Source organism: Perca flavescens, chromosome 4 (assembly GCF_004354835.1).
Source record: "Perca flavescens isolate YP-PL-M2 chromosome 4, PFLA_1.0, whole genome shotgun sequence".
NCBI lineage: Eukaryota > Metazoa > Chordata > Actinopteri > Perciformes > Percidae > Perca > Perca flavescens.
Window position 1 is genome coordinate 11,570,829 of NC_041334.1, and position 72,089 is coordinate 11,642,917.

The window sequence follows — 72,089 nt, forward strand, 5'->3', positions numbered from 1 at the left end:
ATGTCGATAAAAGTGATAAAACAGTTATAATATAGTCTGTCGAAAACAGTCATATTATAGCATGTCGAAAAACTTGATAAAACAATCATAGTATAGCATGTCGAAAAAAATGATAAAAAGTCATAGTATAGTATGTCGAAAACAGTCATAGTATAGCATGTCGAAAAAAGTGATAAAACAGTCATAGTATAGTATGTCGAAAACAGTCATAGTATAGCATGTCGAAAAAAGTGATAAAACAGTCATAGTATAGTATGTCGAAAACAGTCATAGTATAGTATGTCAAAAACAGTCATAATATAGTATGTCAAAAAAATTGATAAAAAGTCATAGTATAGTATGTCGAAAAAAGTCATATTATAGTATGTCATACAGTCATAGAATAGTATGTCGATAAAAGTGATAAAACAGTTATAATATAGTCTGTCGAAAACAGTCATATTATAGCATGTCGAAAAAGTTGATAAAACAATCATAGTATAGCATGTCGAAAAAAATGATAAAAAGTCATAGTATAGTATGTTGAAAACAGTCAAATTATAGTATGGCGATAAAAGTGATAAAACAGTCATAGTATAGTATGTCGAAAACAGTCATAGTATAGTATGTCGAAAACAGTCATAATATAGTATGTCGAAAAAATTGATAAAAAGTCATAGTATAGTATGTCGAAAAAAGTCATATTATATTATGTCATACAGTCATAGAATAGTATGGCGATAAAAGTGATAAAACAGTTATAATATAGTCTGTCGAAAACAGTCATATTATAGCATGTCAAAAAAGGTGATAAAACAATCATAGTATAGTATGTCGAAAAAAATGATAAAAAGTCATAGTATAGTATGTTGAAAACAGTCAAATTATAGTATGGCGATAAAAGTGATAAAACAGTCATAGTATAGTATGTCGATAAAATTGAAAACAGTCATAGTATAGTATGTCGAAAACAGTCATAATATAGTATGTCGAAAAAATTGATAAAAAAGTCATAGTATAGTATGTCAAAAAAAGTCATATTATATTATGTCAAACAGTCATAGAATAGTATGGCGATAAAAGTGATAAAACAGTTATAATATAGTCTGTCGAAAACAGTTATATTATAGCATCGAAAAAAAAAAAGGTGATAAAACAATCATAGTATAGTATGTCGTAAAAAAATGATAAAAAGTCATAGTATAGTATGTCGAAAACAGTCAAATTATAGTATGTATGATAAAAGTGATAAAACAGTCATAGTATAGTATGTCGAAAACAGTCATAGTATAGTATGTCGAAAACAGTCATAGTATAGTATGTCAAACAGTCATAGTATATCATGTCGAAACAAGTGATAAAAAGTCATAGTGTAGTATGTTGAAAACAGTCATAGTATAGTAGGCTATGATGTAAAAAAAGTCATAGTACAATGTCAAACAGTCATAGTATATCATGTCGAAAAAAGTCATGGTGTAGTATGTCAAACAATCATAGCATAGTATGTCAAACAGTCATAGTATATCATGTCGAAAAAATTCATGAAAAGTCATAGTATAGTATGTCGAAAACAGTCATAGTATAGTATGTCAAACAGTCATAGTATTGTATGTCAAAAACAGTCATAGTATAGAATGTCGAAAAAACAGTCATCAATATAGTATGTCAAAAAAAAATTGATAAAAAGTCATAGTATAGTATGTCGAAAAAAGTCATATTATAGTATGTCATACAGTCATAGAATAGTATGTCGATAAAAGTGATAAAACAGTTATAATATAGTCTGTCGAAAACAGTCATATTATAGCATGTCGAAAAACTTGATAAAACAATCATAGTATAGCATGTCGAAAAAAATGATAAAAAGTCATAGTATAGTATGTCGAAAACAGTCATAGTATAGCATGTCAAAAAAAAGTGATAAAACAGTCATAGTATAGTATGTCGAAAACAGTCATAGTATAGCATGTCGAAAAAAGTGATAAAACAGTCATAGTATAGTATGTCGAAAACAGTCATAGTATAGTATGTCGAAAACAGTCATAATATAGTATGTCGAAAAAATTGATAAAAAGTCATAGTATAGTATGTCGAAAAAAGTCATATTATAGTATGTCATACAGTCATAGAATAGTATGTCGATAAAAGTGATAAAACAGTTATAATATAGTCTGTCGAAAACAGTCATATTATAGCATGTCGAAAAAGTTGATAAAACAATCATAGTATAGCATGTCGAAAAAAATGATAAAAAGTCATAGTATAGTATGTTGAAAACAGTCAAATTATAGTATGGCGATAAAAGTGATAAAACAGTCATAGTATAGTATAGTATGTCGAAAACAGTCATAGTATAGTATGTCGAAAAAAAAACAGTCATAATATAGTATGTCAAAAGTCATAAAAAAATTGATAAAAAGTCATAGTATAGTATGTCGAAAAAGTCATATTATATTATGTCATACAGTCATAGAATAGTATGGCGATAAAAGTGATAAAACAGTTATAATATAGTCTGTCGAAAACAGTCATATTATAGCATGTCAAAAAAGGTGATAAAACAATCATAGTATAGTATGTCGAAAAAAATGATAAAAAGTCATAGTATAGTATGTCGAAAACAGTCAAATTATAGTATGGCGATAAAAGTGATAAAACAGTCATAGTATAGTATGTCGAAAACAGTCATAGTATAGTATGTCGAAAACAGTCATAGTATAGTATGTCAAACAGTCATAGTATATCATGTCGAAACAAGTGATAAAAAGTCATAGTGTAGTATGTTGACAACAGTCATAGTATAGTAGGCTATGACATAAAAAGTCATAGTACAATGTCAAACAGTCATAGTATATCATGTCGAAAAAAGTCATGGTGTAGTATGTCAAACAATCATAGCATAGTATGTCAAACAGTCATAGTATATCATGTCGAAAAAATTCATGAAAAGTCATAGTATAGTATGTCGAAAACAGTCATAGTATAGTATGTCAAACAGTCATAGTATTGTATGTCAAAAACAGTCATAGTATAGTATGTCGAAAACAGTCATAGTATAGTATGTCGAAAACAGTCATAATATAGTATGTCGAAAAAATTGATAAAAAGTCATAGTATAGTATGTCGAAAAAAGTCATATTATAGTATTTCATACAGTCATAGAATAGTATGTCAATAAAAGTGATAAAACAGTTATAATATAGTCTGTCGAAAACAGTCATATTATAGCATGTCGAAAAAGTTGATAAAACAATCATAGTATAGCATGTCGAAAAAAATGATAAAAAGTCATAGTATAGTATGTTGAAAACAGTCAAATTATAGTATGGCGATAAAAGTGATAAAACAGTCATAGTATAGTATGTCGAAAACAGTCATAGTATAGTATGTCGAAAACAGTCATAATATAGTATGTCGAAAAAATTGATAAAAAGTCATAGTATAGTATGTCGAAAAAAGTCATATTATATTATGTCATACAGTCATAGAATAGTATGTCGATAAAAGTGATAAAACAGTTATAATATAGTCTGTCGAAAACAGTCATATCATAGCATGTCGAAAAAGTTGATAAAACAATCATAGTATAGCATGTCGAAAAAATTGATAAAAAGTCATAGTATAGTATGTTGAAAACAGTCAAATTATAGTATGGCGATAAAAGTGATAAAACAGTGATAGTATAGTATGTCGAAAACAGTCATAGTATAGTATGTCGAAAACAGTCATAATATAGTATGTCGAAAAAATTGATAAAAAGTCATAGTATAGTATGTCGAAAAAAGTCATATTATATTATGTCATACAGTCATAGAATAGTATGGCGATAAAAGTGATAAAACAGTTATAATATAGTCTGTCGAAAACAGTCATATTATAGCATGTCAAAAAAGGTGATAAAACAATCATAGTATAGTATGTCGAAAAAAATGATAAAAAGTCATAGTATAGTATGTCGAAAACAGTCAAATTATAGTATGGCGATAAAAGTGATAAAACAGTCATAGTATAGTATGTCGAAAACAGTCATAGTATAGTATGTCGAAAACAGTCATAGTATAGTATGTCAAACAGTCATAGTATATCATGTCGAAAAAAGTGATAAAAAGTCATAGTGTAGTATGTTGACAACAGTCATAGTATAGTAGGCTATGACATAAAAAGTCATAGTACAATGTCAAACAGTCATAGTATATCATGTCGAAAAAATTCATGAAAAGTCATAGTATAGTATGTCGAAAACAGTCATAGTATAGTATGTCAAACAGTCATAGTATTGTATGTCAAAAACAGTCATAGTATAGCATGTCGAAAACAGTCTTAGTATAGTATGTCAAACAGTCATAGTATAGCATGTCAAAAAAAGTGATTAAGAAGTCATAGAATAGTATATCGAAAACAGTCATAGTATAGTATGTCGAAAAAAGTGATAAACAGTCATAGTATATTATATCAAACAGTCATAGTATAGTATGTTGAAAAAGTGAGAAAACAGTCATAGTATAGTATGTCGAAAAAGTGAGAAAATAGTCATAGTATAGTATGTCGAAAACAGTCTTAGTATAGTATGTCAAACAGTCATAGTATAGCATGTCAAAAAAGGTGATTAAAAAGTCATAGTATAGTATATCGAAAACAGTCATAGTATAGTATGTCAAACAGTCATAGTATAGCATGTCGAAAGAATTGATGAAACGTCATAGTATAGTATGTCGAAAAAAGTCATATTATAGTATGTCAAAAACAGTCATATTATAGCATGTCAAAAAAGTGATTAAAAAGTCATAGTATAGTATGTCGAAAACAGTCATAGTATAGCATGTCGAAAAAAGTGATAAAACAGTCATAGTATAGTATGTCGAAAACAGTCATAGTATAGTATGTCGAAAACAGTCATAATATAGTATGTCAAAAAAATTGATAAAAAGTCATAGTATAGTATGTCGAAAAAAGTCATGTTATAGTATGTCATACAGTCATAGAATAGTATGTCGATAAAAGTGATAAAACAGTTATAATATAGTCTGTCGAAAACAGTCATATTATAGCATGTCGAAAAAAATGATAAAAAGTCATAGTATAGTATGTTGAAAACAGTCAAATTATAGTATGGCGATAAAAGTGATAAAACAGTCATAGTATAGTATGTCGAAAACAGTCATAGTATAGTATGTCAAACAGTCATAGTATATCATGTCGAAAAAAGTGATAAAAAGTCATAGTGTAGTATGTTGACAACAGTCATAGTATAGTAGGCTATGACATAAAAAGTCATAGTACAATGTCAAACAGTCATAGTATATCATGTCGAAAAAAGTCATGGTGTAGTATGTCAAACAATCATAGCAATAGTATGTCAAACAGTCATAGTATATCATCTCGAAAAAATTCATGAAAAGTCATAGTATAGTATGTCGAAAACAGTCATAGTATAGTATGTCAAACAGTCATAGTATTGTATGTCAAAAACAGTCATAGTATAGCATGTCGAAAACAGTCATAATATAGTATGTCGAAAAAATTGATAAAAAGTCATAGTATAGTATGTTGAAAACAGTCAAATTATAGTATGGCGATAAAAGTGATAAAACAGTCATAGTATAGTATGTCGAAAACAGTCATAGTATAGTATGTCGAAAACAGTCATAATATAGTATGTCGAAAAAATTGATAAAAAGTCATAGTGTAGTATGTTGACAACAGTCATAGTATAGTAGGCTATGACATAAAAAGTCATAGTACAATGTCAAACAGTCATAGTATATCATGTTGAAAAAAGTCATGGTGTAGTATGTCAAACAATCATAGCATAGTATGTCAAACAGTCATAGTATATCATGTCAAAATTATTCATGAAAAGTCATAGTATAGTATGTCGAAAACAGTCATTGTATAGTATGTCAAACAGTCATAGTATTGTATGTCGAAAACAGTCATAGTATAGTATGTCGAAAACAGTCTTAGTATAGTATGTCAAACAGTCATAGTATAGCATGTCAAAAAAGGTGATTAAAAAGTCATAGTATAGTATATCAAAAACATTCATAGTATAGTATGTCGAAAAAAGTGATAAACAGTCATCTTATATTATATCAAACAGTCATAGTATAGTATGTTGAAAAAGTGAGAAAACAGTCATAGTATAGTATGTCGAAAAAGTGAGAAAATAGTCATAGTATAGTATGTCGAAAACAGTCATAGTATAGTATGTCAAACAGTCATAGTATAGCATGTCGAAAAAAGTGATAAAAAGTCATAGTATAGTATGTCGAAAACAGTCATAGTATAATAGGCTATGACATAAAAAGTCATAGTATAATGTCAAACAATCATAGTATACTATGTCAAACAGTCATAGTGTAGTAGGCTATGACATACAAAGTCATAGTATAATGTCAAACAATCATAGTATACTATGTCAAACAGTCATAGTGTAGCATATCGAAAAAATGGACAAAAAGTCATAGTATAGTATGTCGAAAAAATGGATAAAATGTCATAGTATAGTATGTCTAACAGTCAGAGTATAGCATGTCGAATATGTTCGATATACTATGCTGTGACTTTGTTTTATGATATACTATACTATGACTTTTTTTTATGACTTTCATGACATACCTTTCTATGATTTTTTGTTCTTTCACCACTGGACTGGAAGTTTTTCTAACTAAGAAAAAAGATTGTTTTTTGGTCCATACTAGATAAAGAGCTGTTTGTAGGTGGTAGTTACAAACACTGTCCCCCAGAAAATGGGCATTACACCCAGGTGAATCTTACTTGTGGTAGGTTAAAGAAAAAGGCAAAGTCTTGTGTAAAAAAGGTAGCACATGTCCGTAGGCAGCCTTTCACAGGAAAACAGTAGTTACCATTAACTGGGATACAGTGTGGATGGAACTTGACATGCCAAATGCGAGTTAACACGGGAAAATCTGCAAAAGTGCATGGAAAAAAGTGCACACACGGTGTCCCTGTGGCCTGTACCAAGGCACCACAACATCCTGGGATCAAAACTGGCCACATTTGATTTTTCACATCATCCCTCACGTGCTTTGCCCTGCCATTTCCTGTTCTATTTTTGACTGTAGAACAAAATGCGAAAGTACCATGAAACACTAATCTTAAAAAACACACACATTTGCAATGCTTGTTTCTGTGTGAAAGCCAAAAAACTGTCACAAAGATGAAATGGAAAAAGAAATTCTCAGCAGGAAAGTCTATTCTTGGAACTGGCAGGCAGAGAATGGAAATGTCAGCGTCTTGCTTCTTTCTCTGGAGTGCAAGTTATTTAAAGCTCAGACCGCAACAACCCAACTGCAAAATTAACATTATTCAACAGCAGGTTCAAGCCACCAACATCTTTGGCGGTCCTGCTGAACAAATGGGGCTTTTGTTGGTTCACATGGGAGCAATAATCATAAATAACGTGGTGGTATTTGTGTGCCACATTTCCGGGTAAAATTATAAATCAAGACAAAATAAAGAATAAAGACTCGTGACTGGATTTGTACTGTACCTGAAAGAGCCTTCTGTCTTTATTGACTACTCGCTGTGAGGCATAAATAGGACATTTTAAATTTGTATTTTATGTAGCACTCATATAAATACTTAAATGGAAGTCAGTTGTTTTGATTTGAAGAGAGAGAAAAAAAGTAACCGCATGTAATCGCAGCCGCATTGAGGGAAAATTACAGTCTGGGAAAATTAGCTGTGTTCAGTACCCAGCTTCTATTAATCACCAGCATGTCTTGATTTGAGCCTTGATTTCCCTGTTGTGAAACGGATGTTTGGGTCAAAATATTCCATAAACTGAAGCTGTTTCCAGCAGCTTCACAGAGCTGCTTACTGCCATTATTTCAGAACATGCAGCTTAATTTGGGAGGGGTTGGAGGTTGTTTGTACTGTTTTTCTCCTGTTTTTGCTTTGGGAAATGATGTCTGTTTTGGTGTATTATTGTTTGGTTAGGGAAGCACAGGTTTTATTGATTTAGGTTGTAGTGCCACCATGAAGCCAACACACACCCTTAACTTTGGGAATAAAAAGTGACTCACCCCAACAGTTCCCACAGCTGCAAAGTTTTTTTTTTTGCATCAGATGATTAACTCCAAGACACAACACAAACATCAAAAAAAGAGGATTTATAGTTATCTTTTAAAAGATTAATTTGTGGGCTTTTCCACCTTTTTTAAGTGGTAGGACAGCTAGCTGAGAAAGGGGAGAGAGATGGGGAAGACATGCAGGAAATCATCACAGGTCGGACCCGAACCCTGGACCTCTGCGTCGAGGCATAAACCTCTCAGTATATGTGCGTCTGCTCTACCCACTGAGGCAACCCAGCTACACGATTTATAGTTGTTGACTTTTTTGAAAAAAGGAGAACCTGGGGGCAGCTGGTCTTATGTCCTTAATGGCTGCCATGGAGGAACCAATCACCAACCAAAGAACCATTTAGAGCACTTGCGCAGACAACGGGGAGTTCAACGCACCAAACATTCCAGTTAAAAAAACCTGTGTTGCTACGTTTTTTCAGGACTGAACATGGCCCTGGACTCTGACTCGAGTCCGATTCAAGTCGCTATTCTCTGGACTTGTGACTCAAATTGGACTCACACACTGATGACTCGAGCATTGACAAAATGGAGACACGGAAGTTTGATGACGTTTCTGACGTTTCCAGTCCTGGACTCAGACTCTGGTCGCTATTCTCTGGACTCATGTCTCGACTCGGGCTCAAACTCAGGTAATGGTGACTCGACTCAGACTCTTCTTTGGTGACTCGGACTTGAACACCAGAGGCTCGAGACATGACTTGGACTCGACTGTTGGTGACTCGACTACAACACTGCATCACACACACAGCAGGTCCACGGAAAGACAGAGAGAGAGAGAGCCACAACACATGTCACGGAATACACCAGTCTGTTAAAGTGTTTGGTTGTAATAATACTAATAATAATAAGCCCAAACTCACATCCAGCCATCATGTCTGTCTGAAAGTCAGCATAAGCTTATAGCTGTGTAGACCTGTTTGTAGCATTGTATAGTGGTGTTGTTGTATTGCAATTAAATATATTGTAAAGTGTTTCCACTATCTATTATTGGGAATTTAGCTTATTCACCGTAACCCCCAGAGTTAGACTAGTTGATACATACCCTTCTCATCTCCGTGTGTGCTGTAATGCTGTCTGACGGCTCCAGCGGCATCAGGCCAGCACAGAACAAGCAGGTAATGGTTCCAGTAATCCTACTGCTCCGAATAAGTGACAAAATAACGCCAACATGTTCCTATTTACATGTTGTGATTTATAGAGTCACAGCGTGTACAAAAAACAACGTAACATGAGACACAGCCGTCTTCTAACTGTAAACAAACCGGGAACTATATTCTCAGGCGGAAGAATGTAGTACTTGGGCGGAGTGATATGCTCGCAGCAAGCCTGTCTGAGAATATAGTTCCCGGTTTGTTTACTGTTAGAAGATGGCTGTGTCTCATGTTACGTTGTTTTTTGTACACGCTGTGACTCTACAAATCACAACATGTAAATAGGAACATGTTGGCGTTATTTTGTCACTTTTGTCACAATTCAGAGCAGTAGGCTAGTTGGAACCAGTTACCTGCAGGATCTGTGCTGGGGGCTGTTAATGCTGGAACCGCCAGGCAGCGCTACAGCACGCACGGAGATGAGAAGGGTATGTATCGACTTGTCTAACTCTGGGGGTTACGGTGAATAAGCTAAATTCCCAATAAGTTGGCGTGTTACTTTAAGGAAAACAGGCAGCAGCGACTGTGCTGGAATGCAGCTTCCTGTGTTGGCTTGAATACGTTAAATCTTGTATTACAGGCTTTGTAGGATTAGAGTTTATTATGCTGTTGAGGGGATTAAGGTACATAAGTCCCACGAGTTGGGGAAATTAAACTTGAAGGGAATGATCTGTGTGTGTGTGTGTGTGTGTGTGTGTGTGTGTGTGTGTGTGTGTGTGTGTGTGTGTGTGTGTGTGTGTGTGTCTGTGTCTTTCTGAGCTGTGAGTGTCTATGCACCTTTACCCCACCTGAAAATGTTGAACAATCAGACGGACACATAAAATCCAGAGTTCATTTTCTGAAGACACATTTTTTATTAAGAAATAAAAAAAATGTTTTACACGTTTGTAAAACCTGTTCAAACACATATTTTTTTGAAATTTTTTTTTTCTACCTAGCTTACAGGTTGGCCATGGAAATAAAAATAAAACCTTTCAAATTCTTTAAAAAATGTTTTTTTCTTCATCAAGAATTAAAAACATTTTCTCATGTACATTCTCAAAAAGGAAGGGCTGGCATACTGTATAATGCAGGGAAGCCTGTCAGAATGAGTCTGGCGACGGAGAGGATGGGAAGGATGAGTGAGACTCCATTTCCCAGAGGACTTAGCGCTGAGATCCCCATTGTTTCAGTTAAAAAGGAGGAAAGCTGATTTTACAGCCTTGTGTTTCATTCTCTCATCCGCAAAAGTCAAATCTTTAATCAGAGCTATGAATGCCAAAAACTGTAAATTGGGTTACATCATAGATATGGTTCTCTGAGTGAGACATCTTTTTCAAACTTTCAACCAAAGGACCGAGACGATCCTTGCATTAAGGAAATGGAGCCCTATTTATCTTCCTTCGCAGCCACGCAGTCGCAGTTTTGGGTCACCTCTATAGACCGAAGATCACATTTGTATTGTCCAATGTTGCAAGAGTATCGCAGAAACAGAAAATCAGATCCTGATTCCTGAATCCTGCAGATATGGTGGTGTTTACATACCAGGAATACACACCCACATACAAACACGATGTAGGCAACATAGGATTTCCAATCGGGTTATCTATTCCTGTGTAGATGTAGTTTGGTTCTTCCGTTTCTTTGATAAAGCACTAAAGGTTGCAGGGTTTGGCGAAGTGGAGTTGGATTTAAATAGAAATGTCTGAAGAAGCAGAATGTAGAAATTGCATACAAGGTTTTGAAAGAAAAGCCCACATTTGATATGGTGTAATCAGGTTTTTATATGCACCGCTTTTGCTGCTGCGGGGCAGGCTTCCAAAAAGCAGCCGAGATGACTCCAAAAAGGTATTTGCTCCTTCGCGAGCACATAAGATTCCAAGCCTTATAGGGGACTGGTTAGATTTAGCAAATATCGCTGATTAGAAATGGTGAACTTTGGTGGCGGCGTGCTTTTGGAAAGCTGCCCTGATTTTTTTTTTTTTTGCAACATGGCAGTACTGCGATAAACATAGGCAGGTAAGAGAAAGGTGGGCTTAGTGGCAGTGTTACTGTGTTTCATACCCCTCAAAAATGCACAACTTAGCAGTGTGTCACAACAAAATAAAAAATATAGCATTTCGCTTCAGTTTGATGTGACAACGGATTAGTATCATTCTCAGTGCATTTCAAACCACAAGATCTTTGTTGGAGTAGAAGTTTAGTTTGCTTTTTAGTTCCACACTGCATAACATTTTGTGGTGGGGTTTTAAATTTAAATGGACCCTTAAAGATTAAAATGTTCTTTATCAAGAATTCACAGGCTATCGTCTTGGAAGTGTTACAAAAGGTCAGTACCACCTCTTGGAAAAACAGCAAGAAAAATAAAAAGTATTCTACAAAGTATTGCACGTAACAAATCGTAGCTTTTTTTGTTTTTTTGCTAGTTTTTTTTTCTTTTTGATTGATAGTTGTGCATGTCACTCCAACGACAGAGGTTCACAATACACTATATTTGGAATACAAAAAGGCAAACGTGACAGACACACAATCAAAAATAAACTCAAACGAGAAACTGCTGAAGTCAATGAAAACACAATCAATAACTAAAAGAAATACAAGAAAGCTAATATTTCCTCACCCTAAAAAATAAATCTTCAGAAACGTTTACATTCACCCGCAGGTGACTTTCACATTTTTAACATTCGGCGGTAAAAACTTGTGCATCGCTAATGCTTCGATTCTCTTGCAAATTCATTTTTATCTGAGAAAAAAAAAAAAAAAATAATAGGTTAGCTTAGATCAAAGGAAGGTTTACGTAGGCTAACAGAAGGGGAGTGTAAGAAGGCAGAGGGACTGGTACATACTGTAAATATACACAAAAAAGGCAGAATAAACCAATAAATAACTGTATTAGTTATTATTTGTGGTCCATGTTTCCCCCACCAAAAAAAAAAAAAAAAAAAAAAAAAAAAAAGGATCTCAGCACTCAGGAAAGATTTTATTCAGTTGTGAGAGTATCAAACAAGATCAGCCGTATTTTATTTAACTATCGATAGGTGCTCTGTGCAATTCCGGTTTTCAAAATGCCAGTAATCTTTTTTTTTTTGTATGTTATTTAATGCTTCTAATGCGGTTGTTCTTACTGGATAGTGCTGACAGATCAGTCCTTTCAGCATTATTTCCTTTTTCTTTTTTACAGAAGTGCAAAGATCCTTAAGGGGAATCGAGAACCAGATCTGTACAAAAGTTTAAGATTAAAATGAAGCTTTGTGTATTAAAACGGGACGTCTGCAATGGGAGCTTAGCTGTACAAAGACGACTCATATAGGAAAAGTTTGCCACTGTATGAAAAATAGATGTCTGCTGTGGATTTGGTTTCACAAATCCCCCTTTAATGATATGAACTATTGTATTCCATTTGAAGAAATCAAATAAACTGACAAAAGAAATAATCTTAATCTTAGAGGATGCAAAATGAGGCCCTGTTGGTCAAATTCCTGCAATGCATGTGTAAGTGTATAGAGTACTTGACATGAATGAATAGTTTATGAACATTTTGATCTATTTTAATTGGTCTGCTTTTGGGGGTGAACAGAAGCACTTAAAGCTAAAAGCTTAAGGGTTTTGAACATATTCAGATTTGTTTAGAGGCCAATGAGGACCCTGAATTAAAAGATGGCAGTGTTTTCTTTTCTTTTTGGCCTCAGTTTGATATAAAGTTATATTATTATACAAATAAGGTGCAATTAAAAACTGACTGACTCACCCTTTCTGTACGTTTGCCTTCGATTGTGGTAGGCAGTTAAGTTGTGATTTTCCATTGTGTGTGGCAAAGAACTGATCTAATGGCCTTTCAAGCTGGACAAAAACATCAATTTTGTTTTCTACCACAGTTAAAAGTCTAAATTTCCCCGACACTGGGTTAATGCAGCTATAGGAAACAGGACACTGATGACACATATACACGTTACACAGACATATTAAAGTGAATGCAACAGTTGTAATGTCATACTTCTTAGATAGTCTGCTTTCAGTTGTTAAAGGCTCACATCGACAACATTATGGCCGTCTAAAGACATTTTAAAATGAGCTCTAAATGCATCGACATATGCTGTATGCAAGTACAGGTTTTAGAGGTGTCAGACATAACTTCCCAGTGTCATTTTCACATACATCTTATATTATATAGTGCCCAATTTCACAGCTTATATTCGATCCAAAGTTTAGTTTACTACTCTCTTCATTGTGGTTTGGTTTTTTTTGGTTTGAATTCCAGGCAGCATTTTAAGGTCTTACAAAGCCTGAGTCTGACTTTACACAAAATTTCAAGTTTTGGTGGTAAAAATGTATTTACTTATAGTTGCTATGCCAAAAAACTCATTCTAATTATCTCAAATGATGATAGACACCCAGTTCCCAGTGCAGGGAATTTAAGGTGCAGTGGGTTCAAATTCTAAAACTTGCATCTGCATGTCTTTTAATAGATTTTTAGAGCCGTTGGGGTTCCTTTTTTTGAAATGAAGCTTTCAGCCCTCATTTTGAGTGCGGGGGAAACAACGTGGTGGTGACCAAAAATGACGGATTTGTGGGGAATTTCACAACGTGACGAAAAAGTTTGACACTCAGACCTTCGACGGTCTGGCTGATTTGTCGGGAGTGTGACCCAACCAATAGTTGTTTTTTTACCATCGGTCTGGCTGAATGTATCCAAATTAAATACTGTCCCCTGGTATTTACAGGAAAAGCTATAAACCCCCAACACCTACGAACTTACAGATAGAGCCATTGTAGAATTCCCTTCTATTTTTTTACTGTACATTGAACTACACAAGAGAAAATATTTGGGAAAAAAAAAAAAAAATCAGTCGCATTGTTGTTTGTTTGATGCCAAAGACGGAACGGTTGGCCGCATCACCACTGGAGAAATGAATGATGTAGGATTATTACTACAATGGCTGCCACTGTAAATGCATGATTTGTATAATAGCTTAGTATTTTCACCCAATGAAAGAAGTGTTCCTTCTTCTATGTAAAACTACAGCACTTATCGTCAATAGTGAATACCAACAACATTATAGTCTTAATAATACAAATAAAAATAAAAAAATCCAAACATTTACAGAGGAAGAAAAAAAAACAACTAATAATGTGACTTCCTCTGTGGAAAATGAAACAAATCCAATCCAAAATTGTAAGCCAAGAGTGCCTATAGCAGTCACTAATGTACTGTAAACTGGTCTAGGACAGAGAAAGATAGATAAAGAGATAGATACAGACTGTTTAGCTACTACTGTACAGTACGCCACAGACAACACACTCAAGGGTTCAACCTCCACACTTCAAATCCTTTCAGATACCTCTCTCTCTGTGCAGGAGCGGGTTTCAGTGCAAGTTCTCTCTTTGTCCCATAGCTTATGGCTATGGAAGATGGGAATATTTGTGCTAAGGTGCATTTAAAAAAAACAACCAGGATACCCTGGTTTGATAAGAGTCATCGGCTATCACGGCTGTGTCAATTATACATTTGTTTAATCTTTCTTTTTAGCTGCACCAGGCAATTTTGTGTATTAATAGCTCCAAGTGAGAACACCGAAAGAAAAAAAACACAATCAATATACAGGTTGTAACATTCGTAGGATTGGGAAACTTCCCCTGCGACAGCCACATTTTGAAATTTAGGATGGTAAAGTTTGGTCACATTTCTCATTAAAACATCTTGCCTTGTGCAGCTGGAATATCACAATCAGAAGGTCTGATTACTGAAGGGGGACTTTATACCCGTCTATGTCTAATTGTGACATGGGTAGAAAACACGCTTCTTAATTAATAACGCTGTTCCTGCAGTGCAACTGGGCCTCTGCTGAACGCAGCGGAACAGAAAAAGCCAAAGTTGAACCCTACGGCGCACGCGCTCGGATAAGTGCGTGTTCACTGAAACACAGACAAAGAGCTGTTGTCCAAGAACAGTGCCAAAAACTGGTGATCTGTGATCAATGTCAGAAACCTCTCTTTTTTTTACCCCATTTTGTGGCTACAAAAGGCTGTTTGATTCCAAGACTCAATAACCACTTCTTCCTTCATTTTTTTTTTTTTTTTTTTTTAGAACAATGGCTGGTTTTCTGCAAAAGTAGCTGGCGTAACAAAACATAGATATGTACCAGCGGATGACCAGAGGCTGGTGCGCATTTGCCACTCTGCCTTTAAACAAGAAAATAGTGGGACATGGATGTTACAAATAGGAGGGGAAAAAAAGGACCAGCACCAGTCATTCAGAAAAAGATTTGAAATGTGATTGCCACCCTCTTAAGAAAACCCACCGAGAGCAAACTACTTCCAAAGTATTCCTACAACATTTGAAACGGGAACCTTTTTTTTTTTTTCTTCTTTAAAACCCTTATCAGTCCACCAGACAGACAGACAGATAGACAGAGAACTAGCTAGCTTTAGAAGCGTTTGAGAGGACAGGACAGGACAGGAGAGGAGAGCGATCTCATGGAGAGCCTCCGCCTCATTCCTTTACATCATGGTTTCTACAATGGTGTGGGTGGGGGCCTTCATCAGCAGGCCCTTGTTCCCGTTGGGGTCCAGCGGGTAGGAGAGCTCCTTGAGGCCACGGTGGTCTGCAGGACGAGAGCTGGCCCCGCCGCGAACCGGGGCGGCAACTGCCTTGATCCTCTGCAGGAAGGAAGGAAGGAAGGAAGGAAGGAAGCGAGGATGGACAGAAGAATGAAAGAAATGAAGGAAGGAAGGAAAGGATGAAAGGAAGGAAGGAAGGATGGATTGGAGAAGTGTGAGAGAAGGACAAGTTAAAGGGGAGAGAACAGAGAGGAGGGAGGAGAGACAGAAGGGGAGAAGGAAAGTCCACAGAAGGAATGATAAAAAGGTAGGTGAAAGAGAGGAATGGAGTGAGCGGTAACGGAGAGGGGAGTGAGCAAAAGAGAGGGGAGATGGGATAGAAAAAATGCAACAAAAAAAAGAGATATGGGTGTAAGTTTATTTTTGTTGTTGATAAAAACTAATTGAATATAACCAACCCACAAAATAGCCATTTGAGGGGATTGATTTTTTTTTTTTTGCTCTTCAGTGGAACGAGCATCTCTGATCTGTACTAGAGCCGACAGGGGGAATCGATTAGTTGTCAACTATTAAATTAAACGGCAACTATTTTGATAATCGACTAACCGGTTTCTGTCATTTCTGTCAAACATTCTCTGATCCCAGCTTTATAAATGTGAATATTTTCTAGTTTCTTCTCTCCTCTGTGACAGTAAACTAAAATATCTGTGAGTTGTGGACATAACAAGAGTGATAGGTTTGGTATGTGTGCATGCAGACGTTTGAATGTATCTTATCTATTCTAAGGACTTTCTAGAGACCAGACAGTTTAAGATGATATGGTCTCACAGTAAAACCTAGCTTAGAATGGGCACAACTTTCACATAGAGGAATTGGAGCCAGGAATGTGAGAATCTATTAGGAGCACGTGCCATAAAAGGTGTAGTTTAAGAAGTAAACTGTTCCAACTGAAATAGATGTCTCATGCTGTGTAAGCACAAAAAGTGTTTAAAAGGTATTCATTCTGATGTACATGTGGTTCATCCTTGGGCAGACGTGTCTGTATGCTCATGGTTGTTCCAGTGTCATGAAAGTTTGTTCACTGTTTGAATAAAGCTGCACTTGATTTGTAATCATCGAACTGGTCGTCATCTTTGAGGTCTCCCAACATCATTTCTGAGTCATCACCCGATATCAAAGAGATTTCAGGACGTCGTCTTGGGCTTTGGGAAACTCTGATCCACATTTTTTTTTTTACCATTTTCTAACATTTTTACAGGCCAAACAACAAATCCATTAATCGAGAAAATAATTGACAGATTAAATCGACAATGAAAACAATGGTTAGTTGCAGCCCTAAACTGAACCAGCCTTAAAAACTAACTGTTTGAAGCTGCATAGCTACCAGACGGCTCCTCCACCCACCTCAATGAGTGGCCCATCAGATCGGATGATCTTGATGACAACCACCATGGGGATGCAGATCATGGAGGTCAGGGCCAGAGTCCAACCTATTCCGATGGCCCAGTCCGGATACTCGTAGACCTTGTTGTATGTCAGCGGCTTGTATTTGACCAAGGAGAAGATAAAGCAACCCTGGAGAGGAAGAGGAACACATGTTTCAACACAAATGTCAGCCTTTCAAAAAGGGATAGTTTCACATTTTGAAAGTAAGTACACAATATAACATGGTGGTAATGGCCCAAGGGTACCAATGTAGTATATCATTTATTCAAGTATGTTTCGAAGATATTCGGTTACACTTTACTTGAAGGTATCTACATAACAGTGACATGACACTGGCATGAACGTGTCATAAACATTATAAACAAGTCATTAACGTTTATGACGTAACGCGGTGTCATTCGCTTTTTGTCATGACAAGTTAGGGTTCATGTGTCATGACAGTGTCATGTGTTCATGTAGATACCTTCAAGTAAAGTGTTACAGGATATTCTTGTGTTTACATGCTGTGGAGACATTTTGGTAAAGCATTTATGCAAGGTTCAAGGCAAACTCTGTATATTGAATTTTAAGTTAATTTACTCAATTCAATTCAGTTTATGAAAGAAGGGGATAGTGCAATTTAACAAAAAAAAATTTATGTTTTCACATGGGTTAAAAATGACAGAATTAGCCAAAAAGGCTATTTATTTTTCTTTTATTGTAGTCCCCTGGCCTCGATATTAAAAAGTCTTTTTAACATACATATAAACCAGAAAGAAAGACACAAAAGCAGAGCACAACTTAAATACACAAAACGCAGCACCGAACCAAAAAGATTTATAAAAAAAAAAAGAAGCACAAAGCAAGGTGAAAACGACAGAGCACAGAGTACAAAGATTAGAAAAGACACAGCTGTTGAGAGCAATAAAAAGCAGTAGTGAATATATGAGGACAAAATAAAAAAGTATATATATGTTAAGATTGCAAACTAACAGAATTTATACATAATAAATAGTACAGTATATGCAATGACCATCCATATGTTTTAGCTGCTCAGTAAAAGACGTATTAGGGCTGCTCGATTATGGAAAATAATATAATCACTATTATTTGGGTCAATATTGAAATCACGATAATTTAACACAATGACTCGTTGACTTTTGGAAAGATGTTGCAATTATTGAACTTAAAAAACAGTGGAAAACGTTAAATAAATCAACAGTAAAACAAAAACAAAAAAAACTGAAATTTGCCTTTTCCCTTTTTTTTTTTTTTTTACTTTATTTTTTCATTCAGAACACAAGAGAAAAATAAAAAAACTTGCAAAACGTAATGAGCTAAAATAATTGTTTTTCTCGAATATTCTGTTTTTGTGATCATTGGGAGCCAAAATCATAATCACGATTCAATTTTGATTAATTGCACAGCCCTAAGACGTACGCGTGTTCAATTAGGGTCTGGGATTGAATTCCACTCTCGATTTAAAATGGCGACATGTCTCTTTAAGAAACATGTGACCATCGTGATGACACTTGTACAAGTTTCAGGAAGCAGAAGAATTGTATAAATAAAAAGAGGAAGAAGTCAAACCCTTGGTTACGGATTACTGTTTATTGCAATAAGAGCAGGCTCTTACCATGCACAGTAAAGGAGTGATGAAACTCCAGCTCCATTTCATCCAACGATTTGGTCTGTAGCCAAGCATGTCCTCAAGTGCATCATAGAAATTATCAACGCCTGGGAAGACAGTGAAATAATGATAATTATAAATACAGATTATTTTCTGCAAGTAAACACAATGCACCAGGACTGATCTTTTTTTTTTATTTAAACAAACAATAGGCAAGGCAAGATTATTGTTTTCATAAAAACACAGATGCAATACAAAGTGCTTTACACAGGGAATAAAAAAATGACATAATGAAGAGGGAAATAAAATAAAGAACTTAGAAAATAAGTTTGCAATGCAGAAAATGAATCAACCAAAAATCACAGAGAGTAACAATTAATTTAGGTGTCCAATCTTGGATGGCTTGTGCATGGATGATTTTCAGCTACAATGTTTTAATACTTAGATGTACTCTTGGTTCAGCAGATTTAGTGTATACTTCATAAAGTTCCAACAATGGACTTAGCCTGTTTTTACCTCGACACAATTCAGAAAAAGGTTGTCCTAAAAGTTCCTGTCTTTTGCAAGTCCACAGTAAGCTGTATCCCATGTTCCATGAAAACTACGGTGTTGGAAAAAGGTATACAAAACCTTCTAGTTAGGGACGTAATACACTCAAGTCACGAATCGATTCAATTCACGATTTTAAGTTCGCGATACAAATTTCTCACGATTTCTTTAACAGAATGACCTGAACCTGACAAATGACTGAAAATATTCCTTCATTTATTTAAACTGTGCAAGGCAACAGATGTGTCCGCTTATCAAAAGTGCAACTGAAAAATTAATTATATAAAACAAATCCCACATCCAGGTAACTAAATAAATAGAAAAATAATATCTTAAAATGAATAAACTAAGAAGATACACTGAGGTCTGAAGTTAGACAAATGAAAAAGTAGATCACGCCCTAGGCCGTTTAAAAATTGCATCGCGATTCATTTTTCATAAAAAAATATTGTCTGTGTGTTGTAATCTTTACACATTTATATCGATTTTGTTGTCCAGATTTTTTTGGATGGGCTTTTTACTTTTTTAGAGGAAAAGGGGATGACAGCAGCATGCAGCAAAGGGCCGCAGGTCGGACTCAAACCCGGGCTGCTGCATTCATTGGGGCGCACACTCTACTGGGTAAGCTAGAGTTCGCCCATAGACTGTATAATATTAATGGACAAAGCATCCAGTTCAGTGGAGTGCTGCAAATGCGGAAGTGCCTTAAACCTGCATTCCATCTGAATCCCAGCAGGGGGCGACACGTGCGGTTGCAAAAGGTGGTCGGTTTCTGTATAAGTCTATGAGTAAGTGACCCACTTCTCACTTGATTTATTACCTCATAAAACATGTTCATAATTAGTTTATGGTCTCAATCGCAAGTTATAAGTCTTCTGCAATACAGAATGAGGTTCATTCTTTTAATTATGGGCTCGTTAAAATCAGTGATAAAGCAGGGGGTGTTTTAGGGTGTGGCTATGATGCGATTGCCAGTGAAAGCGTGTAACGTAACGTGGCTCCTCCCTCACTCCTCCCTCTCGTCTTAAATCGTCACATCCGCAACCAGGATGGCTGCGCCCGTAGCGGCAAACTCGACGACTCATAGCAGAGCTCCACAAACCAACGGGTGACGTCACACATGCTCTGTCCACTAATGTTAACAGTCTATGAGTTCGTTCCATTTGCATCGATTTTTAACCGATTCATGGTGCATCGTTACATCCCTACTTCTTTTATTTGCAGTTGCACTACCAGCAATTGGTCTGATAAGGCAGCTTTGCTGTCTCTAAATGGACGGTGCTGTGATACAGCCATCTAGGGATCTATGCAGGCTCTTTGAGAGTGCAAAAAGGCAGCCGGACATCAACGTCAGTGTATGGAGACATTACAAGGCAATACATTAGAAGCATTCACTTCCTGTGCACTAGTAAGTTATTAAGTATACATCCTACAGGCTCACAATATTTAGTTATATTTGGAAGCATGGTACTCACCATAAACCCAGGCAACAGCTATACATTCAAAGAATGCCACCCACAGAAGGCACACACCGCTAGCTGCATAGTAATCAAACAGCTGGAAAACATACATGCCACCCTGCAGACAGACACACAGACAAACAGGCTTTAAAATCAGGTTTTTTCCTTAAGTACATATATCAGGCAATGTTTTCATGTCACGTTAAATATTAAAAACCTGTGCAGGGTCTATATTCTTGTGCCTTTCAGTGCATACAATTTCAGTTTAGCCTTCCTCAATACACTGAGCTTCAGGAACACTCACTAAAGTGCAAGGGCTTGTAAATAAAACATGGGATTCTTGAAAGATCATATAATGATCATTGAAATATGTAAAACGGGGACATTTTCAAGACTTTAACATGACCAAATGTGAGCAGCCGACGTGTGTGTGCGTGTGTGTGTGTGTGTGTGTGTGTGTGTGTGTGTGTGTCTGTCTGTGTCTGTCCAGTGTGAAAACTGTTTTAACAATCATGGGAATCCTATACTTGAACCAGGCCACCGCAGCCATAAAACGACGTTGTCATGGGAACGACAGAAGGAGACACAGAGAGAGAGAGAGAGAGAGAGAGAGAGAGAGAGAGAGAGAGAGAGAGAGAGAGAGAGAGAGAGAGAGCCGCGGGCAGAATATAGAATGACTGAATGAGTGAGAAGGTTGAATGTTGTGTGAGACCAGGTTTGCATAGGGATGGGAGGATGAGTTATGGATGAAGAAAGGAGTGATGAAAGAAGGAGAGCGGAGAGTGTGAGATTAAGTCCGGGAATTGGAGACATTGGATGGACAGAAACACGTTTCACCATAAACAAACAACAAAAATGTCTAATTTGCTCTTTTGTACCATAACTGATTCAACCTACAGAGATTTCATCTAAGCGTTTCAGGTTTTAAAGTATGTTTTTCACTGGGGAAAAAGCCTGTAGCCCTCAGGGGAAATTGGTTTTATTTTTTTTTCACAGAGGGATTTATGCTAACTACATTGTGTAACCCAGCAGTTCCAGTCAAGATAGTTATCTGGTCTTACTCATTTTATAATCTCATAGTTTTGGCACATAGACAGCCTCTATATGACATGCTGGTTTGTTTGACGTAATGGAGTTTGGCTGTCATTCAAGGGAACATGTCTACACGTTTCTTTCCAAAGTGCCCAATCACAGAAGCAACAGTGTGACAAATTGTCTCGGTCTTGGAGAGGTCTCTTACAGAAGATGGACGGGCAAAATCAAATATGTAATGCCAATGGTCCAAATTTTGACAAAGGAAATTGGGGTTTCAACCATTTTGGCACTGGATTCTAGGGTGTCAAAACACTCAATATGTTGAATTTCAGTTTGGCACATTGGTAGCCATGTTGTAATTCTGATTGAATATTAGGCTCTAATTACATTCAATCTCCTTTTAAACTGCTGTGTGGACACACAACCAAGTCTGTCAAGTATGTCCAACTTTGAGTAGCCTCAATTAATAGACCTTTTTCACAGCAGACTGTGCTATGCTAGGACTTAACACGAATAGCGCAGGTAAAACAAATTACTTGGGATTTGGTGTCATTTTGTGTCCTGCTGAGCCACACTGAGCCAGCATCAAAATACACATAAATATTTGTACAATACAAAGACATAAAACGTTTGTTTAAAGAAGCCCAGGGTTTGGATTCAATGTAAGGGATTCCCTCTGCCATTTTCAATTCACCTTCAACATTCACAATTCATGTAAAAGACATTAGTGCACTTTTCCCCTCAATGTAAACATCACTACACAGTTAATTAAGTAGGAACAGGTCTTGTAGGCATACCAGCGAACTTATGACAGTAACACTTGTATGCGACAAGTCAACATGTCCACAGTGAGAAGGGTCTATTGGTACAGGGCAACTGTTGGGAGGATGATACATCACAACGATGGGTCTGTATGAATCAACGTGGAGGAAATGTTGATTTTATTCTCCAGAGAATTATGGGTGGGAATCACCAGAGGCCTTACGATACGATATCATCACAATACTTATGTCACGATAAGATATTATTGCGATTTTAAAACATATTGCAATATTCTGAGATATATTGTAAATCATTAACTTTTTTCCAACTTCAAATTGTTCCCAATTTCAAATTATGTCCCCAAAATGGGCTTTTGTCAAACTTTGTCAACATCTGTTTTATCTAAAATGATAAATTTCTCGGTTTGTTCATCTCACTTGCAAAATCAGATTGTCAAGCAGACAAACCAAACAAACCAAAACATATATGATAAAAGATACTTGGCGTCTGTGTATCGATACAGTATTGCCACAGAAAATATTGAGATACTATGCTGCATCGATTTTTTCCCCCACCCCTACAGAGAATGAACATGGGGGACGCAAACAGGAAGAAGGTTTGAGAAACAAAAAGAGTTTGACAGAGGAGAGAACAAGGCAGAAGAATTCTAGAGAAGGAGGAGAGAAGCGAAGAGAGAGGAGATGAAGGACAGGAATAAGACATGATGAGAAACAGGGGAAAACAGACAAGAGATAGAAATAGGACTGAAGGAGTAATAAGAGGAAGATTTGGAAAAAGCTAAGTCAGGTCTACAGTATCTATTAATACCAGAGGTTTGATGGGAAGTTCTCATGACTTGACAGTATAAATAGCCCCCTGTCATCTCCCCAGGGACCGACTTTAATAGCTGCATGAACACTGTTGTCCCTGGAGTATTGAGCTGTTGGATGGAGCCTGAAATGAGGCCAGCAGCCATAGTTACAATATCAACATGTGCTGTGTGCATGATAATACTTTATAAATGATGTATATGTGATAGACAAGTATATCCACAATGCTGCCCTCTCCTTAATAGAGACAGAGCACATTTAGGTCCCGCCCACACCGGATGGGGAAAACAACTCCTCGTTCTCCATTGACTTGTACTGCGTAAAGTTAAGGTGCCTCTCCGTCAGTTCTGTCTGCAAACAACAGAAAAATGCCTAAAAGCTGCTGTGTGGTAAGATGCATTACCAACATGGTAAAGAACCCATACGTTTAGTTTTTATAAGCGGTCGAATCGAAAAACTGAGCTTTTAGGAAGACAAAAGTGGATACAGGCGTGAGGAAAGGGGAGACCCCTAACCTAACGACATGCCCAATGTTAGTTTGCAAGCAAGCATTTTGTTATCAAGTTAAATATCCAAATGTCAGTGTTAGACTAACTATAATTCTGTAAGTCAAGCTTACTATTATGTCTGTAAGTGCCTTAGCTTGCTAATCATTAGCTTACTAACAGCTAACTTGTCCTCTCGGTTAGACAAGGGGTGCTAAAATAATCCGTTGACATTTGTAAATCGGATGCCTTTAGTTAGCTACAGGCACTTGGTTGCATATGGTGGCGCCGATTGTTTTCCCCTCCGGTGGGCATGGCTTTCAGAGTATGACAATATGCGCTCGGTCTCTGTGGCTTGGTGTTGTTACCTTGGTAACCATGGTAAGTCCAAGCAGGTAGCTGATGCAGCAGATGATAGCGATGAAGATCTCTCTGCGGTAACCCTTCCTTAGGAAGGACGGATACAGATCCACCAGTGATGTGATCTGCCCTTCCACCTCCACAAACTGCAGGGGGACACAGAGACAGTGGTGTTACCAAAAATATAAAATAAGATGGATAAAGATCCACTAACAACATTATCTTTATTTATTTATTTTATCAGAACAATGCACATTAACATTTCTGGAAATGTGCCAGTGTTAGCGATATGGATAATGTTGTTCGGAGCCACTGCATTTGGTTAAAGCAGCTTTTAATGTATTTATTGTGGGAAAGTTGAGTAATTAACACCACCCACTCACACAAAGAATGTGGATTATGTGGAGGGGAGGTGACCCTGACTATTTTTGTCAATGTAATGCAAGATACAATGTCAGAAATTCTTTTTTCTTGCATCTGTAAATCCGCCAGTATGTTGGTATGATGCATGTTGGTTTCTTCATGTAGGTTAATCCGACTTTGGTTTATCAGAAAAAAAAAAGAAAAATCTGTGCGTTTACTTCAAAATGCACAGAAACACACATTTTCAGAAAATAAAATACGCTGCAGGAGGCTTGTTTAAACACCCTTTAAGTTTGTGCACAGGCTTCTACCGTTGTGTGTTGCTCATGTGAACCTCAATAACAGCCATGAGTGTTATCACCACATCCCTTAGCGCCCAGGCTCCTGCAGCTCCAACAGCTGTAAATGTGTGAAAGTTGTTTCATGTTTCTGCTCACCTGACTGTCGAGGCCCAGCAGCAGCAGCATAATGAAGAAGAGAATTGCCCAGACTGTAGGAAAAGGCATCATGGAAACAGCTTTAGGGTAGGCAATGAACGCCAGGCCTGGGCCTAAAGAGGAGAAGGGGTTGGGGGGGGGGGGGTTGGGGGTGAGAGCAGACAGAGGGGGATGGGGGAGGCAACATTAGTATCACGGTAAGCTCATCTGATCTGCCTCCCTGTGGGAAGAGAAAAAACCCAAACATTGGAGATGCAAAACCGGCTATGAATGCACGATTAAAACTGGGCTACAACATGGAATATAGAGGTTTATGTACTATGTATTTGTATGCAGCTAGGTGTTGTCAATAAATAGGGATTAAGTATGTCTAACACACATCTTTACTTACCCGTGACTTCCTTTGGAAACATTACTTACGCAGTTAACAAATGACACCATATCAAAACATTGAAAATGACATATTACAAGGAAAACTTAGAATATTATAATAATGGAAAACAGAACAATAACAAAGAACATGTAGCGTATAACATGTGATGTAAATTATGAGTATCGTGTAACTGCATCTCTGTGGAAGTAAGTCATAAGAGAAGTTGAGAAGCATGTCCAGCATGTACTAGTTTTATATGTTGTGTGGAGTTAACAAAAAGACTGTAGATCGCAGTAAACATTGCAGAAATGTAATGATATAATTAACCTACTTTTGCTTGATTCACCTTTCCAGGCAGCTGAAAGACAATCAACTGCTAGAAAAAGGTAAATCAAGTGCATCTTGGTTTCTCAAAATATTTTTATTTTTAAGTATATCAACACCTACAGTACGTCACTCTAGCCATTTTGCATCCCTGACTGAATTAAGCATGGTCCTCTCTATGAGGAAGCAAAATGGCCATAGCAAAATAGCAGCAGATGGCAGAGGCTTTTTTTTCTGCAGTCTAATTTGACATTGATGCTAAATTGGGAACTGTAAAACAGAAGTTAAGAAACAAGGAAACAGCCATGACAGCAATACAGTATTGCAGCTGATAGCAAGGTACTAAAGTATGTTCAGGTTTTTATTTTTGCAAATTATGACAAGGCATCCAACCAAACACCGTGTTGACTCGAAAAATAGTACCAACATCCATTTCCTGAGATGGGAAATTCTAGCAGGTTATTAAATATATAAAAAAAAAAAAAAAGGTAATTTTGTTCTTTTTTGTAACCTCTATTTTCTCATGCATTGGTGTCCAAGTGACTAATGTGAACAAAAATCTTTGAAATTGGTCCAGTATCGAAGGAGAACGCTGAAACCGGCAGACAGCGAACTGGGCTGCACTGTAATTACATAGGGGTTGTGTATCGTCAAATTTGTTTACTAAAAGTGTTGTTTTTGCCAAGACAGGCTCAGATTATTATTCTAAGTGAAAGGTTCCCTGCAGATATACACCCTTTTATTAAAAAGAGTACGTAAGAGTATCCTTAGAAACCTCCCTGAAATCGCTATCACCAAAGTCACCAGACTCCATTTAAATAAACAATACTTTTACTGGTATAGAGCCAGCATTTTTTTCACATGTAAATGGGTGCGTTAAGGGTTTATTTCAACCAAACCAGAGTGCTGATTGTTCGGACAGTGGAAAGACGAACCGAGACGGCTTTTGACAGTTAGCGATTTTGGGGATTTCTTGTTAAACAAAAAGGATCTTACTCTTTAACAGAAAGGTCCATCTCTGTAGGGAACCTTCCCATAATGTTGTCAGACACTTAGAATAATAATCTGAATCTGTCAGTCGCAAAACAAGTGATTTCATGGACGTAAATTGAAGGTACGCAATTGCCCAATAACTTACATTGTAGCTAGTTTCGCCGCTGCTGACTGCAGCGGTCTTGTTTAATAGTGAACCAATTTCAGAGATTGTCCAAGGATACCAAGAATCCAGGTTGAAAAAAAGAACAAGTTACCCTTTATCTCATGAGATCCACATCCAACAGTGTGATAAATCATAACTTGACTGTCAAAACATAAAATACTACTTACTAAAACCTACGTTTTTATATATTTCTTTTTTAGTATAGTCCTGGGTCTACAGAAGCCGTTGCATGTGTGCTTATATTGCACTCTCATGCTGATAACTTTCATTCCTCTGTCAGGTAAATCAGAAACAAGCAGTCGCAGTTAAGGCAGGCTTACTTGTGATGTTCCCAAATGTTCGGTAAATCTATTCACAGCACATGGACACTCTTTTTCAAGCTGGAAAATTACCTCTTAATTAGCAACTGCACAACGGTGCAATTGGCTCTAAATATTGAGTTTTTCTTTGGGCCCTCTGCAGTGTAAAGATGTTTGAACTGGGATTTGTCCGTCCATAGTATATTCCAATAGTGCTAACCCCAGACTAACCTTGTATTTCTATTGCTCTGTCTAGTTCCTCTGATATACTCTTCTAATCTTTGGTCACCTGAGAAACACCAACCCACTCGCCAAACACAACGTTGATACTGGATAATTCTGCTAGAAATTTATTTGGCACTGGACTCAAATTGGAGACTAAAGAATTGTCCAATATTCGTATCGACTGGGCTGGCAGCATGGACAATGTTTAAAGTCTAATCAAAATTTTATTTTGTTAAACTGGATAATCTCGGGGCAATAGATGAAGCCTAAATTTCACAAAAGAATTTGACGCTAACAACATCATTGTTCTGTAATCAGCAAAAATTAAAAGTTTTAAGTTTGTGTCTCATTTGACGTCAAACAAGATGTCTTATGTCTTAAGGGTGTAACGGAAGCATGTAAAATCCAGAAAAGAGGAGATTTCCAAACAAGGCCCAATTGTGGTTCTAGAAAAAAACTGTTCATCAGTCAATCACTGAGTGTATTTTTTAAAGAACAAACCAACATCAATTTTTGTCTTCTCTGCGACATGAAAAACAAGCTTAAATGAAAAAAAGTGTGACGTCCAGCTTAAACTGGGCTATGTATGTAATAGTTCAAATCAATGGAAATTATGTTGGGACTTAGGGTTACATGAAACCTTTACAAAAACACCTCAGGCTCATGTGATCATGAACACTCATGTTATTTAACTTCTTCCTTTGCTGAAATGTTAAGTAGTTCATGTTTACCATGGAGTTTTGTGATTTGGTTAGTTATTTAATGGGTGTGGGCCCTAACAAATTACAAAAAGATGAAGTTGCCAGTTATATTAAAAAAAAAAAAACTTTTGTAGAAACAATAACCCCATATGCCAATTTGGCACTCAAATAGATAGGAGCCACAGCAATGGTGACGTCAGTTTGTCACATGTAGGAACCTTTCGGGACCAGAATTGGGATAGCACGTTAAAGCTTCTGGCACAAGATGCACACAGCTAGTTCTAAGGGTAAATTCTAGCTTATTTTTTAATGTCGCTCTCTTCAAAAACCAAAATCATTTTTGCAACATCTCTATCTTAGCCCTAATCCATCCAACTTGCTTTACTTGAATGATGCGCTAACAAACCGATCAAATAGGTTAATATTTTCTCACATTCTGCTTTTGTCAAGTAGTGTTTGATTGCGGAAACTTCCATATTCCGACTGCCGTCATTTGAAATCCATTTAAATCTATTTAATACCAAGTTACCATTCAAGTCTAAAAACAAACATATTGGCTAATTCTCTTTAGGGATTCGTTGCGGTTTTTCTTTGCATTTACTGTTGTTCAATTTGTTATCCAGGAAGCAGCGCCCACCATCACTGCCACCTTTACAGAACCCTCGTACCTGACTCTGCCACATCAGCAATGTCCACCCCTTGCTCTTGTGCCATGAAGCCCAGGACGGAAAATATTGCGAAGCCAGACACAAAACTGGTACCACTGTTGAGGGCTCCCAGCAGCAAACAGTCCCTATGTCACACATATGTCATGAGGAGGATTTGTTAATGAACACACAAGGATCCCTTCACTTCCCGCTCTCCACTACCGCTAACCCCCTCACTGAAAACTGATTCCTCACCTGTAGCAATTGTATTTGTACTTGTTGTAGCTCCCCAAGGATGTCATGGCGCCCAAACAGATGGCATAGGAGAAGAAGATCTGGGTGCCGGCATCAATCCACACCTGTCAAGTAGGGGGGCAAGAGTGGGGACAGAAAGGCTGAGGCCTGCTGATGACGGGAAGCACAGGGCATGCATAGAGAAGCTAGAAGCTAGAGGGGCGGGTTAGGGTTAGGGTTTGGAAACCTGCCTCATTTAGTACGGTTGAAGCACACTAGAGTTTTCCCCCTTGGTGCGGTTCATTTGGTCAGGTTAGAAGGCAGCAATCGCACTCGAATACGAACCAAAAGCAGACTAAACAAGCGTACCAAGACCACCTTGATGAGGTGGTCTCAATAAGCTTTCAAACAAACTCTGGAGCGGGTTGTTTGCGGTGATGATGATCCGACCTCGAACCGCACCGACTATGTGTACTCCGCAAGTCTGAGCTAAATATCTCCTGTAGTCAGGTGTGCTTTACAATCTGTGATACAGCAGAGCAGCAAATGCAATGTTTCTCTCACAGAAATACAGTAGATTGCGGTCACTAGTATTTCCCTGGTCAAATTAGCCGCCACTAAAGTTGGAGACAGAGCAACGTGTCGTTGAGTAGTCATAGTAGTGTAGCTCGCGAAACAATGTCTGAAAAATTATTTAAATAAAATTAGCTGGTTTGACTATGGAGATGGAAGAAATACACACTAGTCCAGAACACAGGACCTTCTTCCTGTATTTACTTTCTTGCTCCCGCCCGAGACACATCTGACTGAAAAGCGTAGTGAACGTTCGTGATTTGTAATGACGCATTTTGGTACGCTTGGCTTTTTCTCCGTGGCTAACGAAACCAAAACAATGGGAACACGTTCCAAGACTCATTAACTGATTTGGACCAGAGCATACAAACTATAGGTGTGAAAATGCCCTAAGTTGTGGGTAACACTAATATGGACTAGGGAAGTCGGGTAGAAAATCTAGCGCAGTAATTCTGTTGTGACTAAACTATACCTGAAGGTTATAAGGGGTTAAGGGTTTTCTCACTCAGACAGCACAGGGGCACCTACCTCTGGGTCCTTCAGACGAGCGAGGTCAGGGTACAGGTAGAACTTGATGCCCGCAGCAGCACCGGGCAGTGTTACGCCACGAATCAACAGCACGATGAGCATGACAAATGGGAACGTGGCTGTGATGTAGACCACCTTAGGGAGATCACAATGCAGAAAAGCAAAGTCACCCATCATGGAAACACTCCTCCAGTTTGTATTATTCTACAGAGGAAGGCTATTAGTTGCAACTTGAGTTTCAAATATGTTTTGCTTTGGTCATGACATAAATGTCATGTTTGTTATTTGGTCTACTAGCTATCTTTAATGTCATTACAGGGAATTTTGTTTGATAAATGTGTGAACTCCTCTTGGATTAGGACCAAGACCACAGGCTGTCCCTTAGATCAATAGCAGTGTATCAGTATCTGTTATTTGGAAAGCAGTGACCACATTTGGCCTTGCCAGAGTGACTTTATTACAAGAGTTACAACTTGGAGCAACCAGAGAGCATACGTCAGGCTAGACCAATCAATAAATAGTGTTGAGGTTATATAAAGAGCAGTCTAGGATTGATGGAGCTGCCTCTGGTCTCGGGTGAGTTGTTGATGTTGTTGTAGAAGCAATTGAACAAGGTCTGAAATGTTCCCTTTATGCATTTATCCAAGCGTACATCCATCTGTACATCTTCTGTGAGAAAATACAACAGCAGAGTGTAGCCAAATGTTGCCCTGACAGTATTCTATTCTTCCTCCTAGAAGAAAAGGAACTCCTTTTTGTACAACCTTGTCTAATTAATGATCTCAGAACCCTTTAAAAACACATCAGCTATGACTATTTGCTTTGCTATTGTTGTCGCTCTTTAAATTATTTTGATGTAAGGGCTAAAACAAGATTATTCCATTTATTAAACAGCCCACCCAGGCCTTCAGAAAATCTTTAATTTCTCTGCACTAAGTTTGAACATAGCCCCTATTGTTCTCTTGGTAAGACCTAAAAAAAAAGTGTGAAAGAGTCATATGAGAATCACCTTGTCATGGTTTATGGCATGTCATTGTGATTCAGCAATGATGCAAGTAGACAAGTCAGTTCTTGCATTTATTTTAAGTTCAGCGAGCCAAAAAGGAACTTTATCTTGTTCCTCTAAATTAACAGTGCAAAACACAATCAGTAATAAACTAGAACTACCGCCTTGAGGTTGTTTGCCTCCACCAACCAGTCAAGTTGCAGTTTACATTGATGTCTGTCCAGACTCATATACTATATTTAGTGAAGACTTTAAAGCAATTTAATAAAAGACATTAAGCCTATGTTTTTGTGTAACATGGACGCTTAACACACATCTTCAACCTGGCAGCACCGAAGACAATCACCACAGTTTCAAGGTGGGGCACCTAAGATTAGTGTCACCTGTAGAGTATCAGACTAAATGTCCTCCCTTCTGTTCCTGAGTTACGGCGTTGAATAAAGAAGTGTTTTTGTGTTTTTGCAGAACTCTATGATGTCACAGTCAAGTTGACCTTTTGGATATAAAATGTTTTATCGTATCAGACATTTGTGTGAAATGTTGTCATAATTAGCATAGGAATTCTTGAGTTATGGCCAAAAATGCAATTTGTGAGGTCACAGTGACCTTACCCAAAGTGGTTGTTAGTGCCACATTTGACAAAATTCCCCCCAAGGCATTCCCTAAGATATTGCGTTCATGAGAATGGGACTGATGGACGGACAACCCAAAAATATAATGCCTCCGGCCCAGGCTGTCTAGGGTTGAGTAGCATTTTTTTTTTTGCTGATACTAGTGCTAAAATTATACTTTTAAAATGGTTCCGGTGCCTAAACGTTGCCTGAACCGATAATACAAAGAGCACGAAATGACAGTCTGTGACATTAAAGAACGGCTTGTTTTAAGGCCATATGGTCAAATTTAAACATTGAATTTACCATGGGCTTATGAGGTGCAATTGAATGCACTATTAAGTCTGGTGTTGATTCTCCGACAACTCTGACTATGGGAATGGCCATGGTGCAGCTAGTTTAACGTTACTTTGTGTTTAGCTGCAGACTGTTGTATCTCCTGATATTGGAATCCCTTCCAGTCAAATACAGCCATTCGTTTAGCTGTCAGCATTTTAATTGTGTTTTAACAGTAGGCTAATGTTACCTGCTGCCAAATGCAGTGTCAACTAGTGTCCGATGCAATGAGGCTTCTGTTGCCTCTAACATCCGTTTCAGAGTACCAAAGGGCAGCACAGGCATTTAAGTAGCACCGCAATGAGGCACTGAAATCTGTGTTGTCATTCGATCTGGTAGATACTGGTTGTTTAGGAACTGGGGCCATATTGGCACTGGTTTTGGTAACCAATCCTACGGCTGTCGCTGGCACAGAGTCATAAAAACAAAAAATACAGGATAGTATAGGATAACAGAAACTTATATTTACCTTGCCAGTGGACTTGACTCCCTTCCAGATGCAGAAGAAGCAGATGACCCAGACGAGCAGTAAACACAGAGCCAGGTCCCATTTAACAGGACCAATATCCTCTATACCACTGGTGATACCCAGCACATTATGTCTGAAACATAAAAGGAAAGCTCTGTAAGTGTGTGGGTCCATCTGTGCAACTCAGTCACAGCACTTCATGACATGTTGACAAAAAGACAATTACACCAATTTCAAGTTAATCAAGTGGGCGTTTTGGACCAAACTACTGATGTTTGAGCTACTTCCCGTGTCCTTTCGACAACTGAAAAGGTTGTCTTTGGCAGGGGTCTTCAACCACACTGCCTGCTAAATGTTTGAGATAATAAAATCTAACAACCCTGCAGTCTTTGGTATTCGTCCGTTTTCCTTTATTAGTCTCTCCGACTGCCAGCCAATCAAATCAAAGCAAAAACAAAGCCTCTGTATTAAGGTTCCTTAATGTCTGTCTTGGCCTACACATAGTTGTAGGTTACCCTATAGAAGACATATAGAATGTAACTAACCATGACACATTACATGACATAACATGAAAACGTGTAGTTATGTAAGTGAGCATTCATGCATGTGTGCTCTTATGTAACTCACTCCCAGAACTCGGTGACGGGGGAGGTGAAGTTGGTGGCGTTGGCGGCCAGCCATAGGGATTTGTTCTTGCGGTAGGTGTCCTCAATGCAGCGATCGGTGTTCCAGGACTGATTGCACTTGGCCCAGGGCAGCTCCGGCTGAAAACACTGAAACGCATACAAAAAAATTGCGTCGTTACATTAGAGGACAACTTAGCTTTGTGCCATGCTTGCACAACTCAAGTTTAAGTTGTTTCAGATCATTGACTAAGTACAGCTTCTCTTTTTGTCGAAGGTAGGTGAACCTGGCCTAAGTGTAATACACTCTAAGGCCCGAAACATGATCCACGCAATTATGTGAACGCCTAGCCCAGCTGGCACCGACGCGCGTCCCTAGTGAACATACTGAACGTTCGCCTGTGCAGTTAACCAACATCTTTAAGGGGGCTAATCAGAGCATTTCCATCAGGCCCTAAGGAAGTGCACCAGGCTTTGAAGCAAATTAAACATAGTGCCTAAACAGTGGAATTACAACTCCCAGCCCGTCACGGGACGCCCCTCTGGCCCAAAAGTACTCAGCCAGCGGAGGACTCTAGAACGTCTGCTCACAATACGGATGCAGCACCAGTGGAATGAACGGGGCTCTGCCGCGAACGCTGTATCCAGTTCTTATTATACATCCACGGTTTATGTGACCACAATCAAACATAGCATCTGTGGAGGGGCGTGTACTGCTATGCTTTCTGCAAACAAGGAAGAAACAAGAAACCATAGATGATGGCATGTATGACTGAATAATTAGGTGAGGAAGTGTACCGATGCCAGTATACCAGAAATGTTCAGCTAGATATAGATATATGCACACTTTTTTAAAACTCAATACACACATACACTTTTTTGAGGGAGGTATGATAAGCTGTGAAGTTATTGATTTGAAACTTGATGCTATGACCTTATACACAAAAACACACATATATTATTTATACAGACACATTTACACTCTCTTTTTCATTTATTTGCAAATTCAAAAGTAGTTTTTATATGAACCAACCTTGGTTCATGGGCTTGGAAATTATGATTTACTTCGATGAACTATTCATTTTACTCCAGACACTAAAAAAAAAAAAAAGTGTTTCTACAAGACTGACATTCCAGCGAGTGAGTGCGTAGGGGGTCGAGATTTAGAAGTCACACTGCCCTGACAAAAATCCTTCAGTATTTCTACAATGGAAGTCATTTATGAGGGAAATGAGAGAAAATAAATCTAAGTTTTTTTTTTTATTGCCATCAGAGTTTCTTTTTTCCAAACCTACCTGGAACAGGTAGTAGAGGCCCCAGGCCAGGATGACAATGTAGTAGATATTCAGCAGGGACACGATCACGACTGAGGCATAACCAATACCTGGAGAATGGGAGAGAGGTCAAAGTGATGATACAAGAAGACGTCAACAGTCCAGTGAAATGGCCAAAGCGACTGAAGGTTACTAAACTTTGTGGCAGGTATCTGCCTGGCAGCAGAAAAGATGGCAAAAGACATTTGTTTATATAAAAGTACATAAAAAACTAAACTGAACCCTCTTTTAAATAACATATACTATTTAAATGTAAAAATACAACATCTGGAACTTTCCCTATGTCCACATGTGAATGATTGATGACTGACATTGTCAATTCCTTCAAAAAACAACAACAATTTTCATCATATTAGTCCCTGTAGTGTCACATTTTGAGTAACAGTACGATTTTTAGTGCTGGATTTTGACTGGCCATAAAACAGTGACAACAGTAATGTGACAGTACTAGGTTCAAGATCTAGGTCTACAGCAATCATGTTTTAGTGGTTTTAACCTTCAATGGAGTTATCTAGCCTTGAGATAGTGCTGATGGTAAACACAGGATCCGGGCTGTGTGTGTTTGTGTGTAGATGTGTTCCTACTACACAAGGATATAAAGATAAGAAAATGGGGACGAACAGGTGTAGGAGTTGGTATTTGGGTCAAGATTTGGACAAGGATTAGGTTTTAGGTTAAAGGTTAAGTAATGAATGAGGTCCTTATAAGTATATTAGTACAGACTTGTGTGTGTGTGTGTTTGTGCTGTCAGCACACACTGCTGACAGAGCCCACTCATCCAAATTAATGTCCTTCAATGTCATTGGCCATCTGTGTGTGTGTGTGTGCGCACGTTGGTCTTTATGAACTGTCCGCATGAATTTGAGAGTGTGTCTCTGTGTGTATGAACTATTTCACCATAGGATCATGTCTTTTTATTCACTCAGATAATGTGACACACACACACACACACACACACACACACACACACACACACACACACACACACACACACACACACACACACACACACACACACACACACACACACACACACACACACACACACACACACACACACACAGCTGATCAAACAAACAGTTGCGTCCGCCTCCATGATGTCATCTCTCTTGCTCACCGCTGACCTCGGCTGACCTCGCTCAGTCTGTTTACATTTACAACTGATCCTTTAAACGCACATTACCACTGTAAAAAATGTAATGTTACACTTCACACACGACGATGATTCCCAGAGGGATCTGGAAGAATAAAGTATCGTTGGAGGATTGAGAAGAAATGGTTGTCTGTACTATTGTTTAGTGTCAGGGTAGTCTCGCATTGCCAGACCTTCCTCCACAGGTCTGGCTAGTTCACACAGCATTCTGGGATGGGAGAGAAACGTGCTCTGGTTTATTGGCATTTCTTTAAACCAATCACAATCGTCTTGGGCGGTGCTAAGCCCCAGACACAATTAAGGTGCCTCTGCAAAATAGCCTCGGGAAGGTTAGGTTAGCTTCTTTTGGTGGAACATGTGTACGTTCAAAAGTTGTATGGGGGAGTCCATAAGACGCAAATTGTACAAAAATAAAAAATAACTAGAAAAAAACATTGGTTACAGAGATACATGTATGTTTTAAAGGGCAGTTTAATATTTTCAACAGAGCCCGCCTCTCTAATATCTTTGGGGAGGCTGTTCCACAGTTTAGGTAGCCTGGTTGACACCAGACCCTTCTCAGCTGTAACTGAGAGTGGGTCTGGGAAAGGTTCATTGACACTTCATTTCCAAAGGGGCGTCCCCAACGGACGCCGCTCAAATGCCTCTGGGCGCAATTGGATAGTCCTTCAACCAATCAGACCAACGACCCAGGTGACGCTGCTCTCGGTAGCAGTCCCGTTGAATGTAAACAAAAAGCAGCTCGCTGTCGTTGCGCTGTCATCATCGCGTAAAGCCCGCCTCAACGGTTGTGATTGGTACCTCGATTTTGGGGACATTGGAAATGGGTTTGAATGGGCTCTTCTCCAGACTGACTTGCAGAGCAAATCTCAAATTTGCCGGAAGTTCGTCAGGATTTACCCAGGCTACAGTTTAGGAGTAGATCTCCAAAAAACTGCAATTTTCTCTCTTTCTTGTGGTTTTAAGTACCTTTAAAAAAAATAAATAAAAAAAAAATAAAAAAATCAGCAGAAGAGGATCTAAGGGCTTGTTACGGATTGTAGGAAGGCAGGGAATCTGTGATGTAGTCCGGTCTTAAGCCGCCGAGAGCCTTATATACAAGTATAACTTTAAAATCAATTCTAGAGGACACGGAGCCAATGCGGTGTAGCTAAGACGGAGTAATGTCTTCGCTGTTCTTTCGTATTGTTAGCAGTCCAAGCAGCAAAGTACTGTATAAATTGCAGCTCAACAATCACAATGTGTGTCTCCGCCATTACCTATTTGTGCATGTTAGATGCAAGAGTCTGTTCCAGTTTAGATAATCAAATCATGCAGTCATACAGTGTGTGGTATTTACCAATTCGCTCTCTGATCCAGACCCTCAAATGGAATTACTTTATTTGCCAGAATAATTTTTCATCAATCAAATTAGTTTGAAAAAGTGTGGGTCAGATTATATTCCAGGACTCGACTTTTACGTGTTCCCAACAGCAGCGGTTCTCTTTGAATTGAGCGAAACATGTCGGATGTTTCAGACTGGACCCGGGACCGCAGGCATGACATGTGCAATCGGGATAAATAAATATGGAAAAAAGCAAAGCAATAATAAAAAATAAAGCAAGCAAATAATAAAGTGCAATGCGCTTTGAGTGAGAGAGCAGCACTTATTTTGCAGTCCGCTTCATTCAGCTTTCCATTCACCATCTTTCCATCCAAATTTAGCATTTTTTTTTTTTTTCACCTCTCCGCGTGGACTCCAGTGTGACGAACGAACTGTTTTGGAAAGAACATGTTGAGAGCCTGACTTTGGCAGTTGCCAAGCGACAACTAATAACCGTCTACCTATCGCCCTGTGTGTTTTCTACGCATTTACTCTGCCATTCATTATGGGCTCCTTCCCTGCACATACCTGTATGTTGGTGGAAACTGTTGCTATATGTGGGGCATGTTTAAGCCTGTTGCCAGCTTTACGAGATGAGGTTAATCATAATGTTGCCTGACATTTAGACTTAATTCTGTATTCAGTCGGACATTGTGTTCATGTTGGGTTAGCCACTCTCAGTTTGGGACAGGGGTTGTTTTGCCCTAACCAGTCAGTAGTGGCTGTATATCGGCCCTCTGTATATTCTTCATCGTTGTGTTTTTTTTATGCCAATCAGAGAAAAATGCAGATTCTTCTCTGCTGTCATTTTTCTCTTTGGAAGGGATTGGAATGGATCAGCACAGCTCTGATTGACTCAGCTTTTCTTTCTTTTTTAATAAGCATAACACGAGGCACTTTCCAATCCTTGAATAATCAGAGACACGGACAGCAATTCAGAGGTCTGGAACCACATGGCTTCATTCGCTTTGTCTTCTCTCTTTCTTATTTCACTTCAGATCCGTATTGATATATTAGCACGCCAACCCTACAAATTTATATTTCCAAACCTTGCTTCAAAACACATAAGAAAGGTATTACAGGGGGGGGGGCACTTTTTCTTCCTCCTCCCTCGCTCTTTTTTTGCTTTAAATGTTTTTTCATTCTCTCCCCATTTCCTCCATTCCCTCTCTCCCTTTTCCGTCGTGTACTACTGACTCTACTTCTGTCTCACTCCCTGTCATTTCCCCATCTTCCCTTCCTTCTATTTCTATTTTATTCTCTCTCTCTCTTCTTTATCAATCCAACTCACAGCTCCTCAGATCTCCCTGCTCTGCTTCTTTTCTATCGCTCTCTTCATCTTTCTGATGTGTTGCAGCACTGTTGCTGTAGCAACGTGTGATTTGGGACACGCTGTACACCGTCTCGGCTGTGTGTGTGTGTGTGTGTGTTGGGGGGGGGGATGTGTCTGAAAGAAAGGGAAAAAGGACGTGTGTATATGTGAAAGTGAGAACAGCAGCGTGAGTAAATAAATAAAAGCTAATGAAACAACAAAATGACTGAACTAAATTGACAAACATCGGGTAGAATTAAAGAGGAGCTTTATGTATGTTGGCTCAAGACGAATCGTCAGTATGAATATTAAAAAGAAAAATACCCCCGAGAGCAAAATATGAATACATTAACCTTAATCAGCTGGTAGCAAACAGTAGGGAGGGAGGGAGATGAGAAGAACTGATGAGGTAAATGCAGAGGTGGAGAAGCTTAGGACGGAAAAGAGGGAAGGAAATATGATGGAAGAAAGGAAGAGAGAGTAGAGGTTAGACTAAAAAGAAGAGGCTGAAAAAAAAAAAAAAAAAAAACACGTCTCGCTTTGATACCTGTAGTAAAGTCAGGAAATCCACGGGAACTCTAAATGTGCTTTCGTTTTAGTGCAAAGGTTTTCACAGGAGAGGAGATGTGAGATAGAGAAGGTAAACGCTGAATAGAGGCCTCAGTGTGTTGGTGTACCAGTGCAAGCCAGGTTGCCTGGTAACGGTTGCAGGGTAAGGTCTCAGCCGCCTGATTGGAGGAGAGTCTGGTGTGACTCAGCCTTATGTTGCACAGATATTCATCTGTGAAAAGCAACGGAGGTCTGGAAAATTCAAACCCAGTAGTTGGGCAGGAAAACGGCCCCCAGGCTGTTCTCATGAACCATACGTTCATATAGCTACGAAAGGTTAAGCACCCTAATTCGTAAGCATTCCACTGTATTTTTTTTTTGGGCTGTATGACTGCTGCTGTATAAGAACGTGGCTGGAGTTGACGGCTGGGCCATAAAACACAGGACTTTCAAGCCGGGGAGCGGAGTTCGCTTCCCAGGGAAAACAAAAAAGGAAATGCGTGTTCCTTGGGAGTGTTTAAATCCAAACTAGAATCTTCTTCCTCAAGGGTGCCTAAACATAACTTTTAGGGGTGCACGATTCAGAAAATGTCACGATTCGATATAGATTTTTAGGCTCAAGATTCAATTCAAAATAGTTTTTTGATAAAAAAAACAAAAAAAAAAACGATTCTCAGTATGTAGATGTAGTTACTTTTCCATGTGATTGCAGTAGACATACAATTTAAAAATGTCGTCTTGCCGGCCTGTTCAATAATCCGGAAAAGTTTTGTTTTGTGTTTTGATGGTTGTACCAAGCTGAGATATAGAAAGTGGGTATTCAATAAGGGACCAGTATACCACCAAGTCGTGTTTCTGTCCAAGGTTACGCCAGTGTTCCATTTTTAGCTCGGTTTTTGGTCTCTACAACCAGCAGGTAGTGTACAGTCGGCTCTTAGAGCATTTTTTTAGCCACTGTGGCTGAAAACTATGCTATTCAATTCCTCAAAGTGCCCTACATTTGCAAGATTTTAAATATCTTTAAATAATGCAGTCTCCATTAAGTTATCCCAACTTTAAAAGCTGTCTGCGGACCATATTCAACATCCATGGCTTAAGTTTGGCGTTTTGAGGATCAAAGGCAGGTGTTTAACCCCTTAAATGTACTTATACCATGCCCGTTCCAGCGAAGTCTTAATGTGTTGAGTGGTTCTGTTCGCTTGTGAATGTAAACCACATTTTTTTACAGATTAGTCTGTGTCTCCATGGTGGTAAGTGAGGGGGGTTTCCAGGATCACAGAAACACACCTGGGACACGGTTGATGAGGGGGAAGTTGTCATCCACCCACCACCCCCAACCTCCCATTCTTTTTGTTGCTTTTCATGGGGGGCTGTGCTCGACATTCAGAACATAATAAATAATAAATATAGCATCAAACATATATTTGCTAGGTTAAGATATAGAATGAAGTCACACAACGTGTGTTGTAATCTGCATGTCAGTGCACGTGGCCGTGGGTATTTCACGTATTGCGAGAGCCTTGTTGCAGCAATCCCATCTCGCTGTATTTTTTGGGGGTGTTTTTATGTACAGCCCATTTAAAACCATTCACGTTATGACAGGTTTGCCCAAAATGTAATAGTAGACAATAATCAATTAAATTAACTGGTGAGGGGCTACATACCAGTAAAGATGGGGCAGAGCTTCTCCCAGCAGGTGATGCCACCCTCAGAGGTGAACTGACCCAGGGCAACCTCCAGGAAGAAGACCGGCAGACCTCCGCCAAACAGGAAAATGAAGTAGGGGATGAGAAATGCACCTGGGTGGTGTGAAAACATAATCAGCATGAATTCAAAGAAGACCAGGGGCCTGTTTCACAAAAGCAGAATATATAAATCCAGGATAACCGATAAAGCGAGACTTGACCTAGTCTAATCTGTGCATCCTGGCTTGGTGCGTTTCATGATGGCCAAGCCAGGCTGAGGAGGAGCGACTGGGTCAAGCCAGGATGAAGTAATTCGGATAGATGCGCGTTCACGGCTTTCCTTAACAGACCTCGAGGTCGATCACCGATTTACTGATGCTAAAATGGAGAATACGCGTTGTTCATACTTTACACAGAGTGAGCAGCAGCTTCTTGTGGAAGTATGCTAGAATATGATGCGTAAATTTCTCTTTCACTCTGTTCCTCCCGCTCTCTCATGGGCTAAAAATATAAATTACCTAAGTCAAAATAACTTCCACTGCTCGCTTTTAATGCAAAGTGTACAACTGTTAGTTTTTGCAAATGACAAGTGACTCATTGGATGGTTTCAGTTAAGAGCAGTAGTTGGTAAATGTATATTTTTAGATATAACCTATCATTCAGTCGGTCCGCTATTATCTGTCACGCTTTTTCTCAGTTTTCTTCTTTACATATTATATGCTTTGCTTTCTCATATAAAATAAAAGAAACACACTGAAAAAAGTGGACTCTAAAATCTAGAAGCTATAAAGAGAATTAAGTGATAAATATAATGCGCACTGTAAACATGAATGTACCAGTGATATTCATCAGTAATCTTCCCCCCAGCAAAATATAAGGTAAAAGACCATTGAGGTGTCCTCTCCCTGTTGTTACATGAATGTACAGTAGCCTATACTATATAGTTATTGGTTCAGTGAACTAACACTATAATTTGTGAGGATTGTACAATTAGGATATGTTCTTAAAATTGTACAATCCTCCCAAATTATTGTCCCAGTTTACTGAACACAAATTGTGTTTTAAGAATGTCAATTTATTTAATCCTTTATTGTTAAAGAATACAAAAAAAATTAATCAACTAAAATAATTCAATTATATCTTGCCCTTAGTAACAGACTTCATTTAAAAAAACACATTTGGCAACTTTATCGGCCTTTTCTAATTATCTCAACAACTGCCGTAATATATCTATATATATCAAACTTCTAACAATATGAACAGCAGTCGTCATACAGCAATATAACAGTAACAATGTCACATGAATTATAAAAAATAATGGTCACAACTTTAAATAATAACAGTACTTAACTGAACAGCAATATGCACCTTTTGTTTTTTTTAATGCAGGCTGATAACAATGAGGTAAAAGCACTGCTGATTGAACAGAAAAGGCAGCAGGATTAATAAATCCTGGCTGTTAGCCTGGTTGGGACCAGGGTAGCTGTACAGAATGAATCTCCATGGAATCTTAGGTCGCTCTGCTTGTGTGAAACCGAGTCAAGGCTAAATTGAGCCAGGATAACTTGGAAATCCAGGTTTAATCCCTTATCTTGGTTTTGTGAAATAGCCCTCAGAGCAAGTTTTATAAGAAAATCTTCCCTGTATGTAAATATGTGATGTATGTTAATGCCTTACCTCCACCATTCTTGTAGCAGAGGTATGGGAAACGCCAGACGTTCCCTAAACCAACAAAGCCACCAGCTACAGACAGAACAAAGTCCAACTTGCTGGCCCACTTCTCCCGCTGAGGATGTTTGCCCTCTGCCTCGTCTTCAGGCCGGGTGCCAGGGCTTTTACCAGGAGACGGCTTCAGAGTGTCCTTATGGAAATCCTTCAGACACTGAAGTTTCTCTTTTTGAGCCATTCTGCAGAAACAGGAGACAGAGAAAGATTTTCAGATTTTAACAGAACCACTGGACGGTGGCTGGCTACCTGCAAAAGTGGCTGGTAGACCAACACAGGAGCCACACCCCAAGAAAGAAGAGAGGAAAAGCCAGATGGTATTCCAAGCGGTTGAAAATGCTTTTTTGAAAAAAAAAAAAAAAAAAAAAAAAAAAAGCCTATATGCCTGTACTGTATGGAGTTTTAGAGCTTTTAAAAATTTGTGTATGTGTGTAACTTCCCAATTTAGAAGTCACGGACATCAGGATATATTCAACTGTACTCCAGTAGATATGACAAGAATGTTAGTTGTAATGGGAATCAAACTTGTGATCTTATAGTTACATAAGCAATATCAGTCCCAAATATAATTCAGTTGCACAAACAATATCTCTTGACCAGTCACCTGATGTGGCATGTACAGTAAATATAAAATCAGCCCAAGGAGTGTAATGCTGACGTTCATGATTTCCAGGAACATAAGTTTAAAGGAGTGATAGAATGATTATATAGGATATTTCACACTGTTCCTTAAGGGTATAAAGGGTATGTAGGGTATGTAACATTGGTTGCGCTGAAAATTGCCCGAATGCTATTTTATGGGCCCATAACTACCGTGTGAATATGGCCCTCTTTGTAACAAGAGCTTTTCTTCCAAATATGGTATGAACATGAATATTTAGCCGATTGGTTTGAGTGAACCACATAGAAACACATTGGAGACGAGAAAGCAGGTCTCATATTTCAGACACTGCAAAGTTTTGTTACTTAATTCACTTCTGAGACTTTTTTTATGCGAGAAATCAACTATATAAAGCTCAAATATGGGCCGTTTTACGAAACAGTAAAGTCTGATGAGACAGCGGCAGCCCCGCTGCGCTCCATACCCAGGAGAAAGTCACCGTTTCTGGGTTAGCTACTGGACAACCGGGGCTCGGGGCTCCGCGGAGCTGTCTGGCTGCCGGCATAACTATAATACAATGACAGTTTGAATTTTGTCACGTCACTTATATAACAGCTACCATAAGGTCATATAAGCTAACGCTTGTATCAGATTTAAATTTCATGCATTTTTGTGAATAGGAGGGGTTTTGTTAGCTGCTACTGTCCATTCAATCCTATGGCTAGCTAAAGATCGAGGCTAGCTAGTTAACTACAATTTCGGCATAACTATAATATATTTACATATTGAATTTTGTCAAGCCACTTATATAACATCTACCCTAAGGTCTTACAAAGCTAACGATTGTGTCCGATTTCAATTTAATGTACTTTAGTGAATTTCAGAGGTTTCGTTAGCTGCTGAAGTCCCTTCAATCCTATGGGAAAAGATCGCGGCTAGCTGCAGGCCCTGGAGCTCTGTCAGGGTCTCGGCATTTAGTAGTCCAGTAACCCAGAAACGGTGACTTTGCGCAGGTATGGAGCGCTGCAGTCTTCTGGTCATGACGGAGATCCATTTAGCTCACAGCGAGCCGGGGTCTATGAATGAGGACACACCGTGGCGAGGCAGCACCGGCGGCTGTCACGTTAGCCTGCTGAGCTCCTGCTGAACTGCGACACACAGTTGGACAAAATTTGCAATTAGCCATCAACTTTCGTAAAACGGCCCATATACCTCTACATAGTTGATTTCTCGCATAAAAAAGTCTCAGAAGTGAATTTACTAATTAAATAGCGGACCTCTGGAGATCTGCATGACCTAGCTAGATTCAGAAGACTAACCTGACCTCAGGTCAGTGGTGTAGCCTATGCAAATGTTGGGGCGTGACAAAGACTAGGAGTTGAGAAGTAGTAGTTTTGTTGAGGTTTTCAACAGCAGTTTCAAATTGTGAGATTTGCAGAGGAAAGGGTGTCATTGGGATTTTGAGGTTCTATGTATGTCCTATTTACCCTCCAAACTGTCGTTTTTCAACTATGACTAGGTAAAAATCGGTTTTGCATTCTATCACCCCTTTAAGTGTTTCCACTACATTTGAAGCATTGATGAGGTTTACCAAGAATACCTTTCTATCAATTTCAAACTGCCAGAAGCCCATTTCAAAAGTAAGAGGGTCCCTGGCAAACCATTTCCGGCATTACAGCATACCAGCATTGATCCTTAATGGATTAAAGGCAGCTTGTATTAACAATTTCATGTTTGATGTTTTGTCACACGTTATAACCTGTTCTTTACGGTGAGTCACCCATTATAAAAGTAGCTGAGAGGGCTCTCTGGGTTCAAGCTTATTCTTGTGGCTTGGCTTCGTTATTCATCAGGTTTGCATATACTCGCAAGGTTTGAGTGTGCAAGTGGCAAAACATACCCGGATAAATTCGGCTTCCCACAATCATGTAAACTGTGACTGCAAGCCATTACATATGTACACACAATATCATTACCTAACCACAAAGCCAAACTCTTGGCTTCACTGATGGGATACTTGTTACCAAAGCATATGCATTTCTTTTTATGTTATTATTTCGGTATATTTTGGCCAGGTAAGCTGGATTGCTTTTTTGTTGATTTATATTTTTTAAACTATAATGCTACATCTATCAACATTTATTTAGATGTTATCATGGTATTCATTTCTTTACTTTAATAATATCATTTCGGTCTTATTACCGGTGAAATATTACAGTATAGGCTAATTCCAGTAACATAACTTACTGGAACAAAACTGAGCAACGTGTTGTTGCTGGTGACACAACCACTGACTGTATATATGTATATTGAAGCGATCCTGGCGTTAAAGACCAGCTGATCGCTGCCCGATTCTTTGAAATGAATGGCCGCATTGCATTGGGGGATAGGCCTATCGGCTTTGAATGCTTCCTGCCGGATCATATCGTAATGTTCTGTATTACAGCATATACTGTAATATTTCACCGGTGAACAAGTGATGAGTGGGTTTGCCATCTCTTTTCCATGGATCTGAACCCTGCATCTCTGTTCTCCAACTACTCCAAGTGCCTGCTCACCCAAACTTTGCTCTTTGAGCTTCATACTGTAAGATTAGTTCACTTTTGCAGATTTTCAACGGGCTCTGTTACTATGTCACTGAAGACGTCTGTAGTAAATGCAGACACCACAGCAGACTTTTGCCGGCAGAGGTGAGTGGGAAGCTTCAGGTGCTGGCAGCATGGTATTAAATAGATTTTTTAATGTTTAAATATTTTAAATTAAATTTTCACACTTTCTTGTAAATGTGTGTTCACATAACTGACTGTATTGCTTGCAGAAAGCTTAAAAGGTTTGATTATTTCAAAGCCCCGTCAAAGATTAAGCCAAGCCTCTGTCCACTGGCGATCACTCAGTGATCTTGAGTAACAACGATTAGACAATGTGAAAATAGAAATGATCGCACAAGTTCCAATTACATTTTTACCAATAACATTACTATTATTTTTAATGTACCTGCCCTGAAGGAGAGCTAAATAAAGCCAAAACTAACACAATTTAAAATGTTCATTTAATGGTTTAAGTCATGGTTATTTAGTCTTGGGTATGTGCAAGAAATTATAATAGAGAAATTAAATTGAAAAACTACACCCTCCTCTTCCCTCCCATACCTATTGCACCTATTAAATGTGACTCAGCGATTGGTCCGAATGTTTAAGCAGTGATCAGAGAGAGAGAGATTCTCCCTTTTCTGGTTTTTACAGCTCAAACCATTTCTTTTTTGCACCGTTTGTGGATTGTCCTACAAATCTGCCCAGCAACATTTGCTTTTTCGGCCAGAGTTCAACTGACCTCTTTATGTGTGGATGTCAGTATCTACAGTGCATATCTACAGTGTGTATGCCATCTATCTCATAGAGGATCTAATGATTCCTTAAACTAGTTAATGATTTCACAAACGCATTTCTCTTCATGACTAACTTCCTAGACAGTTCATTAATAAAACTGAGGAAACTGAAATCACTCACTGTGTGAGTTGAGTATCATTTCCTGCTTGGAGAGACAGTGCACTCCATTATGTCGGTGACAAATTGTTGACAGCAGTGGATAGTAATGAACAGCTACAATAAGTCAAATAAAAGAAACAGCTACAATCTAGGGCTGGACGATTAATCGAAAATGTATCGACATCGAAATTCTGAAGCTGTTATCGAAGTATTTTTCCCATGGCGTTTATATAAACACTTGAATTATTAATGTGAAATAATTCTCATTTCAGCATCATTTTAGGCATAAAATGTCTTTCGTTCATTTATTAACAGTAATCCAACTTCAGGTGGGCTCTCTTGCTTATACTGATGATGACCCCCCAGTAGTAACACGTAAAGATTAAAAAGTAGAGGACCCATAATTGAGCCTTGTGGCACTCCACATAAGCCTTTAACTCACCTGCAGAACAGCTACTATTGAAACTATGGTTGAAACATATCAAAGGAGACTTCCACAGGCTTGGTAACATAGGGCACAATACGATATTAAAAAGGTCCCATGGCATGAAAATTTCACTTCATGAGGTTTTTTTAACATTAATATGAGTTCCCCCAGCCTGCCTATGGTCCTCCAGTGGCTAGAAATGGCGATAGGTGTATACCGAGCCCTGGGTATCCTGCTCTGCCTTTGAGAAAATGAAAGCTCAGATGGGCTGATCTGGAATCTTGCACCTTATGAGGTCATAAGGAGCTAGGTTACCTCCCCTTTCTCTGCTTTGCCCACCCAGAGAATTTTGCCCACCCATGAGCGAGAGACATCATGGCTTTCAAACGAGCAAAGTGGCAGTTGGTCAAGGCCACACCCCCACCCTCCACCTTGGCCCCCCCCTCTCCTCCTCAATAGCTACAAAACATTGTTTCTCCCCCCCCCATCCCTTTTTCTCCAAGGAAAAGCAGTCAAATACAGTAAAACATGCCAGAACATTATATATTTTAAAAAGGTTGACTTCCAAGACGTCAGTCTTTTTTTCATATTGTGCTGCTGTGACATGAACTGCAACGACTACCTTCAAAGTCACTGTTCCACTATCTTTAATGCGACTATTATCGCCATCACACCCCCAACCGGCCCCGTCAGACACCGCCTACCAAGAGTCTGGGTCTGCCGAGGTTTCTTCCTAAAAGGGAGTTTTTTCTTGCCACTGTCGCAATAGCCACTGCTAATGCTTGCTCTTGAGGGAATTACTGTAATTGTTGGGGCTTTGTAAATTATAGAGTGTGGTCTAGACCTACTCTATCTGTAAAGTGTCTCGAGATAACTCGGTTATGATTTGATACTATAAATAAAATTGAATTGAATTGCTCTCTTTGTCATATTCAGCCATCCACAACATATAATATATATGTTGCTAAACAAGAGGGAGAAGACAGGGGAGATACAGAGGAGAAGGATAAGAGTTAATGAGATCCACAATCAATATAGATGCATTAATATCAATTATTAAAGATGTATCCTATGTGTTTTAATATAAATAGATGTTTTGTTACTTTAGGTTTCTGAATCCTCCTTCAGCCTTGTCGGGTTCATTAAAAGCTTTTACACACAGGGGTGCGTGTCATCCCCCATCTCTCTCCCACCTTTCCTGTCGCGATCAAATAAAGGGAGAAGTGTTGTGTTTGACAAAGCCATACACACAAACATCTGGGTGATCATCTATGGTCATGAAAAGCTAGATGCATGGATACAAGCGGCTGAATAAGATTACTTGGCAGTGTGGCTGGGCTCACCCTTAAAGATAGGTTGAGGAGCTCAGACATCTGAAAAAGAACCTTTGGATTGAAAGGAGTCAGCTAAGGTTATTCCGACATGAATTGGATGCTTCCTGGACGCTTCGCTGTGGAGGTGTTCCAGGACAACCAACTGGGTGGAGACTCCGTGGCAGACCCTAACCCTAAGTGTGGAAGAGCTGGAGGACGTGCATGGGTAGAAGGATACATGGGCTACCTTGACTACTTTGCTACAGCTGCCTGCCACCCCGGCCTGGATAGGCAGCAGAGGATGGATGGAACGGAGTGGTGAGCATGAGCAGAAGTAGTTGCCGGTGCCAGCCAAAGAAGCTCCATCAGAAGACCCAAAGTAGAAGATGTCACCATGTTGTTTTAAAGTTTGGTTGTCGGGCAATGAATTTGCAGATTCAAGTAAAGAGAGTTGTTTGACGTTATGAAGGTGGTAAAAGTCAGAGCAGTAATACACAAGCTGGGGACGTTTGTGTTGAACGGTTGCCCACAAAACGCCGTCCAGAGAGCAATACCGGCCGTGAGAATCAAAATGAACTGGGGGACGATTTAAAGCGCAGGCCATAAGCTTGGTGTAAAACATAGAGACTCATTGTTTGGTGTCTGCGTGTGTGTGATTTCTGGGCCAAGATTCATGTAGTGACTTCAGAACCCAGCCAACAAAACACACACACACACACACACCTTACATAACACACTCTCCTATTTTAAGACCATGTACATTTCCACTGGGCTGACCACCTATTAAATCCACTCCTCTGCTCCACATTTCTTTCACTCCTCATCCTCTTTTTCCAATCTCCTCCTTTTCCTTTTTGTTTTGATCACATGTAAAAAAGAAAGAAAACAGAAATGGTTTCATCATTGCAAATAAGCTATTTAGACCTTCCTTCTTGTTAGTTTATGAACACGTTTCTAGCCTAAAGGATGTTAAATGTCATTATTTTGCAGCTAACTGAAAATCAGAACTGACATTTTACTCCTCCAAATCCCTCTCCTCCTCCTCCATTTTCTCCTCATCTTCTTTCTCTTATAGTTTTCCATTTCTAAAAATGTATTTCATCATCTATCACTTGTGTTTCTAACACATTGTTTACCCTCCCCCTTGTGTTCTCTTCCTCTTTCAAATAACTCACTCTCTTTCTCTCCTCCTTTACCTTCTTTCTTCATCCAACTCCGTCTTTACCTCCTGTCCTCCTCCACTGTTCCCAATCTCTTTCCCTTTCCTCTTACCCATTTCCTCACACTTCTTTAATCCTCTGCTTTACTCCACATCTCTACTTGTCCCTTTTTATCAGTTTCATTTTAGAGAAATAGAAAGAGACAGACTTTACTGTGTGTATAGTATGTGAGAGAAAGGATGGGACATGAAGAGAAAAAAAAGGAGGGAGTCCGAGAGAGAAGAGGAGAAAAACAAGAGGGAGAAATGGTTGAGGGGCAGAGGGACAAAGTAGGTGAAAGTAGGAGCTGTTAAAAGTTAACTGAGAAAAGGGGAGCTAAAAAGAAAAAAGGGCTGAGGGGTATACAGTTACAGACAAGAGTTACTAAAAAGAGTGTCAAAGAAAAGCGAGTCACGCAGATAGACAAAAATAGAAGAAATAAAAATAAACTGAGCGAGATTATTGACAGCACAGGGTGACAGACAGTAAAGTGTAGAAGAGTAGCAGAATGCGTGTGCGAGATAGAGGCAGAAAAAGAGATAACAGGAAGTATAAAAAGTTAAATATAAACAGAGAGAGTTGCATACCTTTCAGGCTTATCTAACTAGAGTCAATAGTCACTGTTGATTATTGGTATTTTTTTTGTTTTTGTTCAGTCTAGTAGGCTACTAAATGTCATGTCATTTAGGTCAATATGCTTCAGTCCAGTTTACACACACACGGTCAACATTATTACACACTCCGCGACTTAAACTAAGATTTGTATATACGTGGACTGTGTGAGAATGCGACTTGGAATTCATGAAATTATCTGAAAACAACAGACCAACATGTGTAACATCAGTCAGGTCAAACTTTTCCAAAAAAAAGGGTTGTTCAGAGACTTGCCCTAACAGAGATCTCTGCTCTTATACTAAGTGAGTCAGTTTAGTACTAAGCTGGGGTTTATCATAAATTACCTGCTGCCTGCAAGACTGTGACAGCTTTAATCATTTTAAGCTTGCATTCATGTCATATCAGATATGTGGGAAGTACAAACTCCTTACTTGCAAATTTCACATGAACACGATCACTGAGTCAGATCACAAAATATTCTGGAGTTGGAATGAGTCAAAAAAAAAAAAAATAAAAAAAATAAAAAGGGGGAACTACTCTTCATTTTACCAGCAGATGGCATTTCAACTGCAGTTCATGCTAAATAAAATACCATCAAATAGAGATCTGAACATAATCAGAATGTTTTGAAACCTGCAATAACCTGCAACTATTTGGAAAATCATTGAATTGTTTGGGATTTTCTTTCTACGAAAAATTCCAAACATGAATTGTTCCAGTTCCTCAGCTGTCTTTGCCTTACAGTATGCGATAACTGAACCAGTTTAGGTTAGGGTTAGACTGTTAGAAAAAAAAAATTTTTTGTAACTGTAGCTTTTCAAAATTGTAATGGGACATATAATTTAACAATTTTGACATGTATAAACAAAGTGATTTATCGAAAAAAATATTTGGCAGATTGATTTATAATGAACACAATGAAAAGTTCCATACCTATTTTAATAAAAGTGTTCAGCAGCAGGACTTGTTGGCGGTTCTTTACTGACTGACCAAAGACCGGCATTGGACTGGCAAAATTAGACCCTAAATACCAGACAAATATCACACTTCTTCAGTGATGCACCGAATCCAGGATTCAGCTTCGAATTCGGCCGAATATTAGGCTTTTTGATGCGCGCTTTTGATATTGGGCTTGCGCGCTACGCTGGTCAACGTTATGACGCCGCAGTTGATTATGGGAAGGCGTTTATGTAGGTGGACCGTTCAATGCAGTAGGCTGCGAGAAAGTGAAAATGGAACTCGTGAGCAGAAAAGGTGTTGTTTGGCAGTACTTTCAGTCATAAGAAGGAGATTCAAGTCGAGCGTTGCGGGTAATATTTTGGATATTGATTGGATCTTGAGATAGGGTAAACATAGGCCTATGGTAATAGTAAAAATAGTTTTACCCACTTGTCTTCCTGGCATAATGTTTTTTTTACAGTTAAAATGAAAAAATTAAAAATACACTGCTGTGGACGTTGTTTACTTCATTAATGTGTTTAATGTGTTAATGGACTGAGGATGGGAGTAGGATTCGGTATTCGGTTTCGGCAGTATCTTAACCAGTGGATTCTGTATTCGGCCGAACCCCAAAAATCTCGATTCGGTTCATCCCTACACTTGTGAAGAGCAATTGTCATTGACGTTGGAAACAACAGCAGACAAAACTACGACCCAAGGTTCACCCACTCGCTTGTTGCGGAGCTTTTTGACCATATCACACGCTCTTCATCAGCAGATTGCGTTTGCTCGGTTGTCGTGGAAATGGAGATGTTCAAACCTTCCATTAAATCTTTCACATAAGGTTGCTTCTCCCACCTTCATGTTGTTCTAATGATCCCTGCAGAGATTAAAAAAAAATAAATACAAAAATCCCTCATCCACTGGTTAAAAGGTCGAATGGCGACATCACCAAAAATGCACCCACGCGCTTGTTTTGGAGCTTTTCGGCCGTGCTACGCGGTCTTCCGCAGCAGCTGACTTTGTTCAGTTGTCATGGAACTGTAGATGGATGTTCTACAAAATCTTTTAACTTAAGGGTCGCTTTTGCTTGCTACTTCGCATTTCTGGTTGTTCTGAAGATCCAGTTTTTCCAACATATCAATCATCCGTCGATAAATGGGCCCGACGGCCACGAGGGGGCGCTGGTCCGTTTTAGTCGGTCACCTTCCGTAACATCGACTGACTTCACATCACCCTGCATGAAGATGCGCGCTTGGCATTCCTTTTAATAGCATCAAGCCCTACCCTCCCATGAGAAGTGGCTGTAAATCCAGTTTTACTGCTTAAAACAGCTTCAGCTGGGAAGGTAAATCCAATCTTTCAAAAGCTGCCGAACACTATTATTATTTATTCAAAACTACACCACAATTATATAAAATGATACAGGATTGAAAAGGGGCAGTTGTGCGTTTGTGGGTCATGCTGGTTCATATGTACAGTAGCAGTGGAGGTTCAGCAAGGACACGCTCATTTACTGCAAGTCTGACAGCAGCTCTTGCAGTGTAACCGGTTGATGATTTTATTCACCGTGTCACTGTAGGCTCTCTCTCAGTTTTCATTTGTAGAAAGTACAGTGGCATGCTCGTGGCTGAGATTTCACTGACCTCAGGTTACTTAGTTAATCAATTCTTTCACAGCAAACAAGACTGCAGTTAATATTTTAAACTACTACGGTAAATGCTTCGACAGACTGACAGGAAGACACTCAAAAACTGCTAAATTCCAGTAACTTTTCACTCCACTAAATGCCCATTTGGTATAACAATCAAATCTTTCCAGTCCATGAAACTGTTAAATTTGCAACTGTAAACATGCAACACAGGAAGTGATGCATTCCATGTGTTCAAGCAATGCCTTTTTTCATAATCAGATGAAGAATTAAGAAGAAGAGAATGACTTGCTCAGCAGCAGGAGAAAGTGTGCCGCCTACAGAACCAACCACAGGACACAAAGAGAGTATTATAGTCAACCCTGAGATGCAGACCAAGTTCTGGTGCGATCCTGAGCTCGCAGTGGCCGATTCAAAAGAATGTCACACATCAGCTCGACGAGGACTCTATAGCAGCCAACATTTACATTAAACTCATAGGCCAGGAGCTCACACACACACACACACACACACACACACACACACACACACAGTTTTGTGTCTGTGTAACCAAGGTAGGACCTGTGTAACAGTTTATCAGACAGTCATGTGTGATCCAGAGGGAAAACTATGGAGGGTCAACGCCAACGACAACGAAAAGATTGCCAAAAAATGTGATCTTACACTTTGTGTCAGAATTTTCTATCTGCCACTGTCTACATTTCTCTCAAAAGCTGACTAAATGTGGCTGGTGGCCACCTTTGAAAGAGTTGCTTACCAACAAGAATCTGTTTTGCGGGTTTCTGGGGAGAGTTTTATTCACCCATGAAGGTCTAAAATGCTGTTTCATGGGGCACAAAATGAAAATTTGACAACTGTCAATGAAAAATAAACCCTTTAAAAGCCCATGGGAGTCTTACCTTGTAGAGTATGTACTGCGACACCCAACATGGTCAATCTGCAACTACAGGGTTGGAGTTTGATAACATTGTGTCAACTCTAAATCCAATTTCGAAACAGCTTATCCAAACTATCCAGGCCTAACTTTTTTTTAAATTTGAAATGGTATGAATATCTTTATATGCAAGAAGTTAAAAAAAAAAAAAAAAAAAGATGTTCAAAAGGACTAAAACTCAAGTTTTGCCATCTAGATTGTATCCATCTATCAATACCTGGCTGCCCGAATGTTTTCCACGCCGCTCTTTGCCAACAAAACATCCATTATAGGTTTGTTGGACTCTGAACATTAACAACTCTGGGCATTAACAACTCTGGGCATTAACAACTCTGGGCATTAACAACTCTGGGCCCTCAAAAACTCAAGAGACACCACTAACTGAGCCAAGAATGAAGGCTCAATACAGCAACCACAATTATTAAGGCGTAACGAACCTGTATGCAGACTTGGGTTTCAAGAATGATGCACTTTTACATGCATTTGACATATGGAGGTGTACTTGATGTTGGGAACTGGCTATACTTCCCATGCACTGTCAACAGAAAAATGGATTGAATTTTTCCGGCAAATTAAAACAAAGCACTTCTACATGGTCAAAATGAGTTAATCACTAAGGCTGTTCACCAAAACATATTAAAACAGAGATCCGACAGAAAGAAAGAGAGAGAGAGGGTGAGAGAGAGAGAGAGAGAGAGAGAGAGAGAGAGAGGCAAAACGCGCGAGAGAGAGACATTCATGCCAATAAAGCATTTTGAATTGAGGGAAAAAAAAAAGATTGTTGAGATGTACGTTTGTTTATATTTCATTCTTGCTTGCAATGTAAACGCCTGTTTTCCATCCCAATAAAGCCCCTTTGAATTCAATTATAATCGAGAGAGAGAGAGAGAGAGAGAGAGAGAGAGAGAGAGAGAGAGAGAGAGAGAGAGAGAGAGAGAGAGAGAACGATGTGCAACGTGCGACCGAACGAGCGTCTCCGCCTTCTCACCGCTATACGCGCTCCACTTCCCTTTTCTGGTACAGTTCAATAACAGATTTAAATGACATGAAGTCAAATAAAGAGAGAAAAACTACATCACTATTTCCTTCCGTTAGAATAGCCTACACATATATAAAGATGTGGAAAAAAGTAGACAGGCTGTATGACTGTAGCCTATTAAAAGAAAATGCCCACTAAAGACCTGAAAGTCTAAAACATGGACTGCTCGACATCCGCAAAAATACATTAATAAAACATATCCCTCAAAAACATTTGAAGCACGCGTGTGGGAAATAGTCTGCACCAAACACATGAGGAAAACGTGCGAAGAAAAAAAAATAACCTTGGTTACATATAGCTTTTTAAAAAAAAAATTGCAAATCCACCAACAGCATAGGAATCAACGCAGACAGCCAGACACACAGATAGAGAGAGAGAGAGAGCGAGACAGCCGCCTGTATCCAAATCTACATCTCAGCTTCCCCACCTGCACACACACTGTCACCAGTAAAACCACCAATTCACACAATAAAACACTGCTAATTGATTATAACCATCCATACCTGCACATACACTCCACCTAACTGCTCCTCTTCTTGGTTTGCAAAAAAAAAAAAAATCTCATCCAGACACAATACAGATACAATTAAACGCATTAAAATCATAATTTCTAATAACAAGAAAAAAAATCATAATAAAATGACTACGAGCAGCAAAGTCATCCCTCCGAACCCTGCTTCCGAGGTGTGCAACGAGGATGTAGTAGGGTTTTTTTTTTTTTCATTACCTGCTCTGTAGATGTAATTTTGTATATTATTTTGTCCTTTTAATGTCCTTTGAGCGTGGTCCCTTGCACGGTTCGTCTTGTCCGTGTCCTCCTGTGTCCGTGAGAGCGACTGAGGGCTGGACGCGTCGGTGGACTATATTTTAGAGTGTTTATAAGCCTCTCTTTCTGACCTTTGTCTCTCGGAACAGGGGGGACATGAGACATCCGCGGCAGTGGAAAAACACCGGCCTGCCTCCTCCTGCATTAGGGCCCGCCTCTGACTGTCAAGTCACTCTGTCAAGTGCGCGCTACGCGAGCGAAACGGCACCAAGTGGAATTGGAAGTGATGCGGACTGTGACATCGGTGCATCTTTCCAAAAATCCGCTGGTAGCCTATAGACTACATGAAGTCAACTCTTAACACTAGTTCTCCTCATCGTTGGGCCACAAAGCACAGTAGCAGAGCTACCATGGTCCGTTTTTTTTTCTTCTATCAACTGCCTACCATATAAGCACTTAAAGGCTCCGCCAAGTGATACACAAGTGTTTTCAGTTTCTCAAAGTAGGAAGGGAAGATTTACGAGCAGCACGTGAATGCATCATTAAGAGGCTGTCTTCCCCCCCCCCCAACTACCCATTTCACGAGTTGGTTGGTTGGTATCTAAACCGGATCTCATGGGCACACACAGTCAGCCTTAACACCCCCCCTCTCTCTCTCTCTCTCTCTCTCTCTCTCTCGCTCTCTCTCTTCACGCGAGCGATGCGGCGGTGGAAATATAAAGGAACACAGTGTGAGGAGTTGGTGAAGGGTAACAGCAGCAGCTCTGGTTCTCAGTGAAAATTTGAAGTTGAAGAATCATCCTTTGAATGGCTACAGTATTTTGACAGGCTACAGTACAAACAGCCTACTGAGTGTTTAGCAAATGTAATACCACCTTAACAAATATAGCAGTCTATTGGGCCTACAAAATGCAAACAACAACAACAACAACAACAACAACACACAACAGGGACATATTACCATTTAATGCAATCCATTGTCAATGCCTGCCTGTCACCAACTGTAAAACTCAGCAGTGTTGATTGCAGTGTTATTGTATTGGAGGCCAGGTGTTCCTGTTGTTTTGTACCACCCCTTGTGCATAGGGGCTTAATACTGTATTCCAGTACAGTTGATCTTTCAGTGTCTCGATATCACTAATGATCCTATACAGACTCTGTCCACATTGCTAAATGAGTTTAATGGTCTGTAATGGAGTCCGTGGAATTACGTCTGGTCCCCCTCCCTTTCAGACAGACTTCCAGCCGACCAGACCGTGGCAGAGATGTTCACAAGTCATTTTCTTGAAGTCCAAGTCAAGTCTCAAGTCTTTGAGCTTGAGTCCAAGTCAAGTCTCAAGTCTTTGAGGGCCAAGTTCAAGTCAAGTCTCAAGTCTTTTGCCACGAGTCCAAGTCAAGTCTCAAGTCTCTGTCCTTCTGATTCGTCCCATAAATCTTATGAATTCAAAGCATGTCCAGACAGTACAGTATTAAAATCAGTTGTGGGATAACTTTATGGGGTCTACTTCCCTCTAGCCCTCGGACCTGGTGAAATATTAACCTAAGTCTATCACATGATATGGATACAACTATAAAGATACAATGTGCCTGTTCCCAGCATTAGCGATGGTTAGCTTGTTACCTGTGATGATATATGCTAAATATAACGTCTGTTTCATTCAAAAAAATGTCTAATGTCGAAGTGGAAATCAAGAGAATAGTGGCAGCACCACACCAGTTACAGAAAAAAAATTTTTTTATATGCGAGTGCGCACACATAAGGCATAGTGCATGCGTTACGTTGCACATTATGGCAAAGGGGCAGGGGACATGCAGCTCGTCATATGTTTCCCCAACGTATATGCACCAATAAAAGAAAATAGAAATACATGAATAAATTTAAAAAGCAATAATTGAATAAAAACATGTTGACGAGTCTCGAAGCTCGAGTCTGAAGTCTTTTGGGTCGAGTCGCAAGTCAAGTCTGAAGTATTTTGGGTCGAGTCCGAGTCAAGTCTGAAGTCAGCTGTTTGTGCGACTTAAGTGCGACTCGAGTCAGAGTCTCAGACTCGAGTCCCCATCTCTGGACCATGGTCGGTCCAATCACAACCGTGTATCCTATATGGGGCGAGTTTGGTACGATGACTCTGACAATTTGTGCTTTTTGCAAAATACTTGACGATGTAATTTTTTGGCTCGCGCACCCTCTCAGCGGGGACCATATGACGAGCATAAACTTAGCTAAGTAAAGAGGAGTGCCGTTGATGAATTTTCAAAAACAACCAAGATGGCTGCAGCTGTGGAGCTTTATGTTGAAGTACTATTTTTTTTTTATTCTGATGGCAAAACCTGCAACACTCGTTCACAAACACAGCTCATCTCTACATGCTGTAGTCTGTTTACATTTGTCCATCGCTCGGATTGGTTGTAGGTCTATCCAATTTCATCCAGAGGCATTCTGGTCTACAGCCATTGATAACGTCCGTAGACGTTGGAAATCGGAAATGAACTGAGAGATTCCAGACTACATTTCACTTTGCCATGTCGGAAAAGTTCATCATCATTGGCCAAATCCTATCACTTGACCATTTCATTCCACGTATATCTCTAAGGGCAATGTGTTGACAGCTAGTGTTAACCTCTGCCCTAAAAAAATATTTGTAGCCATGTCTTATCTTGAACCCTTGAATGGTTGTAAAAGTCACTTACTAGTGTGTTTGCATTGGCGTTCGGTAATGACTGACAGAGTTGTGGTTTTGGAGGCACAAATGAGCATATGAGATTAATCCTTTGATTTTCTTGACAACTATGCATCTGATGTACTTCACACTTGGCGGCGACGACCCAAGGAAGAGCATTGTCGAGTGTGAGCTCTTGAGATCAACGGAACATATATAGGCCTATTAGCTTTGTGTTATGTACACACTGTGTAGTGTATTTAGAGGGGACCCATGTTAACTGTTACACAGCCGAACAGCATGCTGGGTACGGCTCACTCTCTGTCACACGTTTCAGTACATTCAAGAACAGATGAACAAAGAGAGACCGGAGATTGCGGTTACATCGCAGCAAACTCAAACATTTAAAGGTGAACTATTATGCTTTTCTTTATTTTCTGTCATATCTATAATGTTATAATGTCGGATTTTCATGTTAAATGTGGCCAGAGTTTGAAATAATGAGGTGAACGTATTTCAGAGAAATCCCTGTGAGCTAAAACGTTCAGATTTCCCACTGTTCTGAACGCTACGGTTTCAACAGTTCTTTCTACTCTTGGCTCGGTGTTAGTAACACCGAGTCGGCCTTCTATGATTGGTTATCTGCACCAGATAGCCAGGACTGGAGTCGTTTTTTAAGATACTGCAGTGTTAACATTGGCGTATGTAGCTTTATGCTAACGGCAGTGAAAGATGTAATCTTGGCTCCCAACGTTGTTAATTTCTTCCCAATTTCGGGTCACATTACTGTTGTAACATGTCCGGTTGGTTTAGAAGAATTAATCTGTGATTTGTGACAGTAGAAAGTGCTGCTATATTCTATTACTGTGCACTGCTAACTATAGTAGCTACGTGCTAACACCAGGGAAACTTGTGTTATATTATATTAGATATTAAATTAGTATTAATACAGTTGCAGCAGCTATGGGCAGTATGAGAAAAATAAAGTGTTTTTTGAACATTAAAGCATGTAAACATGTTCTAGTACAAACACAAAATACAAGTATGAACCAATTTCTCACTGTTTTGTTATATCGAGTTTGCTTCTTCCCAAATATGCATTGCTTCCTCATATAGGCTATATGGACATAGAAAAGAAAGACGCTGAAAAATTTGACTCCAAAATCTAGATACTATGAAGAGAATTAAGTGATAAAATCAATGCACACTGTAAACATGGCAGTAACAGACTATTCATCTGTTATTTCCCCCCAGCAAAATATAAGGTCAAAAACCATTGAGGTGTCCTCTCCCTGTTGTTTCATGAATAGTAGCCTGCACTATATAATTACTGGTCCAGTGAACTAAGATTATAATTTGGAAGGATTGTAAAGTTAGGATAGGTTTTTATAATTGTACAATCCTCTCAAATTATAGTCCAGGTTTACTGGAGAGAACATAAATTGTGTGCCAAGAGTGGCAAATAAAAAGCACATGGAAGAGTAATATACATGATCCTTTATTGTTAAAGAATAGAAAAATAAATAAATCATCTAAAAAGATCTATTCGTCTCTGACCAGTCAGCCTTTGTTAGAACCACTATAGAAACACATAAGTAGTATAGCACTTTATATACTGCCCTTCATCACTGACTTCATTTAAAACACATTTGAAACTTGATCTGCCTTTTTTAATCATCTCAACGACTGCCATAATATATTCATCAAACTTCTAAAAATATAAACAGCAGTCTTCATACAGCAGTATAACAGCACCAATGACTGTCGCATGAATAATTTTAATTAATATTTGAATGCAGGTTAAAGGAGAATTCCGGTCGATTTTAACCCGTAGCTCTGTTGTTTGTAAATCAGGAGTACTGTCAGTAGCGAGAAAAACGAAAACAAACGGTGCCGCCTACACCAAGTTATCCTCCTGCTAGATTTTGCCCCCAATAGTCTTAATAAAAATAAGGTAAAACCACTGCTGAGTGAACAGAAAAGGCTCCAGGATTATTAAATCCTGGCTGTTAGCCTGGTCAGGAGCAGGCTAGCTGCACAGAATAAATCTCCATGGAAACTTAGGTGCTTCTGCTTTTGTGACACCAAATCAAGGCTTAAATCATCCTGGATAACTGGGAAATCCCGGCTTAATCCGCTATCTAGGTTTTATGAAATAGCCCTCTGGTCTGGCCCACTTGAGATCAAGGGGCTGTGGGGGTCGATAACTTGCAGGTGATGATCACAGATGATGCAGTAGTAAAGTAAAACTGCAAAAAATCTGAATAAGAATTATTAGAATTAGATTCATCAACGTTTCATTCACTTTTGCTTTGTGGGAAAAGGTTTATGGGAAATAAAGAAGCGAGTATCAGGGAAAAGATGGAAGTGTATTGACAATTAAAGGAAGCTTTTTCAGTTTAAACCATTTCAAAATTTGAATTTATTCAGGATTTGCCTGAGGAATAAGCATGGAAAATATTAATGGGAAATAAATAAGCGAGTATCATCAGCAAAAAGTAACAGAAATATAGATGCAGATGCAGTGACCAAGTCATTCATAAAAACATGAACAGACTGAAAAACAGCAACAAAAAAACTGTGGTGGGGGTAGAATGTAGATTACATATGACCTGAGCTGACCCACGACCCAGCAAAGGCCTCTTGAAAAGAAGGAAGAGATGAAAAAGAGAGATTTTTTGTCAGTTCAGCGACGCTCTATCATCATCAAAAAAGAACTTTGTGGACAGGGGAATAAAAAAAAGCAAACTGGTGGTAAGCGAGTATCATCAGCAAAAACTAACAGAAATATAGATGCAGATAGATGCAGTGACCGAGTCGTTCATATAAACATAAACAGACTGAAAAACAAAAATAACAGCAACAAAAAACTGTTGTTTCTAATTTTATTTAGTTTATTACCGCTACCAGCTCATGCCCTTGTGTACCCCCATGCATTCTAAACCAGGACACCCACATGCACCCAATGCACCCATAAGGGAGCGTTATCTATTCAGAGCAAATGGGCAGTATCTATGTGTTGCTAAAGTTATCCAAGAAACTGGCACGACGTAGCTCACAGGCCAAAGCAGCGAGGTAAAGATAAGGATGGTGTCTGTTTGACTGCTTTGCGACAATATGTCAAAAAAGTAAAGAAACAGAACAAGTTAGTGGTTTGATAAACCTTCTTTTCCTGAAATGAAGTGTTGTTGGTTCCTGCAACTTCCTGCAAGACGCTCTGTCATTGGACGGCATAGTTCATTTTCCCCACGTGTTGACCTTTCACATTCTGTAAACAAATTATAACACAATTATAGAGTACGGTGTAGAACAGGGCACTTTTGATTTAATCGTGTAATAAAATAATTAAGGTTAAAATGGATTTACCACATTCATAATACAGAAACAAATGTAAGGGATAGATTAACCAGATCAAGAATTACACGGGACATTGTTATCTCAAGTAGGAAAAAGTATTTTTTTGTGAGAGCTTCCCAGTTTTGGAAATTATTACGTTATGTACAATCATGACTCCTATTGCTCCTTTGCAAATGATCATAAATCTTGGTTAAACGCAGATCTTGGTTAAACGCAGACCTGGTATCATATGACTGCATGCATGCTTGACTTTCTGTTTGTGTCTTTCAGATTGTGTCCCTTTCCCTGGTTTATCTTTCTTCAGTACTGAAAAACACGATCATATGTTGTCATGTTTTAATTGCTAGCGCTTTCTGTCTGCCTAAAGGGATAGTTCAGATATTTTGAAGTATGAGAAGTTTGGAGAAGCAGGCAGAAGTACAGACACTGAATTAAAGCAATGTCCTGCTGTAAAACATATTTCTAGCCACCTAAAAAAAAAAAAAAAAAAGAGCAAGAGGTAGCAGTACCTCTGACCTCGCCATGTTAGGAAGTGGGAAGCCAGCTAGATATTCTGTGCTTTTTGCTGTAATACAGTAGATATCTATACTTGGTCATGGGACTGGGGCTGGAAAGAATCTTCCTCCTGCAAAACTGAAAAAAGAAATAGGAAGTGAGTCATTTTTTTGTTTTTATTCTGTATGTCAAGATGAGTTTAAATGATAATTGAATGTAATCTGTAATTCAAAGTATATCCAATATTCACTAACAGACATCTTTACTATGGCTGTTAAAGAGGATGTTATATAAGCTTGAGACATCAGCTAATCAAAGTAAAGTAAAAAGAATGTAGATTACATATGACCTGAGCTGACCCATGACCCAGCAAAGACCTCTTGAAAGGAAGGAAGAGATGAAAAAGAGATTTCTTGTCAGTTCAGCGTTCAGTTCAGGGGAATAAAAGCAAACTGGTGACAAGCATACTGTTTAATCTGTAATTCAAAGTGTATCTAATATTCACTAACAGACACCTTTACTCTGGCTGTTAAAGAGGATGTTATCAAGCTTGAGACAAGTGAGCTAATCATAGTAAAGACACTCACATATGATCCTTATATCCACGTGAAAACCGTTTTATAACAACAAAACAAATTATTTTGGCATAATTTTACGTTAGCCCAATTTCTCCTATTTTTTGTCGAGAACTTCTTTGCCCTGTTTTACATTTCACCTGAGGTTAGGGAAAAGATGGAAGTGCATGGGAGTGTCTTTGGTACCACATGTACTGTGGTGATTTGATGCCATCATATAAGAGAAAGAAACAAGTGTTCAGCCGATTCAGGTCTTTGCAGGCCAATATATTAGTGATAATGGGTTAAGGTTGTAAATAGTCAAATATCTTTAAATTTACAAAATGTGGAGAATGAATTGTGGGCACCATGAGAAAAAAAAGATGCCAAGAATAATATTATGCTACATTCCTAACAATGATAACATTTTCATGCACCAAAAGGAGATACTGTAAAGTCAACTGGAGGAAAATTACAAAAGACTTGTTAGTTCTTATTATGTTTTGAAATCAGTTTGTGATGTAACACACACACACACACACACACACACACACACACACACACACACACACACACACACACACACACACACACACACACACACACACACACACCAGACACACAGACATTATCAATATATACCTTATTGTTCAATGTATTTGCATTTCACAAATTGCCTTTCTATGTAGAACATTCCATTGTTACTGGCAGAGTCTGCCACGGGATTTAAATAGAAAAGTGTGTTTGCTATTCTCAGTGTTTGACACACTTGTCATTCTGAACTTTGGGACCTACATTAAAAAAAAAACACACACACACACACACACACACTTGCTGTTGCCAATTACCACATATGTCAATTAATGTAAATGGGTTATTGTCAAATTCTATATGGGCAACAGTGTCTTCTCTTTGGGCTCTTAGTGTTATTTCAATAACACATTTTTCTTGTAATACATACTTGACATTCCAACTTCTATTGTTATTCACATTTAGGAACAATTTACACACCAAAAGACAAAACACCATCACACACACACACACACACACACACACACACACACACACACACACACACACACACACACAGGCAGGCGGATGTGGAGCGTGCCTGTTATATAAGCACTGAGACCAGATTTGTTTAGGATCTCGTCCATAAACACACACACACACACACACCCTAAAAAAAAAAATGCTTCACTCAAATGAATGTCACAAACACGCACACTTTTTCCTAAACGCAACTTTGCATCATTCAAATGATTCAGTATGACTACTGAAATCTGCCCTGAGGAACCAAACATCCTGCTTACTTTCCTATCAAATGAAGTGGTCTGGCCTAGTAATAAAGTAGCACTCAAGGATTTGAGCGTTGTGCTGTGATACAGTTGCACGTGTTGACCTTTCCTCGGGCATTTAAAAGAAACCTGCTGAAGCATTTCTGCTTAATGTAGCTGCGCAGTGATGAAACAGGGAAGCATCTTGATAAATGTGCTATTTGGAGATTTCATGAATTACTATAACATTGTTAAAATTGATTGTTGACACCATGGCAGCAAGTTTTAACTCTCTCTTTCTTCTTCCAATAGAATGTAATGGTAGTGGACGCAGCATCCGTGACATCACCCATTGGTTTGTGGACTTTCTGTGGACTTTGAAGCCTCGAGTTTGGCAAAATGCGGGTGTTGCCATCTTGTTTATGGTTGCTAAAGTTGGGAATTTGCAGATTTAAATTTTCATCCAGTCGAGATTTACCAGAGGGTAAACACGGATCTCTGGGTGCTGCCGCCATTCATTTGCATGTACAGCAGTACAAAGAAAATCGGCAAACATTTCCTTAACTTACGAGCCAATGCTATTGGTAGCTAGCTAGCTTGGTAGGCAGAATGCTGAACAAGCTATTTTTAGGCAACCAACTATCTTCAGTTAACTTTGATGAAGTGAAAACACACAGTGAGAGGGTCAAAGTTTACAGCTTTTTTTTAATGTAGATGGCGCCACGGTTAGCATTGCTAAGCCTCTGTCCTGATTGACAGGTCGGTGTGTAGCCACACCCCTAAATCATCTATCCTAAAATAATTGTGACCATGATTTACATAATGAACATCATGCTGTTCTGAAGAAGACTTGAAACTAGCGATCAAGTCCATAAACTATTTATGAAAATGTCTACTGAGGTAATAATGTAAATGAGCATCAGGGTCATTTTCTCATAGACTTCAATAGAAACAGACTTATTCTTGCAACCGGTGGAGTTGCCCTCCTGCTGGAAATTAGATATAATGCAGGTAAGTTAAGGCACTTCTACATTGACTTCACTCTTTAGGCCTTCCTGATGATTCTTCCCTTTTTTCCTGTTGAAGGTTTTTTTTAGGGAGTTTTTCCTGAGACTGAGTCTTGTGTCGTACTGTATGTTATTGTAAAGCTACTTGATGCAAAATTGTGATTTTTGATATTGGGCAACATTAATAAAATGTACTCGACTTGAAGGTGTGGTGTTTTGCTACGTGTTACTCTTCATCATAGGCAAGCCTATTTGTACAGCACATTTCAGTTCAAAGTTCAAAGTGCTTTACATACGGCAAAAAAACAAAGACATGAATACAGGATATGGAAGCCAAGATAAGTCATCTATTCACAATTATTTGGGATTCAGTCAAATGGAGTGCAGAACAGAAAGAAAAAAAAAGTTTAAATTGAATTTAAAAGAGTCAAGTTGGTGCAAGTTTTATATCCTCGTGGAGTTTGTTCCAGCTCTGTGGTGTAGAGTAACTAAATGCTGCTTCTCCATTAACCTGAACCCATTCAACTATGTTTGGTAACAGTTGCCAGCCCTCTACCCGGCTACCTGAGAGGCAGAGAGGGGTCCAAATCGGAAAAGACAGTTACAGAAGTGTTTTGGTCAGGAGCCATTGAGAGATTTATAGACAAGCAGCAGCACTTTGACCTCTATTCTCTGACACACAAGAAGCCAGTGAAGAGACCTGAGAACTGGTGTGATATGTTCAGTTTCCGTGGTCTTTATTTGAACTCTAGCAGCAGCAATCTGAATGAGCTTATCTGAGAGTTTTTTGGGGTAGATACTAGAGGAAATACTTTAAATCACATTACAGTAACCTAACCTGATGGAAACGAAAGCATGGATTAGTTTCTCAAAGTCCTGCCTGGACACACATCTTTTTTTAATGCAGCTCAGCAAATTCGGTGACACATAGGCCTACGTTGCATTTCTTATCGCTGCTCCCACTTGGTCACTGTTGGGAAACCTTTTAATAGGATGCAGCTGCAGCAGAAAATGTTTTTCATTAGCAGTAACTCAACACAGCTCAAATACAGCTCCAAGCCAACCAAGCTAGCTAGTCAGCTAGCTAGTGCTAGCGCTAGCTGGTAACTTAAGGGAAAGTTTGCTGATTTTCTGTTCTGCTGTATATGCAGATGCATGGCGGCAGCACCCGGAGGTCCATGTTTACCCGCCGGTAAAACTCCGCTGGATGACTCGCTTCAGAAGGGATTGAAAATTGGCAACTTTCCCTCTTTAGCGTTTAGCTACGTCATCCTCCTCAGCTCCACCCCCTTGTTAAAATCACCACATGTGGTTTCAAAAAACCAAGACGGGGACTGCCAAATTGCCAAATTCGAGGCTTTAAAACGGCAGCTCACCACCCAACGGGTGACGTCACTGCTGCTACATCCACAAATTCTACAGGTTGAGACACTGAATTTAAGTAAATCATAACAAGTTTTACAACCATTTGAGATTAATTAGTAACTTCCTCTTGGAGCTGCTCTCACTGTGTTTTCGGAATGGAAATCTCCACTACAAGCTCCTTTCTGGTTTAACTCTGATCCTCATCAATTCAACTTGTCATTAACCTTTTTATTGGCTCATTTGACAGCCGGGAAATCACTTCTAAAATGTACTATTAGATCCTGTTGGCACAGAAAAAGTAGGATAGTTTTAACACCATAACAGGAACACAGTCATGATCATCATGCATTATTCATTGCGGCAACATGTTGATAAAGGGTTGGTAGTATTGCAGAATAAAGGTTTAGACTAAGAAAAAAAAAAAACACAAACCAACAGTGAGGCAGTCAATGTGACCTTTGCTCTCTCGTCTTTCTTGTGGAACAGACAACTATATACACACACGTATCAGGAAAGCAGTTGCTGTGTCGATACACATTGGCAGTGTTAGGAAAGTGCACTTTCTACATGAACTAGTTCAAAGTTCAGTTCACAAATTTTAAAATGAACTAGTTCAGTTCATAGTTCATACTTCCAAATTTTGAACTAAGTTCACAGTTCCAAAAATGAACTAGTTCATAGTTCTTTTTTTCCATATGTTGCTGCGAGCTATTATTTTTCAAAATTATTGCCACAGCCCATATAGAACCACAGACCGCAATTATTTTATCAGTTTTACAGGACTCAAGTTTTGAACGGAGTTCAGAGTGACACTTTGGCGGCAGGGGTTTGAGTGGGGACGGGGGTCTGATCTGATAAATGACACATAAATTACATTTTTTTTTAATTTAATTCAGCATTTCTTTGTGTATGTGTGTGTGTATTTTTCCGCTACATATCAAGGCCTGTTTACGGTGTGTTTTAGCCTGGAAGGCTCTATAGAAATCTGGCACCCTATTGAACGAAGTTAAACTGAGACAGCGTGCCGTTCACAGACACCAGAATGAACGAGTTCACAGTAACGTTCATCAGGCAGTAATACAGAACGTTTAGTTCACGTTCCCCCAAAATATGAACGAGTTCATGAACTATCGTTCAATGAACGCGTTCAGGCACAACACTGCACATTGGTGTATTTCTTAAGAAATATTAGCCAGTGTTTATTGAACGTTTTTTATTCTTAGCTTTGCAATTTTGCCATAGAATTGGATTTTTTTCATCCACACCTTAAGAAAAAGCATGTCTTCCCTCTTTGCACAATTCAGTACTCAGACTAGAATGTAACATTTTTGGGGCAATATCAGTGAATCTGCATTGTCAGTGATAATAATTGCTATTATAATGAGTTTTTGGTTCATGATTTCTAATATGGATACAAGATAGTTGTTAAATACTGACAATATAATGAAAAATCCATTTCCTTTGCTAAGTGTTGGCTGTATCCTGCTGATATAAACTGACTTATCACGTACATCCACTCAGCACATTGTCTATTTCTTCTCTACACTGCAGCCTGCAGCCATTGACCAACCCTGAGTCATTCACTCATGGATGTCAACAACCAGTGCCCAAACATACTTCAATGCAAATTGTGGTTAATGACTGTCCAATCGCTAACTTGGATGCAAACATATTTGGTGCAGCTGAGGCCTTGTTTACTCTATGCTCATATGTAAATCAAAACACAATAAAGTTCAGGCAACTTCTTGATCCAGAGGAGACGCTTAAAACCCCTGGATACCGATGTGAAACTGTAGCCAAAATCTTGATGATGGATTGAGTCAACAATGATCGACTGTGTACTGGACATTTTTAATGCTTGTTTTTATACTTTTAACAATGAATCAATGGTTTACTAGATTGTAACACACACACTTAAAGGTCCCATGGCATGAAAATTTCACTTTATGACGTTTTTTAACATTAATATGCGTTCCCCCAGCCTGCCTATGGTCCCCCAGTGGCTAGAAATGGCGATAGGTGTAAACCGAGCCCTGGGTATCCTGCTCTGCCTTTGAGGAAATGAAAGCTCAGATGGGCCAATCTGGAATCTTCTCCTTATGAGGTCATAAGGCCTATATAAAAGCATCCAAAAAGCACCATGTCATGGGACCTTTAATAACAGATTGTATTGCTGCATGTATATATTTGGGTCTCATACACCATATTTACTCTGTAAACCAAATGTTATTTTAGAGCTTGACTTCTTCCTCTGAGTCATTATTTTAATCCTCCCTGAGAAAAAGAAGATGGCAGGACCACAGAGAAACGATAGTGACCGAAACCAATGTGTTCTTTGTTGGTGACATGTTCATTATCTTCACATCACTTCACATGATTGTTCATTCATCTCGAACAAACCGTATGTTGTCAAAGAAAAAAAACTAAACAAAAGAAAAACATATTTTTTCCTATTATTACAGGAAAAAAATCAAATAGATATGCATATACAGCATACAAAATTGTAGGTCATACAACACTTACACTTAAAACAACATGCAACTATACACTAACATTACATTTACATTCCTATATTCAGGTCTCCTTCTTTCTGTATTGGTCAAGTATTGTTTTCTGGAATCTATTTTTAAACTGTATAATATTATGGCTCTGTTTGATATCATTGTTCAATGATCATCCTATTCAAACCATACATTATTTGCTATATCACATTACATATCTATGATGGAAAGGAATCTGGATGAAGACAAAACTTTTATTTTACCAGACCCTTTCTCAAGTGATACAACAAACAGAAAAAGATTGACTGTCGGTCAGTTAACAATTCACTTTACAGAGAAAACAGAGAAAGAGAAGACTAAAAAAGATCTTATTCAAGTAATTAATAATGATGTATTTATCTTTAATGTATGTAATTTCATACTGCACTTTTGGAAACAGCTAAACTGTTTATATACTCTCAATGTGATGTATTATATATGCTATATGCCATAGGACTTTTCCATTTAATCCAAGGGCAGCAGGAAAGACTGGAAGCCAAATATTGGGCTGACTTATCTAGAAAACATTTAAATAAATTATAGAAACGTATCAAACCACTCCTGTAGCAAAGTCCTATTCTCCACCGTCCATATTATTATATTCATTTTCATTTTAGTCATATTTACAGCAATTGCCACATACATTACTTCTATTCATTACAAGCCAATTGAAGAGGCAAAAGCACCCTCTGGATTTGATTGGCTGCCTGGGCCAAGTGTGACATTGATGATTAGTCCAACTCCACGTCTTGCGCTGAAAAGTTAGAATAGATTAACTTTTATGCACGTCTAAAAACCGCTAGTAAAACACACGGGGCAGATACTGTGCCAACGATGGTTTGGCGATGGTGACACGTTTCTAGCCACGCATCTCGATTTGATAGGTGGTGCCTAGGGCTAGAGCCAGCAGTGACTACAAGACTACATGCAGCCTGTATTTAGCCATATTTTGGTTAAAGATTCAGTACCTGGAGCACTGTGGGCAAGAAGTGGATCATGCCACAGGTTTCTATCACTTCTTTTCACAATCAAACTGGGTCATTCTCCATTCTAACTGCTGGGGAATTCAAGCTGACTGAAGCATATTGCAAAAAAAAACACATTCTGTCTACACATTCTTTGAAATAGTAGCTATGTTGTTTTAGGACCAGAGGGGAAAAGAAGAAGAAAAAAAGGAAGCTCTCAGTGTGCGATTTAAGGGATGCATAGCCACTATTAATTCTATATTGTGCAATTGGAGACAAGAAAATCAAAAGACAGTCAAAGTCAAAGTCAAAGTGTTTATTTAGTCTTTTCTTCCTTTCACTCTCTCTTTCCATCTGACACCATCCTGCAGCCAAGATAAAGCTCTCTGTGCAGATTGGTGGCTGTAATATGAGGGCTGGTGTTTGCACAGCCGCTGTTAATGTCATTGGACGGGAGGTCATGTGAGAGGAAAAGTGACAAGCATCTAGATGATAGACTTCCTGACAGAGGCAGTGAGAGAGAAAGAATAAATGCAAGGCTGTGTTTAACGTCAAACTGTTTCATCCGTGTTTGTTTCCTCTCATTTCTTACTCCTGGTATTATTCAAATGTTTTTTGCTTTTGGCCATTGGTCACAGAATTGTAAAGCTGGATCTCGTTGTCACATTTCTTTTTTCATTTCATTCCTTTTTGTTTTCACATAAAGTTATTCATTTGTTTCGCTTTGGTTAAGTCATATTAAAAAACGGGCTAAACGACAAAGAGATGGAGAGACAGCGAGGAAGAGTGAGAGGAGAAAGAGGAGATGGCAAGTGTGTTCGTTCACAGAGGAAAGAGAGATGACGACAGACGATGAAACCGCATTTCGAGGGCATCTTGCTTCCATAATGTCAAGTATTTCCTGTCAGAACAGGGTATTAGTGGGAGACACGCACATGCGGAAAAAAAATGGGATGTCATTTTACAGAGAGGAAGGCAGTTTTTGTTTGACGGGAGGTACAGGGTACCGGGCTGTTTGTGATAGTTCCCTGAGGTTTGTTTGAGTTTCTACTCAGTTCCTCAAAATGTTGCAATATCTCATCTCACCCCATACAGGAACTTGGAATTAGACCAAACCTTCTGTGGCTTAGTTAAGTTAAAGAGTAACTGGTTAAGTTTAAGCAAAGAATACTACTTTGGTAACGTCTGGAAACTTCCACTGTCATTGACTGTAGGAGAGGGTTCATGGTGGAGGATTGAGGAAAGGTTGCCAGTACATGTGCTAGGGTGGTGCTTTAGGGAGTGGGGGAACAGGCAGTCCCTCCAGAAAAACGCGATTATGCGATCGCATAATTCAATGCATAATCAGCCAAAGTCCACATATTTATGTGGGGGCCGCATTTTTTCAAATATGCCGCTCTTTCGCCGCATAAATTGCCGATTTCCACGCAAAATATGCAGGGCTTGCATTATTTCATAATCCCCGCATTTTCGTTGCAAAAAAGATATATATCATAACATATATCCTAACAGAAAATTAAAAAATGTTGCGTTTACTTCACACAAGAGCAGCCATTTTCCGTTATGAAGTGACGTAATTACGCGACGTGAACATCATCAAAAAGCAGGATGTTGGGGGAATGACTTTGTTTTCCCTTTTTCATCAAACCGTAGTTTTTGCAAGTTCCCGCAATTGTTGCAAGTTCCTGCAATTTCATCGCATAAAATTACATAAATATCCCGCATATTCCATCGCATTTTTTAAGAAAACGTGCCGCATAATCAAAGATTTTTGCCCGCAACAATCACCAAAAAACTCCGCATTTTTCTGGAAGGACTGAACAGGTGCGCAAGTGGGTGTGAAAATCCAACACATTCTCACTCCCATCGCGTGAAAAAGCGGCGCGTCTCTTTTAGCGTCATCGGAACTATTAGTGTCACTTTTTGGCGCTCTGGATTGCTAAATTTTCGCTAACCAGTGTATGATGAAGGTGTTGTGAAATGTTTGCTAAAAGCAGAAAGAAATTCATGTTGTTTAGTTTAAAACAGTCTAAAGGAAATGGTAAAACATGTCCATCAAGCTCAAGTTTGTTCACTTTCTTGTTTGTCAAACTGCAACAGATTGAACAGTAAATGTTCACAGTAAAAGACAAAGGTTTTTGGTCGTCATTCAAAGCCATTCCACTACAGAAGGCATGTTGGGTGGGTGAAATTAGAAAGCTAACGTTAGCTAATGAGGAGCAGACGAGTAGGGTTCGGTTCGATGGAAAAAGATTCTAAGGTTCGGCAGAAACCGAACCCCGTCAAAAAGCCCAATATTCGGACAAATCCGAACCCGAATTCTGGATTTGGTGCATCCCTAATAGGGACTTTTCCACCTCTTGCTCTGATTACATGTTTAGTGTTTGTTGTGATTGTTGTGTTTTTTACTGTAATAATCAGGGAGCACCAATGTCATTTTGTTGTAATACTGTCAGACAGTGGTGTAATGAAAATAAAGTCTCTTATGTCTATAGCTTATGTCTTATGAATAGCAAGCGCTGAAATGACAGGAAGACTGACTGACAAGAGGAAAAGAACTCAG

The 72,089-nt window shown here is 38.9% G+C and overlaps 1 protein-coding gene across 1 annotated transcript; it reads right to left on the bottom strand.

Moving 5' to 3' along the window:
• Window positions 1–15,279: 15,279 nt before the first annotated feature.
• LOC114553620 (sodium- and chloride-dependent taurine transporter) lies at window positions 15,280–55,755 on the bottom strand. The gene is made up of 15 exons (XM_028574878.1): window positions 55,271–55,755; window positions 42,293–42,522; window positions 40,595–40,729; window positions 34,515–34,603; window positions 33,224–33,369; window positions 32,597–32,729; window positions 30,175–30,309; window positions 29,095–29,198; window positions 28,861–28,985; window positions 25,112–25,224; window positions 24,320–24,457; window positions 20,855–20,957; window positions 18,837–18,937; window positions 17,180–17,350; window positions 15,280–15,874 (listed from the first exon to the last, which is right to left on the bottom strand). Exons 2-15 carry the CDS (start codon window positions 42,519–42,521, stop codon window positions 15,716–15,718), a joined length of 1,881 nt encoding a protein of 626 aa, XP_028430679.1. The 5' UTR covers window position 42,522; window positions 55,271–55,755; the 3' UTR covers window positions 15,280–15,715.
• Window positions 55,756–72,089: the final 16,334 nt, after the last annotated feature.

Coding starts and splice junctions, on each gene's coding strand:
- LOC114553620 (XM_028574878.1), bottom strand. CDS start 42,521: ATGGCTCAAAAAGAGAAACTTCAGTGTCTGAAGGATTTCCATAAGGAC. Junction 24,458..25,111: donor TGCTGGGCCTCGACAGTCAG/GTGAGCAGAAAC, acceptor GTCCCCCTGCAG/TTTGTGGAGGTGGAAGGGCA. Junction 17,351..18,836: donor TCACTCCTTTACTGTGCATG/GTAAGAGCCTGC, acceptor CTTCCTCTCCAG/GGTTGCTTTATCTTCTCCTT.